At 44.0% G+C, this 72089-nt stretch overlaps 1 long non-coding RNA gene across 1 annotated transcript in view; it reads right to left on the bottom strand.

The window, feature by feature from the left end:
- Positions 1–69937: 69937 nt before the first annotated feature.
- The window catches only part of LOC147104426 (uncharacterized), an 8509-nt gene continuing 6357 nt past the window's right edge, over positions 69938–72089 (bottom strand). The window contains exon 2 of the long non-coding RNA XR_015072333.1: positions 69938–72089. This exon is cut by the window's right edge and continues 583 nt beyond it. This is a non-coding gene — a long non-coding RNA (uncharacterized LOC147104426).

Genomic DNA, 72089 nt, shown 5'->3' with positions numbered 1-72089 from the left:
TGCGTGTTAGCCTTGCCATCAGCCGGGCTTCATACTGAGAGCCAGCACGATAATAAAGATGATTAGCCGATCATGTCTGAGGTTGTTAGTGCTTTGCTTGGATCTGTAGTCTTGGCCTGATTCCTCGTCCCTAGTTTCTTCCCTGGTAGGTCTGTGATAGGGTGGAATGATTAAATGACAAAAGGGTTGATGGTGCAAGGCAAAAGCAGATGGTAATGGAACAAGTAAAGAAATGAAAGATGGGTCTAGAGGAGCTGTAAATGGCAACAGCAGAACCATTACCGTCACCTGCTGTCTGGAAAAAATGGGAGCCGTGATTATGATCTGAAGTTATTGAAATCATGGCAGCTGTCTTTCATTCTGCCAGCACATTTCACACTTCATCTAGGGCCATCTTTTGTTTCTTAATCTGTCCTATTACCATCTCGTCTCGCCTTGAACATCTCTTAATGTCTCTTTACTTCTCACAAACCTTCCCTTTTGTTCTTTCATCCCCTCCCCCATTTCCCAGCCCCCAAACTGGCCTTTTTCATCTGTTTCATTTCCTGCTTTTTTCTCAGTTCTGAAGAAGGGTTTCGACCTGAAACGTTAACTCTGTTTCTCTCTCCACGGATGTTGCCTGGCCTGCTGAGTTTTTCCAGCTTTTTCTGTTGTTATTATTGAAATCACTGAGTATGGAAATTTGGAAACACCGTCCTCTATTAGCCGCACAACTGTTTGCCGGTCCCACGCAGCCCAGGACTGGCTTTTCCAATGTTAAATTTCGCACATGCACAAAACTAGGAATGGGCCTTGCATCCCCAAAAAATATTAGGAGGAACATTGGTTGTAAAGTGCCTAATCGAAAGATGAGGTGCTGTTCCTCGAGCTTCCGTTGAGCTTCACTGGAGCAGTGTAGGAGGCCAACAGGTCAGAGCAGGATAGAGAATTAAAATGGCAAGGGACCAAAAGCTCAGGGACACGCTGGCGGACTGAACGGAGGTGTTCATTCTTCCATTCAGGTGAATACTGAAGGTGAAAAGAACATTCACTGCACTCCACTTTAAATACCCCTGTACAGCCTGTCCTGTTATTTGGGGCAGGGTCTGGAGCATGACACCACACCTGGGGCTGAATTTTGCTGGCGCTCAGAGGGCGGGTTCGGAGGCGGGTCCGCTGTCAAAATGGCAAAGATTGACGGCGGGACGGTATCCCGCACTGAACCCGCCTCCTTGTTAATTTCCCAAGTGCCGGCTCTGCCTGCGGTTTGCAGACCCGGCACTAAGCAGTGGGTCAGGCAATTGAGATACTTAAGAAGCTGCATTAAAGGTATTTAAGCAGCATTTTACCAGGTCCTAATGATTTTTCCATGTTTATAAGAGGTTCCCGGCGCTCGGGATTTACGTCAGGTAAGTGTGTCGGGTTCTCAATGACTTGCTGTGAATAGTTGACAGCTGCAAAAGTGGTATAAAAGCTATCATTTCACAGCTGTTCAATTTCCAATCTTAGAGGCTGGAGCCTTCAGGATTTAGAATACATTTTTCAGCTTTATGGAGATTTGAAGCAAACACTTTATCCAGTGTCACCTCATTGGAATAACCTCTCTCACCATTGACAGATCGCTTCTGTCATCTCAACTTCAGCTGCCATCTATTAAATCAGCATCAGTGCCCTTGAAAAAATCTCACCTTGGTCCTCAGAATCCCACCACGATCAGCCCCAACACCAACATCACCAGCCACACCACCACCAGTAGCACCAACAACACCAACTTTCTCCACAGTCACCTGATCTTGCACAGGACACAGAGCATCAGCACCCGACCACATTGCTGCCCGGGACGCCAGCGATGGCCTCACCATGGCTAGATTTACTTCTCTTGATGCTGTACACCCTGGCTGCCACATGATGCGCCAGGTTGACACCACCCCACACCAGCACCATAAAGCATCCCTACAATGTTCAAGCCATTCCTTTCTCACTCGTCACAATAGCGGCGTGGGGGTGGGGGGGGAGGGGGAGCTATGTCTCAACATTCATTGCAACTCACTAAGCCACTTCCAAAGGTTCACACAAATCTGTCCAAGACCGTAAAGTGTTGAAAATAAAGGTTTCAATGTTTGACAGCACATTAACAGAAACTACACATGAACATTGCATAAGACACCCAAGTGCCTACCCTTGTGTGTTGTTAGTTGGTGTGATTGGACTAGGATGAGTATGAGGGGTGGCTAGTGAGATGGGGAAGTGATAATGTCGATAGAGAGGGACGGGTGGAGGTGCAAGGTAAGTTGGTGTGAGTAAGGATGTGCAGGAGTAGGGCAGGGAAGGCAGAGATGTGATGAGAGGCACAGCAGGATGAGGTTGAGTGTGGCTTTGTACCACTGTTTCGTGATCTACTGAGATCATTGAAAGATTTGCACCACTGCAGCCTGGTCCTCCTGACTACATCCCTGCTTGTACCCTCCTGTGCAATGTGCAACCAGGCTGCGTTGATCTCCTGGGGAGGTCTCTTCCACACATTCGAAGGGTAGAGAACCTCCCTACGTGCTGTGACTCCCAGAGGGAGTCATGGGAGAGCCTGGGTGCAGCTGTTTACCTTTGTGCAGTGTTTGTCAGTGTTTGTAGCACCTCAGTGCTGCAGAACACTGACAGCAGAACTGTCAGAATCAATTTGGGAATGGCCCCTTTAAGGAAACCGGCTGATGATGCGCCATCAAATAATGTCATCAGACCCGCTTCCTATTAATTGGCCGGGAGCCTCACAGGGTGGGCTTAAGAAGCCCCATCATTGTAAAATCTTGTTGGAGGCTGGGATCGAGGCAGATGCCAGGTCCCCACACACCACGGCCGTCACCCGCCCCGGACCTGCCGAGGTTGGAAAAATCCAGCCCCTGGTGTGTAATTCCCAACCTCCAGATTTCTCTCTTCTTTGCCCCTGATATTTTGAAATGGATTGGGAAAGCTGCTAATGCAGATGTACTGTATAATACTGTAGCGGTACCACCGGGTGTCCCTTACTTATGATACATAATTCCCTTTAACTTACCTACGTTGTGTTGAGTTTGCAGGTTCGGGCCGTTGCCCCTTTATGAATGCGAGCCGGGCCAGCTCGGTCTCCCGCTCCTGCGACAATCGCCGGCCCGGCTCGGTCTCCCGCTCCCGCGGCAAGCGCCGGCCTAGCTCGGCCTCCCGCGACTTCGGCCGCAACGGCCAGCTCCAATGCCGGGTGCCAGGTAAACGCGGTGACGTCGTCACACGAGTCACGTGACCGCCCCAAGCGCGGGCAAATGCGATGACGTCACGTCGCAAGTCACGTGATGCCCCGAGCGCGGGAAACGCGAGCAACGCGATGACGTCATGACGCAAACGCGATGATGTCATCGCACAAACCTCCGGACTGCCTAGTCAGTCCTCGTGGCGTCCCCGTTTGGGTAAGACCTGTTCCAAGGCTCTCCTGCATTGATCTTTGATGTTTTCTGTACTTCGTCAAATCCTTCATTAAAAACCTATTGGATTGTTTCTCCTGAGTCGACCTCAGTGATTTGGTTAGGAATACACTTATTCCTACATTGGTGACCCAACGACGTGAGGACGGGAATTCATCAAAACCTACATTGGTGACCCCGTCTCCGTGAACGTTTTTCATGGACGACGCGCACAGCCTGAACCCCGTCTCTGTGAACGATTTCACAGAAGCAGAGCCCGACGAACAACAACCGACGAACACCAATTCCTACTTTGGCGACCCCGTCTTTGCGAACGTATTCGCAAAGGAAGCGCAGCCTGGAGGTGATCCCATTTTTCACGAACGAAACGCAGCCGCACCCCGATTTTTGTGAACGATTTTCACAAAAGAAGCATGCCGTGGAAGCATCAGCCATTTCGCTGTTGCTCCCACAATTCAGGTAGCAGCAGCCGCCCTCGTGCTTTCTTCAGGTAAAAGCCCCATTCGCCAAGAACATCGATGCGGCGCAGACCAACGAGGTCTTCGTATTCGTCAGCTCTACCGCCTTACGGATCGTCCGCCTTCATGACATCTCCCAACGCAACAGCAAATATACATCCCTCCAAGCGCGGGTTCCGCAGGTTTTCGGGCCCACGAGATCGGAGCGCGCCCCCGCAGAGATGCTACGAGGACTCGCTCCTCACGACCCACGAGGACGCACTCCTCGCGACCCACGAGGACCCATCCCTCGTGAAATATGAAGACTCATTCCCCGCCGACGACACACCAGCCCGTCAGCCTGCTGGTTGTGTTTTATACCACGCTTTTCGGCGCGAAAGCGAAGTGTTGCCGCCCTCCCGGTAGTTTTCCCCCTCAATCAACAATAACTAGAAGCGTTGCCGCCCTCCCGGCAGTTTTTCCCCTAAACCAACAACTAGAAGCGTTGCCGCCCTCTCTACAGTGTTCCCCTCAACAAATGCAAACCTCTACTGACGCTGCAAACATCGACGACGGGTCCAACGGGCATCCCGCGGCCGCGATCGGCCACGTGAAAGTTGCTGTCATCACCGATCACTGATCAATGCAGCAACGGTTCACTCTCTTTTGTGTTACCGTCGTAGCACTGCGGCACGCACCGTTCTGTGCGTTCCAGACTGCCGAAGAGTTCGCTCACCTGTCGGTGAGTTCACCGACCTCGCCAGCTAAGTCCTCCTGGATCGCTCGTTCGGCGTTCCTGCAGATTTCGTCAGACTGGGGACTTTTTCCAACATCATCAGAGCCATGGTCCGCGTCTGCCCAACCTGCCCGTCACTATGATGCGGCCTGCTGTTTCGCCCCGGCGCCCGCTTCGAACCACGGGCTGTAGAGGTCACACGTCTCCACGGTCCTTCGCATGGCTGAATACGTTTTATTCATCATGATGCCACGGTCCTTCGCACAGCTGGATACGTATTATTCGCCACGACACATGCAAGGATCCGCTCACGACCAGCACCTTTCAACCTCGCCCGCCAAGTCCAGACAGCGTGACCGCCGAGACCACCCATCGTCGTTGCAGCACACCAGTTACGATCGTCCACCTGACCACCAGCCACCCAACAGTCTCCGTCTTGAGACTGCAGGAGTCGTTCGGACAGGCTCGTCAGACTACCTCATCTTTTGTCGTTCATTAAAGCGAATTCTGGGGGGGTGCATGTAGCGGTACCACAGGGTGTCCCTTACTTATGATACATAATTCCCTTTAACTTACCTACGTTGTGTTGAGTTTGCAGGTTCGGGCCGTTGCCCCTTTATGAACGCGAGCCGGGCCAGCTCGGTCTCCCGCTCCCACGGCAATCGCCGGCCTGGCTCGGTCTCCTGCTCCCACGGCAAGCGCCAGCCTAGCTCGGCCTCCCGCTCCCGCGACTTCGGCCGCAACAGCCAGCTCCAATGCTGGGTGCCGGGTAAACGCGGTGACGTCGTCACGCGAGTCACGTGACCGCCCCATGCGCGGGCAAATGCAATGACGTCACGTCGCAAGTCACGTGACACCCCGAGTGCGTGAAACGCGAGCAACGCGATGACGTCATCGCACAAACCTCCGGACTGCCTAGTCAGTCCTCATGGCGTCCCCGTTCGGGTAAGACCTGTTCCAAGGCTCTCCTGCATTGAGCTTTGTTGTTTTCTGTACTTCGTCAAATCCTTCATTAAAAACCTATTGGATTGTTTCTCCTGAGTCGACCTCAGTGATTTGGTTAGGAATTCACTTCTTCCTACAATCTAGCTGACTGTTAATATAAGTTTATGATAAAAAATTTTGAACTGGGGAGGACTTTGAACCACAGAGGGTTCAGTTGGAGATTCCCGGAGGTCTCCTAACCTTATCAGCGTTCTGATTTTTTCAGTATTTGGTTATTTATTTGTATGTTATATCTGTTGTTGTATGCCCTAAAACATGATTTCTGTAACAATCGTATTCAGTGCCCTTGGGTAAGACACTGTCTTTTGGAATATAGACCAGGGATTCTTATGTTAATATTTACAGAGAGTCTCCAGGAATGTGTTAATGTTTACAGAGGATCTCTCTGGGAGCGCATTAATATTTGATAAAGGTCCCCCCAGAGTATGTTAATATTTATAGGGGGTACCCGGGAGCATGCTACTAAGAGAACCAAGGGATATGTGGACAATGCGGGAGAATGGCGTTTTTAAAAATTAGTTCATGGGGTGTGGGCGTCGCTGGCAAGGCCAGCATTTATTGCCCATCCCTAATTATCCTTGAGAAGGTGGTGGTGAGTCCGTGTGGTGAAGGTACTCCCACAGTGCTGTTAGGGAGGGAGTTCCAGGATTTTGACCCAGTGACGATGAAGGATCAGTGATATACTTCCAAGTCAGGATTGGAGGGGAACTTGAAGGCGGTGGTGTTCCCATGCGCCTGCTGCCCTTGTCCTTCTAGGTGGAAGAGGTCATGAGTTGGCGAGTTGCTGCAGTGCATCTTGTATATGGTACACACCGCAGCCATGGTACGCCGGTGGTAGAGGGAGTAAATGTTTAAGGTGGTGGATGGGGTTCCAATGAAGCAGGTTGCTTTGCCTTGGATGGTGTCGAGCTTCTTGAGTGTTGTGTAAAGGAAAAAGCCATATTTCAAGAAATACACCATCCTATGAACAGATTTCTGATATTAATACAAAACATACTAGTGGGGGAAAAATTCGGTATCGCCCATTTGGGGCGCTATTATTGGCAGTGCGCAAAGTTTAGCGCCTGGTGCTAATTATCACCTCCGAAGCAAACTTGGCTTTTATCGCCCCTGGAGATGATTGGAGCGCTAAATCAGGTGCTACACTCCTCTCTTAAGGCACTAAGGCCGAGGAGCGAGGCGCTACCTCACAGGGCTGGCGAATCTCGTGATTTCAGTCAGCAATGGAACACAGACACACTGGCACCGTCCAATTCTTAAAGGGGAGTTCTGACGAATGGTCATCAACCTGAAACGTTAAATCTGTTTCTCTCTTCACAGATGCTGCTTGACCTGCTGAGTTTCTCCTGCATTTTCTGTTTTTATCTTAAAGGGCTGGGTTGATCTTGCTCTCCATCCACATCCTGCTCATTGCAGCCTTGAATCTCGGCCTGAATCTCAGCCTGGAGAGACCAGTACATTAAATCTGCTGGAAAGAACAACGGAGAGAACCAGGGAAAGAGCTCAGAGTGCAGACTCCACAGTCTCTTCTAAATCGATACAAGGAAGGGCAAATCAAAACCAACCTGCAAAGTGCTGCTCAGTACCCAAAACTCCTTCACACAGCGTTGAATCTCTCCAGAAGTCTCTCTCTCTCTCAGAATGCGTGTTGCAAAAATGTCACCGACAAAAAAAGGCAGGAAGTGGTCGCCTTTAAATAGCGCTCCCCTAGTCCCTTTCTGACAGCATAACGCTCCCCTCAACCTGTCGTTGCTAGCAGCAGGCAGTAAGGCAGGGGGCACCACTCAATTTCCGGTCTGGGGCGTTGCGCACTTGACTGACGTCACGATCTGCCGGCGCAGGAGATCGTGGCGGCATTGTTTAGCGCTGCCGCAAAATGTCCAGTCAATTTCACGAGAGGCGCAGATATCGCCACGCCCGGGCGCTAGTTGCTTTGCGCCCCACTTAGTGCCCTCTTAAGGCGCTAACGGGTGGCGCTACCAACTGAATTTTTCCCCCACTGGGTTTAAAAGTCTGGAAAGCCTCGATGACACAAGTTATGTCAACACAGGCTTTTGAGATAAGATCAGTTGTTAACACAAGTTGTAAACACCACACAAGCTTTTGAAATGGGAATTGATTGTTAATACTAAGACAATGGCCCTATTGGTACAGCAAGTTGCAGCTTCCAGAATGTCTGCAGTTTGGAACCAACACAATAGCTATGCCCAAATAAAGTGTTAAAAACGAACACTTCGAACAGGAACACAGAATATTAAAAAACCATGTGCCTTTGATAAAAATAACATCAAATGAAAGACAGGAAACATAAGTCAGTAATATAACCAACTAAGTTGGCTAGGAAAACAAACACCCTAGTTGAAGTGTTTTCAATTTACATGTTGTAAATATACCTACAGAAGACTTTGTACATATTACTTCAATAGATACACCAAGCAATTACATTGTGTTTGTGTTGAACTTGGAACACATAGGAATCATGACGTCTGATAATAACCAGTTAAGCCAATATTAAGAATTGAATGGAAGTCCTTCGATAAGAATGGCATCAAATAAATACTGTCATATTGTTTTTTATGATAAGTTTTGAAACACCTAAACAACAGACAGAAGTCTGCAAGCTAAGAACTAAATTGACAGTAAGATAGAAAAGAATGACTAGAGATAATTAGCTTACATCATCAGAAAACTTCAAAGAATAAACCACTAAAAAAAGGTATGAAAATAGAGCTTTTCAGATGGAAAGTCAGAAGTCGCTGGAAAGGGCAAGCATTTCTCAACTTCAGAGGCATGCTCGGTAAGTTTTTAATTCTTTGAGTCTCGGGGATCAAAAAGGTACTTTTAATTTGATTTTGGTGGATATTCTAGATTAAGAATAATAGAAATAGAAATATGTATGAAGTTAAGATTTGAGAATAAGGATTTCTGAGAATAAGAAATGTAAACTATTTGTATTTTGAACTGTTAAAGTTGCGATTGACTCAACAGCTGTTAACAGTATGTTGGCTCTTAAATAAATCTATATATTTTTAGAATTGTCTCAAGTATTTCTGTATCAAACTCACAAACTCAATTTCTGTACACACTTTTGTAAGGAGTTGCAGAATTCTGGGGGGGTTTCCGAACCCTCATAATATCCAGAAGGTTACAGTCTAGTTAAACTTATTAAAAGTGCTATCTGGAGGACTGTAACATCTTTATGTCGTTCCTTTCCTTTAGGGAGAGATAGTCTGGACCTTTTGACCCAATTAAGCGTCTTACAGAATTAGGCTATCTCTAACTTTAGTTGAAGGTGAACGTCTGGGGAATACACCTGATCTGGGGTAGCCCGAAAAGGGCTAGGACTAGGAATTATCCTTTCAGTTGGAGCTGCACTCATCCAGGCAAGTGGAGAGTATGCCATCACATCCCTTACTTGTGCCTTGTAGATGGTGGAAAGGCTTTGGGGAGTCGGGAGGTGAGACACTTGCCGCAGAATACCTAGCCTCTGACTTGCTCTTGTTGCCACAGTATTTATGTAGCTGGCCCAGTTAAGTTTCTGATCAATGGCAACCCCCAGGATATTGATGGTGGAGGATTCGGCGATGGTAATGCTGTTGAATGTTGAAGTAGAAGATCAGCCATGAGCTGATGGAATGACGGAGCAGGCTCGAAGGGCCAAATGGCCTTATCCCGCTCCTATTTCTTATGTTCTTAATATTTGTAGGGGTTACTCTGCACAGTAAAGTTTGAAAACTATTTGTTTATATTTAAGATACAACATTTCCTTTTGGTAGTCTAAGTTTACTTTCTCAAATTTACTGGGATAAAATTCAAAACTTGTTTTTAGCACTTATTAAACTTTGTACACATTCCTTAATTTTGTCTATAGTGCTCACCATGCATCATACTTATTCATTAAAAATGCTGCATGTAAAACACATCGGAGTTAATGCTCGATAATGGGATCATGGTGTCCGAAATGAATTACTAATATGATTTTATTACTTGCCAACAAAAAGGACCTGAAAACACTTGGGGGGAGAAATTCGGTATCGCTCCGTTTGGGGTGCTAATTATCGCCTCCAACTGCAAACTTGGCTTCTATCGCACCTGGAGGTGACCGGAGCACTAAATCAGGCATTACACACCTCTCTTAAGGCGCTAACACCGAGGAGTGAGGCGCTACCTCAGATCGCTGGTGAAGCTCGTGATGTCAGTCAGCAATGGAACACAGACACACTGGCGCCGGCCAGTTCTTAAAGGGGAGGGTTGATATTGCTCTCCATCCACACCCTGCTCATTGCAGCCTTGAATCTCGGCCTGGAGAGACCTGTACATCAATTCTGCTGAAAAGGGCAATGGAGAGGCCCAGGGAAAGAGCTCATAGTGCAGCCCCCATAGTCTCTTCTAAATCAATGCAGGGAAGGTCAAATCAAAATTAACCTGCAAAGTGCTGCTCAGTACCCAAAACTCCTTCACACAGCGTTGAATCTCTCCAGAAGTCAGTCTCTCTCTCGGAATGTGTGGTGCAAAAATGGCAGGAAGCGGTTGCCTTTAAATAGCGCACCCCCAGTCCCTTCCTGACTGAAAAATGTTCCCCTCTTCCTGTCGTTGCTAGCGGCAGGTGAAAAGGCAGGGGGCACCACTCAATATCCAGTCTGGGGCGCTACTGGGGCGTTGCACGCTCGACTGACGTCACGATCTGCGGGTGCAAGAGATTGTGACGGTCGTGTTTAGTGCCGCTGCAAAATGGTCAATTTCGCGAGTGGCACAAACATCGCCGCGCCCGGGCACTAGTTGCTTTGCGCCCCGTTAGCGCCCTCTTAGGATGCTACCGGGAGGCGCAAAGCAACCACATTTTTCCCCCTGGGCCTTTTAAAATGCACAGTAATTGTCAACAATATTTTGAATCAAATTGAGTATTAAAAATGAAGTACACATCATTCGCACTTCTTTCCCGCTGTGGATATTATAGGCTGCTGCCATTCTTCACTAACACGAGAAGGGATTTTCCAGATCACTTGTGTCAGGAAGACTTCTGGGATTTTTCAATTATGCCATTTGTAGATTTTAAAAAAATCAAACCTCGCAAAGCTACGAAAAAGTTGTGGCAGCAAACTACAAACAGTGGGTGGAGCAGTAAGTAAATGGGATGCAACTATTGCTACACATCATTTACAGGTCAGTTGTTCAATTTAGTCCCATGGTTTACCAATGCAAATGAAATGTACTGTTATAAAAAAATAACCTCTTGGCATCAACTGAGGAAATATTAATGTCTGAACTAATGTGTACTTGGGGAATCTTATTTTCACTTCGTCTGTGGGGAGATTATGGGCATCATCATTGTTATAAACCGTTCCATATTTTCACCAGTAACTGAGAAGTGAGAGTTATATTGTTACAAGTAGCATTGGGAGTATCATTTTAAGCTATTAGGATAATAAATTACAGGAGAAGGTAAATGTAAAGGGGAATATTTTAATATAAAGAATTCTCCTTCAACTAATATCTAAAAAAGATGGGGAGATTTCTTGAGCAGCAAGAAATGCTTTCAATTTGTCTTTTCCTTCCCAATGGAGACCCGGCCATTTTGGCTCTTCCTGCATGTCTGGTGACCACCCTGTTGGTATTGTTGAGAGCCATCACTGCTGGACTGGAATCCTGCAGATTGCCATCCCAGCTTGGATGGCCAGAAGGGAAGCTGAGAAAACTCAATAGCTGAACAGTACATAGTATGGGGGACAGAGCTGCTCCTTTAAATCATACCACAAGATCTTTACCATTCACCTGAACGGGCAGATGGGGCCTCGGTTTAACATTTCATCCGAAAGACAGCAGTTCCAACAATCCTGCATTGTTTAGGCCAGCACTGGAGTGTCATCCTAGACTATGTGATCCTGTAGTATGGTTTGAACCCACAACGTTCTGACTCAGAGGTGAGACTTCTACCAACTTTGTCAGGCTGACGTTCAATTGTATATGCAGGGTGTAGTCTGACCAGAGTATTGTACAGTTTAAGCACGACTTTCCCTGACATGTAATGTAGTGTTTTGACTCTGTAATTCAGTAGTCTAATTGCTTTATTGATGTTGTTCCACAGTCATTGGACATATTCAACTCGCCAAGAATTCTTCGGCAGCACCTCCCGAACCCGCAACCTCTTCCACCTAGAAGGTCAAGGGTAGCAGGCGCATGTGAACACCACCACCTCCAAGTTCCCCTTCAAGTCACACACCATCCTGACTTGGAAGTATATCGCCGATCTTACATCGTCGCTGGGTCAAAATCCTGGAACTCCCTCCCTAACAGCACTGTGGGAGTACCTTCACCACACGGACTGCAGCGGTTCAAGAAGGCGGCTCACTACCACCTTCTTGAGGGCAATTAGGGATGGGCAATAAATGCTGGCCTTGCCAGCGATGTCCACATCCCATTAATGAATTAAAAGATAAAATTTTACTCCGAGTCCGGCCTTACAGGGTTATAGATTTCAATACAGATTAACTGGGCATTCATCTCATTTGTTGTTTGTAGGATCGTGCATGCAAAATGACTGCGGTGTCCATTTGCCTAATAACAGCGAATGCCCTTCAAATGCAGTTGTGGATTGCTTTGGGACGTTCTGAGGACATGATTAGCTGCTCGATAAATGCCAGTTCTTTCTTTCTATTCCTGTTTATATACTGTAGTATAGTTTACATTGTTATTGTAACACATAATTTGTAATGAATACAAGTGCAGTTTTACATTAGTTTGTTTTTACTTATACAAAATGAAATGCAATTTAAGTTATTCTTCCATTTGGAGACTTGTTAAATAAAATTCAAATTGAGACAAGAATCACTTTCCCTTATCTTGCTTTCTTTTTGATTGATCCAGTGTGACTTTTTCTGGCTGGCCAGTGCAGCCACTCAGTCCAAATCCTGGAACACTGGATTATTGTTGGTGACACATTTTTCTTGGACTTTCCTGAAGCTACTGCACTTGTGAAAAAGTGCGGTCGAGGCCGGCATTAGGTAGCTTGTTGCTGTGGTTGGAACAAACTCCCCCTGGATCCAGCCTACTTTGGATGCGCATTTCAAACTGAACATATGTTGGTATCTCTGAGCAGCTTCCCACTTACATCTTTTATCACTCTGATCCCTGTTTTGAAGTTTTTCCTGGCTTTCCTTACCACTTGGCGCATTGCTCTTATAATATTATTCATCTGGGACTTCTCAAGGTTAGCGCCCATCTCATTTGCTGCCTTCAGTTTGCCTCATCTGTCAAATTGCTTTGTGTAATAATAGACATAAAAATGAATGAGTCTACTTCATAATTTTTGTGTGTCTATAGTAACTGCGCTGAACGTCATGTCCGTGAATTAATTTTATTCATCCTTATTGGTTAACTGTATGTAGTAAACCTTCCAATTGGTTATTTTCTACTTTCATTACCATTCTGGCCCCAAGTTTCTCTTAATTGCATTGCTGCAAAAAAATTCTCTGACGTGCATTCATTATTGCAGTTACCTACCCATCCCTCTTAACCTTAATAATAACATTTATAGCATAATAAATACATTAAAAATGAAACAACTGGGGGGAAAAATGGACTAAAACCATTTCAAAAATTTAGGGGCTTACCTCGGCAACCTTCACTTTAACTTTCGCCCCCGAAGAAGCCGGCCTCCAGATCAACGCCTCTTGCAGCTGTCGGTGTCATCACCCAGCGATGCTGCAGGGGGCGGAACCGAAGCTTGGGTGTGGGGCGATGCGTACGGCAATGACGTCATAATCTCCAGGCAAAGGAAATCGGGGCGCAACACCATACCGCCGCCGCAAACCTCCCGCTGAATTTAGCGGGAGGCGATATTCTCGCCACGCCCGGGCAGTAAGCGGTGAGCGCCCCGTTATCTCCCCCTCGGAGGCATTAACAGGAGGCGCTAAGGTACCCAATTTCTCCCCCATAATCCCACGGGACTTCTTGGCTGCTCCTACCCAGCGAAGAACCACTATTCTGAAGCTAGACATGCTGTATTTCAATGCACGTTCATTCTGTATCAGTTTGCCTCTGGTCCTTGCCCCAACTAACATTCTAGACTTTACTGCTCACTCCCTGCGGACTTTACCGCTCCCTCCCTGCAGAATTTACCGCTCACTCCCTGCGGACTTTACCGCTCACTCTCTGCGGACTTTACCGCTCCCTCCCTGCGGACTTTACCGCTCCCTCCCTGCGGACTTTACCGCTCCCTCCCTGCGGACTTTACCGCTCCCTCCCTGCGGACTTTACCGCTCCCTCCCTGCGGACTTTACCGCTCACTCCCTGCGGACTTTACTGCTCACTCTCTGGACTTTACCACTCACCCTCTTCTCGCCCTTTCAACAAAGAGAAAGCAGAGAATTTGATTAGTTTACTGAAAAGCTACAAGAGTTTTAATCACTGTTTATGTTGTTAGGAGGTAAGTAGATCATTTTAAGACAGAAACAAGTGGTTAAATACAAAGTTAAATGTAACTTTACACACATGGACATATTTCAAAGCAATAGAAAGAATGAGGAATGTAGGTTGGTTGGATTCAATACAGAAGTAAATTGAGAGCTCTAAGATAAATATTGGAGATGAAATTTAAAAAATAAATTGATATGGAAAGGAAAAATACAAATAAGTAGTGAGTAACAATGTGGATTAATTTTATTATTCAGATAAATATTTTTAAATGATTGTTAATATTTTTGTTCAGGAGAAATAAGAGATCAACCACTATGCTAAAAAGTAATTAATACCGGTTATAATGAAACTCCCTTTATGATGAAAAATTTAAAGTATCTCATCAGTTATAATCATTCTGACGATTGCACATATATTTGCATCCCTCTTCTTGTGACATTTTGATGTGATCAATAATATTTCATTACAATGGGTTAGGAATATATTATAAGGTTTTTTAAATAATATACGCAGCCCTTCTGCAGAAAATACTGTATGCGTATTGTACTGGGTGTTCATAACATGGCCTAATTGAGCTAGCAATAACAATAATGCTCGTTTAAGTTTTTGTATCATGTAGATATGGCTTTAAACATTTTAATACTGAAATCCTTTTACATTGTAATTGATCTATCGACGCGCATGGAGGAACATTTTATATATGTACCTCTCTTCCTGCAGCTCTGTCTTTGCTTCTCTGCCACTCTAAGTGGTTCTTTCTGTTTCTCCCTGTTTTTCTGTCTGTCTTCCATTCTTTCAATGTGTCCCTCTTTGTTTGTGTGTCACTGTATGCTTCTCAAACATTTTCTCTCCTCGTCATCATCATGACTTAGAGGAAGGAACTGCATCTAAGAGTGCCCAAGTTTGCAGATGATACCAAATTGTGAGCAGTGACAAATAGCAAATCTCAATGCGCACAAATTCAATAGGATCTTGATAAGCTCGATCAATGGGTGGAGAAATGGCAGGTGCAATTTGATCGAGAAATTCACGGCTAGGAGATTTGAGGAAAGAGTGATGTGGATTATGTGCTAAAAGCAAATGTACTTGAGCTATCGGGCAGGGGAGAGACCTTGGGAATTTAGTGGGCAAGTCACTAAAATCAATGGCTGCAGGCTAAAAAAAACACACCGAAGATTGGAATGCAAAGCAACAGGTATAACATGCAAATCCAGAGAGGTCATTTTACAACTGTATTTGGCTCTGGTGAGAACGCATTTGGAGCGCTGCGTTCAGTTTTGGCCCGCCCATTTCATAGAAACATAGAAACATAGAAGATAGGAGCAGGAGTAGGCCATTTGGCCCCTCGAGCCCGCTCCGCCATTTAACGAGATCATGGTTGATCATCCAAACTCAGTACCCTGTCCCTGCTTTCTCCCCATATTCCTTGATCCCTTTAGCCTTAAGAAATATATCTAACTCCTTCTTGAATATATTTAATGAATTGGCCTCAACTGCCTTCTGTGGTAGAGAATTCCACAGGTTCACCACTCTGGGTGAAGAAATTCCTCCTCATCTCTGTCCTAAATGGCTTACCCCTTATCCTTAGACTGTGACCCCTGGTTCTGGACTCCCCCGCCATCAGGAACATCCTTCCTGCATCTAGTCTGTTTAGTTCTGTTAGAATTTTATAAGTTTCAATGAGATCCCCTCTCATTCTTCTAAACTCCAGCAAGTATAAGCCCAATCGACCCAATCTCTCCTCATACGTCATTCCTGCCATCCCAGGTATCAGTCTGGTGAATCTTCGCTGCACTCCCTCCATGGCAAGAACATCCTTCCTCAGATAAGGCGACCAAAACTGCACACAATACTCAAGGTGTGGTCTCACCAAGGCCCTGTACAACTGCATCAAGACATCCTTGTTCCTGTACTCAAATCCTCTCGCTACGAAGGCCAACATACCATTTGCCTTCTTAACCGTCTGCTGCACCTGCATGCTTAGCTTCAGCGACTGGTGCACAAGAACACCCAGGTCTCGTTGCACTTCCCTTCTCCCAATCTATTGCCGTTCAGATAATAATCTGCCTTCCTGTTTTTGCCACCAAAGTGGATAACCTCGCATTGATCCACATTATACTGCACCTGCCATACATCTGCCCAATCACCCAACCTGTCCAAATCATACTGGAGTTTCTCGGCATCCTCCTCACAGCACACCCGCCCACCCAGCTTTGTGTCATCTGCAAACTTGGAGATATTACATCTAGTTCCCTCGTCTAGATCATTAATATATATTGTGAATAGCTGGGTTCCTAGCACCGATCCCTGCATTACCCCACTAGTCACTGCCTGCCACTTGGAAAAAGCCATTTATTCCAACTCTTTGCTTCCTGTCTGCCAGCCAGTTCTCAAAAATGGATATTGAGTTATCAGAGGGAGTACAGAGAAGGGCCACGTGGCTGAGGGAATGACATATGAGAAAAGATTGATTACCTTGGATCTTTTCTCTTTTGAAAAGGGAAGGCTGCGTGGATGTATGATGGAAGTGTTTGGACAAATTGGATGCAAGTAAGCTTTTCTGCCATGTATAGAATTTAAGCACAAGGGGTCATATATCTACAAACTAAAGACAACAAATAGGAACTTATTCATACTAAAAGGGCGGTAAGTATGTGGAACAAAATACCAGCACGGGTGGTGTTACAAGAAACCTTAATGGATTTCAAGAAGGAACTAGCCAGATTCTTGTCAACAAATGGGATTCAGGGTTATTGGAAATGCACAGAGGGAACACTGTAATGGACCAGCAAGATCTTTTGCCTGAAACTGTTGCTATGTTATCACATTTTCTTTCTTTTTTCTATGCTTCTCTCTCTGACACTTGCATTTCCCTACCGCTAATTTCAATGGCCTGAATTTGCGGTCAGCAATGAAGCGAAGGCCCCGAAGTACACTCCGCACAAGGATCTCGCAATCCCTGTGTCGAGAATTTCAGATTTTCCGACCTTGAATTCAATTCAATGGAACTTGATGGGGATCCCCTTGTTCGAGTGGCTGTGACATCAACAGGCTGTCTAAAGGCAGAATTCCCATAGACAGTGAACAAAGAAGTGAGTAAGCTCTTAAAGTTCAAACTTTTAAAAATAGTTAGAGAGAGCAAAACAAAGATTGGGGCTCTCGCATATATATAATAACCCAGAAATTCAGATCGGGGGCTTCCCGCGGGTGTAAGCCCCCGACCTGCACTTACCTAGCGCGCCGGCCGTTGTGCTGTGGGCCCCCGCGGATTTATGATCCTGGGCCTGCTCCAACTGCCGGTGCGCAGTGCTTGTGTATCCCAGGGGCGCAGTTAGTTCGATGCATCCCCTGGGATCACGTGGGCCATTTGGAGCCAATCGGAGCAGGGAATGCTTCATTCAGAAGTTTGACAGGAAGGGCTGCCAAACTTAGAAATACTACGGGACCCAAAACATCACTAAATCTTCAAATACATTTTTTTAAATAAACTATAAATTACATGAAATAACTATTTTAAACAATAATTTAAATTTTTGAAAAAAATAATTTTATTTTCTAATGGGGCTAAAAATAAACTTACCTTTCTTTAAAGTATTTAAAAATAATAAACCTGTGGAAAAAATGTTTTAATTTTAATTAATTCACCACTTACCTTGTAAAAAGCAGGTCTTGCGGCTGCTTTTTAAATGTCTAACTTCTGCAGACTTACCCTCTCGGGAAAACCTGCAAAAAAAAAAGTAAGTTCAATGTGCTGCCTCTCCTGCACACGTGTTCGACCTCTGAACCCCTTCTTTCAGGGAAATGGAAGTGCCGGTTTCCCGCGCATGCGCAGTGCATGCAGGAAACCAGCACTTCCATTGGGCCTATGGGTGAGTACCCCATGCGTACTCACCCGTGGAGACCCGAAGTTCTTGGCCAATATTAATATAAAGATGCACAAACTTAAAACATTTTTTTTTACTTTTGAAAAGTTTTTTAATTTTATTAAAATGGACAAATATCACACTGCACAAAATTAAAATTAGTTCCAAGCCCTTGTTCTTGGTTTAGCAGTCAATATACTGTTAAAACCCCAGTTACACCTGATCCCTTTGGGTCAAAAATTTAGTGGGGAATTTAACTGTGGAAGAGCCAACATTTTTGTCAGTTTCAATGATTTATGAGATTTCACTGATTGCCGGCTCTGTGGGGGAGGGGTGCGAGGAGGGGGGATGGGGTGGGGTGCGTCACAGTGCAGCCAGTTTCGGAGCTGTCAGTGACAGACCACAACTTTTGGATTTCCATATGCTCCGAATCCCGAAGTTGTCAGTTTCAATGGTGGTATGATGGCGTACTCTGACAGTTCGCCATTATATCGACCCCAAATTCAGGACCATTATCTCTATACTCTGTGTGATTTTTCTTTGTCTGCCCATTCATTCTCATTTTCTATCTCTAACCTCTCTTTTCGCTTCTTTCTCATTGGATTTTTTTTTTGCCGACTGATACTAACTAGCACTGAAATTACTCACGCATGGTGAGCAGAAGAAATGGTACCGAGGAGCATTAGTGTTATGTACACACACAGCCCTGAGAAAGGAACACCATGAGGGCGAATAACAATGCTTACTGACTTAAGAAAACTACTAGGCACTTGGTCTGAGTATTAAACAAGGCTTTAATCAACTGTTTTTCAACATGGAGATCTAGTTGTGTTCTTCACTAGTTCCTGTTAAAGAATGTGCTGAGCAAGCTGGGCCCATGCCCGAGTATTTATACTCTCCCCTGGACAGCGCCACTAGCAGGCCACCCAGTATCATTTCATAAGTCATTTCCACATGAATAACAAGGTTCATGTCACTTACTATGGGTAAAATCATTTAAAATGTTAAGAGGAGTGAAGGATTAACAGAGGGGCTGGGGGGGGGGGGGGGGGGGCGGTGGTGGTGGTGGTAGTGGAAGGGAGCTGCCGAGTCCAATGGCTTTCCACACTTTTATGAGGGAATTGACTGCTATCTTTTTTGACACTGAGAAGTTTTTGAGAGACAGTGAAATGCACTATGTTTGTGCATGCATACTAAAGTATTTTTTAATTGCCTCACGCAAAAGCAACCAGTCAGCTTACTTTGGATCCTCTGGATACTTAGCAAACTTTTGCATGTCCTACAGACACATCAGATTTAGTAGGGGTGAGTGAGCTTGGGTTTTATTGAGGGAAACTAAATTAACCAAAACCTACTGAACCAAATCCATATTATTTGTTTTGGAATAGATGGGAAAAAAGTAGACAATACCTGGTTGCCATAGGGCAACTAACAATTATGGTGAAGGATTGAGCAAAAGAAAAGAAAGAAAGACAGACTTGTATTTATACAGCACCTTTCACGACCTCAGGACTACCCAAAGCACTTTACAGCCAATGAAGTACTTTTGAAGTGTAGACACTGTTGTAATGTAGGAAACACGGCAGCCAATTTTCACACAGCAAGCTCCCACAAGCAGCAATGTGATAATGACCAGATAATTTGTTTCAGTGGTGTTGGTTGAGGGATAATTATTGGCCAGGACACCAGGAGAACTCACATCTTCAAAATAGTGCCATGGGATCTTTTACGTCCATCTGAGAGGGTAGATGGGGCCTCAGTTTAACGTCTCACCTGAAGGACAGTACCTCCGACAATGCAGCACCCACTAAAATGGAATCTTTTGGAAAGCAAGCAGCGTACTAACTTACTCCTGCAAGTGATCGAAGCCTAATCGACACATACAGACAATTGCAAAGCAAATGAAGATCCCTTGTTGCTCAACAGTGAGAGTGAATGGTAACATAGGTTGAGCAGTGGTGAGAAGAAAAAGCATGCTCCCAGAAAAGAACCTTTTGAAGTCAGCAATAATTTAGTACGTTAAACCATCAAGGTCATTTTCACATACCCATCGAGAACAGGAATTTAAAAAAATTACCATGGCCACTTAATAACTGAGGTTAAGTCACAGTCAACAAACAAAAGATGTCTTTTGTGAACTTAATGAAGCTATTGTACATAGCAATTTTAAGAAATTATTTGTTTTTTTGTCTTCAAAAGCCTTTCATATGGTAAATTTGTGGTACTCTTCAAAGAGACACTGCTTACAATGGAAGAGAAAAGACAAGTTGAATCTGGTTCTATGATCCTGAGCCCTTCTCTCTGACCAATGGCATGATTCACTCCTGATGGTGTTCATGTTGTTACTACTTTGTTCTGGTTCCTTGATTTCATCAATTATTTGTCATTATCATATGCGTTATTAGTTTCAAGTTTTCAAATGAACCCCTTGGTCTACTTCCCCTAGTCTCCGATGCGTAGTCCGAAGGGACTGCTTGCAATTTATGATTGGGACACATACAGTAAACTAGTTCCAAGCGATCTTTCCTTTTCAGCTTTGAAAAGTAGCAAAGTGAAGACAGCAGAGGCATTATTGCCCTCTTGCCTTGGCGTGCGAGTTTTTTTTAGTGGAAGAGTGCCAATAGGAGCCACATTGGCAGAGGTAAGCTGTGATCATCGTCATTCCAAGCCAATACCATAGGATTATGCAGCTGTTACTTATAATGAGGCTGTTGTCGAACACCAATTCTGTTTGCTACTGCTAATTGCAGTGTGGACATAGTTCTTCTGGTTCATCATAGGGTTATATGGTGACTCACGCTATGGAGTAGCTGTTGCTTTTCTAATATTTAGACCTGGCAAAGGATTCACATTCTTTAAATAATGATGTTTGAACTGGAACACCAATGGACTCAAGAGAGGTAGCAGGCGCAGTCTTTGAAGAGGCAATAACAACAGTATTAGGAGCAAGGCCATTGCAGGAATTTCAATTTGGGCCTTTGATTCTAACCTTGGAATAATCAGGAACAGTTGGAGTGGGCTTCGATGAGCGCACTTGTATGCGTGTAATATGTACACTTGTTTTCTTATGGAGGAGAGATATCGCAGAAGTGTTACTGCCACTGGAGGATTTGGGATTTCAGCTTCCTCACACTGCTTGTTCTGGTCAAATATATACAAAAAAAAACCTGTAAATGCTGGAAATCTTAAAACAGAAAATATGCAGGCTACCCAGCATCTGTAAAGGGAAACGACGGGTGAATGTTTTGAGCGCATTCCTTCACTGAAGACTAAAAGATAAGCCAAATTATCCTGGCCAGTCTGGTAGCAGCACCAATTATATAGATTCATTCCTGGCGTGATTGCTGCTTGGCGCAATACTTTTGGTCTTTCACTATGTTTTTGGTGTTTGCGCAATGCGTGGGTTTCTAAAGGAAATTGTAATGCCGTAACTCCGAGACACTTCCACCGAAGTTATGAGGCAGAGTGGCACCAGCTCCGAGGAAATTCCCGACCAAAGCGTGCGCTGCAATTGTAACTCGCTCCAGCTGAAGGCCAGGTTGACGAGCGATGTATTTTTGCATTTAACCTTAGAGGCTTCTGCTTCCCTTCTGTCTGTTAGGTTAATCCACTTCATTTTTTTCTGCTAAGATATAAATCCAGCCAGCACTTTAGAGTTAATAATAGAGGGCACAGAATAAGATTTGTTTTTCCAAAAGTACTTAAAAAATTGCTGCACAGTAAATCATGCCATTTTTTGTCTAGCACCCTCTTCTGTGCACTTATGTTAGTGTTGGTACTGTGGACTCGCAGTGTTTGAAGGCGATCTGGGATCTTATAATGCGACATAGCAAGCCGAAATTATTTGCATTGGAAATGTTCTACTGTTTAACCTGTGGCCTGATGCCACTGTTTTGACCACATTTTAGGTGGAGTGGTTTTGACGCTACCCTGTGAGATTACACTCTGTAAACGCACACAACTAGAAAGATGGGAAAGGAACCTTGCTGCCAACAAAACTGAAAGCTTGAAAAGGTGCACGGTACATTTCTGCATATGGAACGTTTGTTGAAATTGGCACAGCGGCAGATGAAACTGAACCAGACTTAGCTTTCCTTTTGGCCTGTCTCTCCTTCCAGCATTGCACAACACAGTCCGCTGAGCGGTCATGCAACTGCTTAGCAATTTAATTTCTGTGAGGGTTTATATTTTTTTAAAAAAGGAGCAGCATATTCCTTCCTCTCCATGTCTCAGGCCTACACTAGCTCAATCCCTGCCAGATCACTCTGGCCTTTTATTACATCACTAGTAGGTCTCCCGTGATGTTTCACACAGGGAGTTCAGACCGCCTCTGTTCACGCCACTGATTTGGATATTTAACGAAATATTCCAAAATTCTCAACAAATATGCATTCCATTGAGAAATAAAAGCTCCATGGGAAAAGTAATCCATCCGTGACTAACTAAAGAAGTTAAGGATGAGAGTTAACTAGCAAGAAATATAAAAACAGAGATTGTAAGAGCTTCTACAAGTATGTAAAAAGGAAGAGAGTAGCAAAAGTAAGCATTGGTCCTTACAGGCTGAGACAGGAGAAATTATAATGGAGAACATTAAACAAATATTTTGTATCTGTCTTCACACAAAAAGCATACCAAAAATAGTGGGGAACCAAGAGGCTAATGAGAGTGAGGAACTTAAAGTTATTAAGATTGGTAGAGAAATAGTACTTGAGAAACTAATGGGACTAAAAGCCGACAAATCCCCTGGACCTGATGGCCTACATCCTAGGGTTCTAAAAGAGGTGGCTGCAGAGATATTGGATGCATTGGTTGTGATCTTCCAAAATTCCCTAGACTCTAGAAAGGTCCCAGCGGATTGGAAGGTAGCAAATGTTTGCCGAAAATGTCAGTGCGTCTGGAAGCCGACTCCAACTCGCAACTTCCGAGTTTAACTCGGGCGAGTTCGGCTAGTTACGGATAGGTTACCAATCTATACACAAATTGCTCCATTGTAGCTATATTTCAACCTACTTACAAATTTAATGATGCATCCACGGGTTTCTTGGGCTTCCTGAAACTCGCCATTGAAACCACGGCTCATTAAAAACCAGGCAAATACTACAATAAATGCTCAACGCTGCTTTCTTACCTACCACTGAGAAAGAGTTTGTTCAGAGTACTTGTGGTGAGAGTTTAGTTTGTACACTTTGGACGTTTTGATAGGTGTCTCCTTGGCTACCTTAGATTGGACCTCGGACGAGGATCTAGATGACCACCAGGAGCAGCAGTGGCCTGCTGTGGAGAGGCCTGCAGGTAGTGAGCAGAGAGGAGAGCAGCAGAGGGGTCGAGGTCGCGGGAGGAACTGCCCGCGACACAGGGTGTACATGCAGAGGCTCAGCTTCCTAGACCTCTTGGAAGAGCAGTGCCTCCAGAGGCTGAGGTGGTGGCAGACCTCTGCAGCCTCTTAGATGAAGACCTGCTCCCTGCTGGACCTGGAGGCCACACATTACCAGTGGCTGTGAAAGTGACCACCGCCCTCAACTTTTGCCTCCAGATCCTTTCAGGGCTCTGCCAGAGACATATACAGGATCTCCTAGTCGGCGGCAATAACGTTAACTTCACCTTTGATGACACCAGTCTTTGGCTGGATTCCTATGTGCAGGGTGCCATCGACTACACACACATGGCAATTCATGCACCCCCCAGATTAACCAGGAGTATTTGTTATCCACAAGGGGATCCACTCTATTAATGTGCTGCTGGTGCGCAACCACAAGAAAAGGTTTATGCAAATGTGCGCCAGATCCCCGGGGACCTGCCATGGAGCTTTCATCCTGCGGCAGTCCAAGAACCCTGAGCTCTTTAGACCTGCAAGCAGACTTAAGGGGTGGCTGCTAGAAGACACGGGATACCCCCTTCAGACTTGGCTGATGACACCCGTTTGGAGCCCAACCAATGAAGCCCAAGAGTGATACAATGAAAGGCATATGACAGCCAGATGTGCCATTGAGCAAGCGATCGGCATGCTCAAGATGCGCTTCAGGAGCCTGGACAGATCTGGACGCGCCCTTCAGTATTCACTGGCCAGGGTCTCCAGAATGATCGTGGTGTGCTGTGCTCTGCACAACATTGCGCAGCAGCGAAGATTGGAGCTGGAGGAGGAACAAGGTGCTGAGCACACATTGTCTGCAGATTAATCAGAGGAGGAGGAGGAAGATGGCGACCCCATCACAGCACCAGCCACTCACATTGCTGCCCGGAATGTTAGGGATTCCCTTATAGGTGTAAGGTTCAGTTAGTTACCACCACTAGACCCATGTAACAATCACATCCAATGGCCACTCTCATCCCCCCCTGCCCCGCCCCAATCCCACTGACACACAGCAGTCCTGCTACCAACCAACCACCCATTGCACATCCACCCATTGGTCCCCGTCAATTCATATCTTCCCATTCATCAACAAGCAACTGAAAAGACGAGTTGCCACCCAGCAACCAACAATGGATAACACGGGAAAGTGGTACAAAATAATACATTTTATGTGATTCCACTAAAGAATGGAAACTCAACAACATAACATTTTGTCATGCACCCACAGCTGAGATGCTCTTGGCGACGACCTCTGGGTTTTGGAGCCCATGAGGGCCCCACCAAAGACTGCTCCACCTGCACCTGTGCAGGGACAGACTTGGCCTTCGGGACAGCATGTCTGGTACAGACTGAGATGCACTTCACTGCTCCCACGCTGCTGGATAGCTGCTTGATGCAGATGGGTGACGCGCTGTAAGGCCAAGGCTAAGGTGTCTGTCATCCCATTCAAGACATCAGACATGTTGGCATCCAAATCTGCACGGCCGTGGTTAAGTCCTGCATGGACTCATTTGATTGCTGCGATTGGTGTTCCATGAAGTTGGCCATGGAAGAAGACATCCTCGCAATGCTCTGCGACATCAACCCCCTCATGCTTGAGGTGGACTCCTCCATTCTCTCTGCAATCGTAGACAGTGTGTGTTGAAGGACTGTCATTATGTTGCAGATTTTCTGCTGCCCCTCAATGATTATCCTTTTCATCAACAGCCCCCGGGGTACAACATCTGTGTCCATCTGAGCAGAGCTTGGAGAGGGCTGTGCTGTCTGACATAGATTCTCCACTGCTGCCCCTGCTCACTCTTGCTTACTTGTGGAGTGTGAGTCGAGGTGGAAACCCAACTATCTGTCTAACTGGACCCACCAAAGTGCAAGTATCTGCACTGGGGCATGGTGAGCATGAGTGCTGTGACGGTGCACCCTCAGGAGGAATTGGCTCCTCTGAAGAACCATCATCCACGCGGTCCAGCAACTTCTGCTACACATGTGAAAGCCCTGAGAGAGAGAAGATTTGAATTAGTGCTGGCAAGCTAAGAATGTTACAGCTTATTATGAAGATGATCATATTGCACTCGCTGCTGAAATCAAGTCAACATGAGTGAGGGTTGAGTGACATGTGGGTCACTGATATATAATTGTGTCACCAGATAGCTGGGAGGCCCCCATCTCTGATGGCCAGGGACACCGAGATGCCACTGATCTCCAGCGCTTCCCCCTTTGTAATTGTCAGCTGTGGAGGACCACCTCGGGTTCTCTCCCTCTCCCTTATGTTCTGCACTAACTTCTCCTGCAACGAGGGAAAGAACAGACCTATGAGTGACTGTAAAGGCAGGTGTTCACTTGATGGATGGAGTGCATTTGGTGAGGGTGACTATCAGGGAGAGGCATGAAATGGCATAAGGATGAATGTGAGTGGGAATGGTGGATGGATAGATGGGGATGTGAGGAAGTGCATAGAAAGAGAAGGATGGGTGTGCTTGCAAGGTAAGTGGGTATGAGGAGTGATGTGATGGAGTAGGCTTGACAAGGCAGAGTGAGGGGGTGGGGTGATGCGCACAGCAGGGTGTTGTTGAGTGCGCAACTGTACTGACCTTTCCTGATCTGGTTAGGTCATTAAAGCGCTTCCTGCACTGAAGCCAGGAGCATGACACAATGCTACTGCTGCTGACCTCCTCAGCCACCTCCAGCCACGCCGCCTTTGTGGTAGCAGCAGATTTCTTCCTCCCATTGCTGGGGGGAAAGTATCTCTCTCTGGATTCTCACAGCCCCCAGCAGCACACGAAGCGAAGGCATTGTTAAAGCGGGGCGCATCCCGAGTCCATATCCTGAAATCGCTGTCTCTGTGCCAAACCTCCCAACTCCTCCAAATTCCATCTTTCGATTGGCCCTTTAAATACTGGAGTTGAGATCTTGTCATCCGGGTCCGCACCACACCCACTGCCACACATTCAACGCCAAACCTGGAAGTAAAATGATAATGAGGTGGCTGAGTTAAAATGCCACAGACAGACGTACTGAAATTACTTCCGGGTTTCTCACGCGATATCGGACACCCCCCCCCCCCCCCAAAGCTCCTAACATGGCTGGAAGTTAATATTGGGGCTTGTGAATGGGTAAAAAAGTAGCTGATGTAATTAAATATCAGTAAATGTGAGATGGTACATTTTGTTAAAAAATAAAAGGGTAGGTTGGGTGATGTGGAAGAGCAGAGGGATTTTGGGGTTCAAATTCACAGGGCATTAATAGCAGCACCTCAAGTGGATAAGGACATGAAAAAATCTGATGAAGTACTGGGTTTTATGGCAAGAGGAATCCATATACAGTAAAACCTGAGTAAGATCACAGCTAGAATACTATCTGCAGTTTTGGGCTCCACGCTATAAGAAGAATGTTGCAGTAAGTAGGTTACAGCAGAGATTCATTAGATGCTGTCTGGTGTGAGAAAATACAGATACCAAGAAAGCCTTGAAAAAACTGGGTCTTTTCGTAGATCAGAAGCGATTAATGGGTGATTTGACAGAGGTGTTTAACATTATGAAGGGATGGGTCAGGGTCAATAGAAACAGACTGCTTCCAAAGGTTGAGGGGTTGAGAATGAGGGGACATAAAGCCAAGATAATTATGACCGAGAGCATCAGAAACGTTTATACACGGAGTGCAGTGGTGCCATCAGTTAGGTCCCACCAATTCGTAATTAGTTATATTAGAATTTCACTACTTTTTCAACTAAAACCCATTGGCCTCGCCTTACAAGCCTGCCAATTAAAATGAATCATCTAAACCAAAATTCCAGTAACTTATTCTTAGTCAGTCAGGCGCCAAACCACCTGTATTTCTAATAACGTTGCTGATGACTAACAAAAACCCGCAGTTACACTGTTTTTAATTCATTCCTAAACTGTTTGCCCTTTCCTTTACTCTCACTCAGCTACTCATATAGAATTAACCTGTGTCATCCTCAGTTAAAGTGCATTCAAATATTTGTCACGGTTTATATCCCCCCAGCTTTTGAACCATTACTGCAGCTGCGGGGAGCAGCAGATGTGCTGCAACACCTCCCCTCCCCCCCTCGCAAACTGGGTACAGCTGAGGTAATAAAATCTAACGCAAGTTTGTATATTTTTATTATTAAACTGCAGTTCCATATTTTCTTTTTGTAAGAACAGGAAATTCTTGGCCAGCAAATCCTGAATATCACCATTAAATCCAAACCCAGAGTCGGTTAAATTAGGTAACCCAGGCCAGATTGAATTATCAAAACTTAGACTGGCAGGGATCCACAGTTATTCCTAATAGATGGTCCAGGATATCAAAAGACAAAGTGAATGGGAGGAATGCTTTACATTTAAAGTACTTACCTTCTTATGTGTTTCCCACAGCATGTATCTTTAAACGGGATCTTGCTTATTAAGAATAATCTTTTTGTGTTCTCATCTATCCAAAAGCAAAACTCAGGAGGGACTACTTTAAGAAGATCTAGTTCCTGGGTTGGTCTCTAATCATATAAACTATACTGTAAGTAATGGCTTCTGGTGGATGTGCTTTATGAGGGTCCCCTCTTGGGAAGTTAACAGAGTGCATCCACTTGCATGGAATGTCAGTCTCCCACACTCCACGGAGATGCCCCTCTCAAAAAAGTATTCATATGCAGAAGTCTGTTTTTAAAATAAACTACACAAGGGTCACATCGGAAGTAAGTACTTTACATGAAAAGCACTTCTCCCAGCATTCTACTATTACCCACTTCTTCAGGTAGCAACTCACACATTTGTTTGATGACTGAATGTCCTTTACAGCATCTAATTATGCAAGCCACTTTATCAATTAACATTTTGTTAAATTGTAATTCTGAATATTGCAAAATGGAATAAGTAAGCAACATTTTCTCAACTCAAAGTAGTGTTGAATATTTAAGCTTTGTGCATTATTATGATGGAATTTTTTTAAGACGCTCCTCAAAGGGTTATTGCACATATATATAAATAAAATATGGCTATCTATGTGGCATCTGAAAAGTTGATCAGAAATCTGGGAAAAATAAGTACTGCAGTAATTAAAGTTCAAATAAAATACTGAGTACTGTGTGTGTATGTATAAACACACGTACGTGTGTGTGTGTGTGTGTGTGTAGACACGTGTGTGTGTGCGCGTGCGTGTATACACACGTGTGCATGTATATATGCACGCGTGTGTGCGTATATGTACACATACGTGCACATTTCCCACATTGCAACAGTGACTACACTTCAAAAGTACTTTGACTGTAAAGCGCTTTGAGATGTCCAGTGGACGTGAAAGGCGCTATATAAATACAAGTCTTTCTTTTTTTTATATATATACGTGTGTGTGTATATATGTATATGCACATATATATAATGGGCAGGAAATTGTGGTCGGAGGCTTCCCGCGGTTGAATGCCTCTGAACTGCAAGTAAACTCTGCACCCAACTGGTGCCTCCGTACCTTTGAAGACTTGCGCTCCGGGATCTGCAAACGTAGGCCTGCGTAAAGGCCCACGTATCCCAGGGGCTCAGGCGGTTCACAAGCATCCCTAGAATCACGTGGGCCGGCCCAACCAATCACAAAGGGGGATTCCCACTTGGCTTATGGGGATTCCATTGACGTACAGAATCCCCGTAAGCATGAATAGGAATCCTCTTTAAAAAAAAACACACATCACAGCACTGAAATAAAAATAAATCATCACATGGTCAAAATTAATTAAAATACAATTTAATTAAACACCTAAAACAAAAATTCAATTTTATGAAAATTAAATTTAACATTTTTTCAAGGGGCCAAAAATAACCTAAACTAATTTTAAAGGTTTTTGTATGGTTAAATCATTTTTAAAAATGTATTTTAATATTTATTTAAACCCTTATGCTGGTAAAAGAAGGCCTTACGCCTGCTTTTACCAGGCGTAAGGGTTTTGTGGGCAGTAGTTGGGCCTAACCCTGCGTCAGCGAACGTCCATTTCCTGCGCAGGCGGTTGACCTGTCGAGCTGAAACTTGACAGATCGCAAGTTCCGGGTTTTCGCTCGTGCGCATTGCACGCGGGAACCCGGAACTTGCGGGGCCCTTACGACCGCGTAGGCTGTGCGTACGCGGCCATAGGCCCCAGAAAATCCCAGAAAAATATATAAAAATGTGTGTGTCTGAATGAGGAAAGCGACAGTTGAATGATAGAACTCTGCTGACGGAATGATCCGTATGCAGGGACGGAAGGGCAACATAGCAGCTGTCCAGAGTTCAGCACCAAGCATCATTTTCACAACAGCAAATGCCATTAAACAATATCAATGCTCAGCTGGATAATTCTGGGCTGTACGCGCTGTGGGGTTGCTATGTTGAAGGAACACAGCGGCTTCATAAAACAGATAAAGTCAATTGTTGAAAAAACCATGCCAGAGTATATTTTTTCTGCATATAATTTTTAAAAAAATAATTAACATAGAAACATAGAAACATAGAAGATGGGAGCAGGAGTAGGCCATTCGGCCCCTCGAGCCTGCTCCGCCATTCAATGCGATCATGATTGATCATCCAAATTCAGTACCCGGTCCCTGCTTTCTCCCCATACCCCTTGATTCCTTTAGCCTTAAGAAATATATCCAACTCCTTCTTGAATATATTTAATGTATTGGCCTCTACTGCCTTCTGTGGTACAGAATTCCATAGGTTCACCACTCTCTGGGTGAAGAAATTCCTCCTCATTTCTGTCCTAAATGGCCTACCCCTTATCCTTAGACTGTGACCCCTGGTTCTGGACTCCCCGACCATCGGGAACATCCTTCCTGCATCTAGTCTGTCCAGTCCTGTCAGAATTTTATAAGTTTCAATGAGATCCCCTCTCATTCTTCTAAACTCCAGCGATTACAAGCCCAATCGACCCAATCTTTCCTCATACGTCATTCCTGCCATCCCAGGTATCAGTCTGGTGAATCTTCGCTGAACTCCTTCCATGGCAAGAACATCCTTCCTCAGATAAGGTGACCAAAACTGCACACAATACTCAAGATGTGGTCTCACCAAGGCCCTGTACAACTAATTAAACTATAAATGAACAAGAGCTTGGTAAAAGTGATCCTTTATTAATAAATAAAGGCCAAAATGAAGATTATTGAGTCCCCTGTAGTTTTAATCCAAAAATCTCCCGAGCATTTACTGGGAACTACTGTATTATCGCCCAAAATGACACAAGCTTGTTAAATTTATGCAGCGAGAAAGGTAGAATTTTTTTTACAAATCAATTATTTTCCCTTAGCCTGTAATTATATGGATACTATAAATAATCAGTATTAGCAAATCTGCAGTTTGGGAGTTGATAGAACACTGGGCTTTATGTACGATATCCAGTATAATCTGAAACAACTAAGGAAAGACTTATCTTGATAATTCTATAATGGTGCATTAAATATCTTACATCTGCAATCACTTCCTGTCAACTTTTTCCATTATAAATTCCTAATTCCTCATATATAATGGGAAGTGCTTATGTAAGTTTGTCCTGCTAGAAATATATTCTCTCAATAGTGGTGACACTGTAGTTCCACCACTGGCAGGGCATGTAATTACAGTATGGCAAGTTTACATAGAGTGCTTCCATTTAAAATGAGAACATTGGAATTTATAATGGAAATATATAAATAAAGGACAAAGGCCTGAATTTTACCAACCTCGGCGGGTCCGCGGTGGTCAACGTCGGTGACAGGTTCCGGCCTCGCTGCTGGCTCCAGCCCACTGTCCAAAGTAATTTCTCCCTGATTGGGCTTGTTAAGCCCGCCCAGAGCTTTTGTCAGCCAATTGAAGGAAACGGGTCTGATGACATCATTTGATGATGCGTCATCAGCCGGTTTCCTTAAAGGGACCATGCGCCAATTTATTTTGACAGTTGTGGTGCCAGTGTCCTGCAGCATTGAGGTGCTGCAAACACTGAGAAGCACTGCTCAAAGGTGCACGGCTGCACCCAGGCTCTCCCACGACTCCCTCCATATGCTTATTGGAGGGAGTCACAGCACGCAGGGAGTTTCTCTTCCCTTCCAGTGGGCGGAAGAGACCTCCCCAGGAGACCAATGCAGCCTGGTTGCACATTGCACAGGAGGGCACAAGAAGGGATGTCGTCAGGAGGACCAGGCTGCAGTGGCGCAAACCTTTCACTGTTCTCAGTAGATCACAAAACATTACTGCAAAGCCACACTCAACCTCATCCTGCTGTGCCACTCATCACATCCCCATTACTCTGCCTTCCCTACCCTACTCCTGCACATCCTTACTCACACCAACTTACCTTGCACCTCCACCCATCCCTCTCTATCTACATTATCACTTCCCCATCTCACTAGCCACCCCTCATACTCACCCTCATCCTAGTCCAATCATAACAACTAACAACACACAAGGGTAGGCACTTGGGTGTTTTACACAATGTTCATGTGAAGTTTCTGTTAATGTGCTGTCAAGCATTGAAACCTTTATTTTGAACACGTTGCATTCTTGGACAGATTTGCGTGCACCTTTGGAAGTGGCTTAGTGTGTTGCAGTGAATGGTGAGACATAACGGTACCCCCGCAATGGTGATGAGTGTGAAAGGAATGGCTTGGACATTGTAGGGATACTTTATGGTGTTGGTGTGGGGCGGTGCCAACCTGGCGCATCATGTGGTAGCCAGGGTGTACAACATCAAGTGAAGTAAATCTGGCTCTGGTGAGGCCATCGCTGGTGTCCCGGGCAGCAATGTGGTTGGGTGTTGATGCCCTTGTGTCCTGTGCAGCATCAGTTGATTGCGGAGAAGGTTGGTGTTGTTGGTGCTGCTGGTGTGCCTGGTTCTGCTGGTGCTGGGGCTGATCGTGGTGGGATTCTGAGGACCATGGTGAGATAGTTTCAAGGGCACCAATGCTGATGGAATAGATGGCAGGTGAAGTTGAGATGACAGAAGCGATCTGTCAATGGTGAGAGAGGTAGTTCCAATGAGATGACACCGGATAGAGAGTTTACTCCAAACACTTGCAAGGTGCATAAAGCTCAATCTGTCTTCCAAATGCAGTAAGCAACAGCTTCTGAGCTTGGAAAGTGAACAGCTGTGAGATGGGAGCTTTTATAGCACATTTGCAGCTGTCAAGTAATAAGATGATTCCATGGCCGTGGCCATCCCCGAGCATCATAGACCCTGTGGGTGACCTGGTAAACTCTGAAGGTGAGCTCAAAATAGTTCTTAATGGTCTGTTAACAAGGTCATAATGAACTGAATTGCCTCCCAAGGACTGATTCCTTGAACTCCTTCAGTTATGGTATTAGATGCATTTTTAGAAAGATACAAAATCACAACAGAAGGAAGATTAAGATTTTGGGTTAAGCCAATGGGTTTGGGAACTCCTTGGGAACTTCAGTCGTCAGCAAGGTAAGTTGTGGTGGTGGGGGCAGCACGATCGCAGAGGGTGTGGGTCCCGGGGCGGCAGAGGCCCAGATTATTTTCTCCTGCACCTCCTGGCCCACAATAATAATGCAACATTTACCTTTGCTGGGCCTCTTTGGATCCATCACTGTGCCACACGTTTCCCTACAATTCAATAGTACTTATTTGGGACATCCTGAGGTCGTGAAAGGTTCAATATAAATGCAAGTTCTTTCTTTCTCAGGGTATCAAACTCTATCAGATACATTAAGAATGCACAAGGAAGAATTCAGAGCCCTAATTAGTTATTTAATGAGTGACTCAATGCCAGTCTCATTAGTGCGAGAGAGGATGATTGTTCAAGCCGTGAGATGCGAGGACAAGGTGCCTCTGGACAAAGAGTACAAAAAATATAAACTCCATTAGCCAGAAGCTGTGCCAAAGTGGGTCACTGGAGTTGAGTTTAGCCAATTGCAGAACATACTTGTTAATATCAATGTTTGACTTTATGGAAACTACACATAGTTATGAGATTTTGATTATTACTAAGTAAACTGTAAGGAGAGAACGGCGTCAAGGTCGCAGAGCTCCAGGTGGCTTGCCATGGAAACTGGGTCAAGGATTGCAAACTCAGCAGCAGTTCTTCACAGATGTGTATGACTTTGCTTGTCAGGCATAATGTAAAACATCCTTCTCCTTCTTAGGCAGTCCCTCGGAACCGAGGATGACTTGCTTCCACACTAACGAGACTCGAGGTGTTCGGCGCCTTCCCGGATACTTCTCCTTCACTTTGTGCAGTCTTGGGCCAGGGATTCCCAGGTGTCGGTGGGGATGTTGCACTTTTTCAAGGAGGCTTTGAGGGTGTCCTTGAATCATTTCCTCTGCCCACCTGGGGCTCTCTTGCCGTGTCGGAGCTCCGAGTAGAGCGCTTGCTTTGGGAGTCTCGTATCGGGCATGCGGACGATGTGGTCTGTCCATCGGAGCTGATCGAGCGTGATCAAAGCTTCGATGCTAGGGATGTTGGCCTGAGCGAGAACACTGACGTTAGTGCACCTATCTTGCCAATGGATTTGCAGGGTCTTGCGGAGGCAGCGTTGGTGGTACCTCTCCAGTGCTTTGAGGTGCCTGCTGAACATGGTCCATGTCTCTGAAGCATACAGGAAGGCGGGTATCACTACAGCTCTGTAGACCATGAGCTTGGTGCTGGGTTTGAGGTCCTGGTCTTCAAACACTCTCTTCCTCAGGTGATCGAAGGCTGCACTGGCACACTGAAGGCGGTGTTGGACAGCGAGAGGGAGAGAGATTCTGGCCACAGCAGAATGTAAAATATGCCAGTCGGAAATAAGCTGGGGTCATGAAGTTGACCCTCAATTTAAGGACAATGTGACCTGGGATAAGAAAATATAGCAGAACAACAGTATTTTGCCATTGACACAGCACAAAGTTTTGGGCACCTAATGTAAACCACATCCGAGGACTCCTCAGACAATTCTCTGTCATGAGTTAAGTCAGCTCCCAGCAAAGCTTCCAGTTAATTATAATAATGCACCTTGAAACTATTTAAAGACTGACTGGAAGCATTTGGATATTTTAGAAGTCCCTTTAAACGGGAGCCACTTACTGATTGACACAGGAGTAATTTATTGATTTACACAAGAGTCATTTACTGGGCAAAAACAGTAGCCTTTTTTCAAAATTATGCTGTATTAGAAAAATACTGGGATTATTTCCAGCAGAGCAGAGAAGTCGAAGAGGGATTTAATGGCAGTTTTTAAAATTAAGAATGGTTTTGATGAGGTGAACAGGGAAAAGACTATTTCCGCTCTGATTTGTCACGCTGCTTGTCCAACTTCCTGTCCTGGATAAGCAGAAATTGCCTCCAGCTAAATATTGGGAAGACCAAAGTCATTGTCTTCAGCCCCGCCATGAACTCCGTTCCCTAACCACCCACTCCATTCCTATCTGAGGCTGAACCAGACCGTTCGCAATCTTGGCGTCCTATTTGATCTTGAGATGAGCTTCCAACCCCGTATCCGCTCCATCAATAAGCCTACTTCCACCTCCGTAACATCGCCCTTCTCCACCCCTGCCTCAGCCCACCTGCTGCTGAAACCCTTATCCATGCCTTTGTTACCTCCAGACTTGACACTTCCAATGCTCTCCTGGTCGGCCTCCCATCTTCCACCCTCCATAAACTTGAACTCATCCAAAACTCTGCTGCCCGTGTCCTAACTCGCACCAAGTCCCGTTCACCCACCACCTCTGTGCTCGCTGACCTACTTTGGCTCCCCGCCAAGCAACGCCTCGATTTAAAAATTCTCATCCTTGTTTTCAAATCCCTCCGTGGCCTTGCCCCTGCCTATCTCTGTAACCTCCTCCAGCCCCACAACCCCCTGAGATCTCTGCGCTCCTCCAATTTTAGCCTCTTGCGCATTCCCGATTTTAATCATTCCACCATTGGCGGCCGTGCCTTCAGCTACCTGGGCTCTAAAATCTGGAATTCCCTCCCTAAGCCTCTCCATCTCTCTACCTCTCTCTCCTCCTTTAAGTCAGTCCTTAAAACCTACCTCTTTGACCAAGCTTTTGGTCATCTGTCCTAATATGTCCTTATGTGGCTCGGTGTCAAATTCAGTTTGAGAACGCTTCTGGGATATTTTACTACATTAAAGGCACTATATAAATGCAAGTTGATATTGTTGTAGTTGAAGAATTAATGACAAGGAATCATCAAATTAAAATTCTGAGAGAGTGAGCAGAGGGGTTAGGAATAATGGCCTAGAAATTCGGTGGGCTGCGCCACCAGTTAGCGCCTAAAGAGGACACTCAGTGGCTTTAGCGCCACTGGCCACGCCTCCCGCGATATTTAGCAGGGCGCTAATGGCACCATTAGCCTGTAGCGCTGCGCCGTCACTGATGACATCATCGGTGTGCGCAGCACCCTGCTACTGCCCCGAGCGCAATATTGGGTCGCGCCCCCCACTGTAGCGCCGGTCATAATTCGCGACCAGTTCAGGGGGGCCTACCTGTGGCGGTAGTGGCGCGACTTAAGGGGGAGGTGCGGGGCGGCCATTTTTTTTGGTGGCCGCCTGCCAGCACCTCCTCGTGCCGCCCTCTCCGGCCTCCTGATCCCCCCGGGCAGTGCCGGCTGTGTCCCGAGAGCCCGGCACTTCTCCTCGGTGCCGGGCTCTTTTGCCGGCACTCGCGATCGGTTATCGTGCTGGTACAGGCCCCTCCCCCTTAGGAAGGGGAGGAAGGCCTGCAGTACCGCAGCGCGCCGTGCCGCAGCGTGTGGCACTGCGGCACGTAGCACTGCGGTATTCAGTTTGAGCGCCCTAAGCGGGACGCGGGAAGCCTCGAGCAGCGCCCAGAGTCCCTCTTGGGGCGCTCCAACTGAATATCGGGAGGGCGCAAGCGGCTCCGCCCGGAGCGCAAATTCCGGCGCCCAGGTGAGCTTGGCGCCCCAAACGCGGTGCCACCGAATTTTTAGCCCAATCTCTTTACAGAGTTGGTTGAGGCAGAGCCTTTAAGAGGAGAGTAGATTAAGATTTGAGGCAGAGGAAGATACAGGGTTATGAGGTTAGTTTCATACTTCGTCTTGCAGGCTCACTTTGTGAAATTGCTTAGCTCTACAGTAGGTTTAGTTTATTTTTGGATTGAAGGTCATTTGCCCTTGTGGGAAAATCATTCATGAAAACTGTACCATAGAGGAATACAGCATGGGTTTTGAACCATGATTCCTGTATGGCAAACATATGGACCTGATGGCCTGTTTTTCTCCTGAATACTTAACATAGCATAAAACATAACATAACCATAGTCTGAAAAAACACAAATCGATTATTGCATGCGGGAGTCAAAATCAAGTGTGGTCTTCGTGTAGAGTTAGATGGCGTGGATAATTGGACCTCGGCCAGCAGTCCCAATTTTGAAGTCAGACATTTTGTCCTTATTTTTATATTTTCATTTTAAAGTCCACTGTCCCCAATAAAGCCTATGTAAACTTGCCAAGTCTAATTCATTTAAAGTCAGCATCTTAAAAAAAAAAGTAATTTTGGATTGCATCACTCTTCTTTTGTAGGTTTCAAAGGAGTTATCGTTTTTATTGTGGTTAATTAGGCTGTGCTCCAGCTGAACTGGCTTCAAATGAATTTGGCACAGTGCGAGCCCTGCACTATTCTGATTATAAATGCAGAATTGTATTGCACACGGTGCATGTAATGTATAGTCACATGGTTTAGTATGAGCAAGCTCAGTTCACTCTGGCCGAGTATAGCAAGCTCATGAACTAGCAACTGGTGTCTCTGTCCTTCAAATGTTCTACCCACATATATTACATTTTTGGTGACGAGAATGGGATCCCAAAACTTTTTTTAGGGATCATGGAAGGACGCAGTGTTCAACCTTCGAGTCAAAAAGTTTAAGGTGAATTTGTAACACCTAAACTGAATTTTCTTTGCGATGTTTTACTGTTAATGCTGATGCAGAATCGTCTGTGCTTCGCCCTCGTGTGTATGATTCTCACAGGTACACAGGTAACGTGCTGAGTCACTGCTCAACGGGATCGGGACAATAATGGCCGCGCCTATGAGATTCACCGGAAGCCTCGGCATGTATGATCCATTCAGTTCTTACATTGAGTGGATGGAGATTTTTTTTAGGGCCAATAACATTATTGAGACCAAAGGTGCAGATGAGAATGTTCAAGCTCAAAATAAAGTAATTCGTGAATGTAAAAAAGCAATTTTTCTAATGGAGATTGGAACAGATGTCTATGGAACATTGACAAATTTACTTGCGCCAGGGAAAGCGAAGGATGTGTCGTTTGAAGACATTGTCGAGAAACTCGAGAACCATTTCGACCCAAAGCCATTAGAAATAACAGAGAACTGTAAGTTTGGTACCAGAAACCAAAAACAAGGTGAAACCATCAGTGAGTCCATTGTAGCTCTTAAGAACCTGTCTTTGCATAGTAACTTCAGCACATTATTGGATCGTGCATTGCGAGGTAAGTTTGTGTGTGGACTGGTGGATGAGCGCACACAGTCCAAGTTAGTGAACACTCCGAATCTAGCATTTGACATAGCATGCAAAATTGCCCTATCTATGGAGATGGTGTCTAAGAATGCTAGAGAGCTCCATCCAACTCAAGTGACTCGTGCAGCTGAGGTCTGCAGTCACAAAGCCACCGCCAAACCTAAAGCTGAGAGACCGGGTCAAAAGCATGCCGGTGAGAGCAGTTCAGTGAATTGTTATTGCTGTAATGGAAATCACTCACCACAGACCTGCCAATACAGAAATGCAAAGTGTTTTCACTGCCAGAAGCAAGACCATATTTCAGCAGCTTGCAGAGCTAGATCAAAAGCAGGAATAAGAATCCTTCTAGTGGAAATGCAAAGCAGCGACAACAAAAGGGAGGAATTCACAATATTGAAGTGAATACACCTGATGTTGAAGAACTAGGCATCTACAGTATCTATGCCACTCACGGCAATGCTAGCAGTTGTAAGAAAGACTTCCATATAAAACTTTTGATCAATGACCAATATATTGATATGTGTATCGACACAGCAGCGGACTGCTCGATCATGAGTAACGACACATATGAGAGTAAGTTTAATCAAATACCACTTACAAAGAGTACCGTAGAGTTAAAAACCTACTCCGGTGAAAACCTAGAGACATGTGGACAAATGGAATGTACAGTTCAGCACAATGGCCAGTCAGTAAAGCTGCCTATTATTGTAGTGAGCTACAACAACAGGCCAACCCTCATGGGCAAAGACTGTGTAAGAATAAAAATATATGTTTTGTATGTGTGATAGACTCGATACTATTAATATAAGATAAAGATAAATTTGATGTGTATGGATGTCCTCTGGGTAAGGCAACGGTGCGAAACTTAACAAAGGAAACCTGCATAACAGGATAACCCCCCACAGAGACACCATCAAAACTCACCATCGAAACTCAAGAGCCACTAAAAGGTGTAATGATCAATAACATGTCATTCTATAGTGGACACTAGGTGGAGCCGTAGAGCTGTGTAGAGCTGTATATATATAAGACTACACTACCCAGCTGTATGTATATTAAGACTACATTACCCATGAGGCACTAGGCTACCCACAAGGCAGCAGTCAAGATGGATGCCTCTACAGATACTGTACCTAGTCCACATGTGCTCAATAAAAGTGTCTAGCAAAAGCTAGCTGTGTTCATAATAAGAATGTCTATTTATTAATGAACATAATAAAAGGTGTCAACAAACAATTAACTTAAGCAAGAAATGGCACCAGCCACTGCAGACAGACACATGTTCAAAGGAAAGCCAATAAAGAACTGCCAGAATCTAAGACCCAATCGTGGCGTCTTAAGAATTTAAACTAGAAGACAATGGACTTCAAAAAGAGATAAAAACAAGGAACCAAAGGCTGTCTCTCTCTCTCTCTCTGGACGACCACGCAGAAGAACAAGAAGCCCTCCCTCTACAGACCAGACCAAGAAGCCCTCCCTCTACAGACCAGACCAAAAAGCAAGGAAAAGGGCTGCGTGCATTGCTTAACTCAGGGAAGTACCAGTCTGTGTAAATCTAATCCATTACCTTACGAGTTGTAATCAAGTAGAGTCCATAAATACCAGTAGGCTATTGTTTTGATGTGCACAAGTGTGTGTGTTTAATAAACTTGCATGAGTTTGTGTGTTTAATAAACTTATTCCTATTTGTTTCAAAAGAATTGGTCTTGCTGTCAATTTAATGCCAAAATAAAAAGCTTACAACTGGTTGAGGCAGTTGAAATTAAACTGGAAAAACATCTTCAGTGTAGATGCTTCAAAGAAGCGACTCGACACAATGCTGAACAAGTATAAAAGCATGTTCTCAGACATTTATGAGGGCATCACTGGGTATGACTCGCATATCCGTAACAAGTCCAACGTGAAGCCTGTCTATTGTAAGGCAAGGCCGGTCCCCTATGCGATGAAAAATCAGGTGGAGGAAGAGCTAGAGAAAGGAGTGCTGGTCAAAACTGACAAAAGTGAATGGGCTACCCCGATTGTGGCAGTGCCTGAAGCAGAGAAAACTCTACGCTTGTGCGGTGACTACAAAATTACTATCAACCAAGCAGTTGACGATGAACAGTACCCGTTACCTACATCACAAGATTTGTATGCAGCACTCTCTGGGTCAAAGGTTTTCTCCAAGCTTGACCTGTCACATGCTTATGCTCAGCTGAATGTTGACAAAGAGAGTCAACAGTATCTCACCATCAACACACACAAGGGACTGTACTCATACACCAAGCTGCCGTATGGCATAAAGTCCTCCCCCAAAATCTTCCAGGCTACGATGGATAAGATTTTGCTAGGAGTTCCAAGTTGCTTATGCAATTAAGATGATGTGCTGATCGCAACAAGCAGTGAGGAAGAAAATCTAGAAGTGTTGGATTTAGTGCTTCAAAGGTTGAATTCCCACAATGTAAAATTGAAAAGGAGCAAATGTGCTTTTGTGCAGCTTGAGGTTGTGTACGTTGGTCTGCAAATGGCTTGCAACCAGTTAAGGAAAAGGTTGATGCTGTCATCAATGCTCCAAAGCCACAGAATGTGAGTTAAGCTCTTTCCTTGGAATGGTCCAGTACTATGCACATTTCTTACCTGAGTTAGCGACCATGTTAGCTCCATTGCTCGAGCTCCTCAAGAAGGATGTCAGTGGAAGTGGACAAAAGCACAACAGGACGCTTACGACGCTTGTAAGAGAAGTCTCTCTAGCGACGCTCTACTTGTGCACTATGACACAGAGCCTGAGCTTAAGTTAGCGTGTGATGCTTCTAGCTATGGTGTGGGAGCTGTCATAAGCCACGTAATGGATAACGGCCAATAGAAACCAATTGCATTTGCATCGCGAACCCTCACAAAGAGTGAAAGAATTACCCGCAAATTGAAAAGGAAGCACTGGCCATAGTGTTTGGAATCAAGAAATTCCAACAGATTTTTGAACGATAAGGGAGTCAAGGGTTATGGGGAGCGGGCAGGGAAGTGGAGTTGAGGCCAAATTCAGATCAGCCATGATCTTATTGAATGGCGGAGCAGGCTCGAGGGGCCAAATTACACACTCCTGCTCCTACGTCTTATGTTCTTATGTAACTTTTCCTGATCGGCAGAAACTTTACCCTGATAACCGATCGCAAACCATTCCGAGCAATATTGGGGTCCAAATCTGCCAACCCTGCAATGGCCGCATCAAGAATGCAATGTTGGGCAGTGTTGTTGTCACAATATGACCACACGATTGAATATCGCACTTCAAAGCAAAACACAATCGCAGATGCCTTGTCCAGGTTGCCACATAAAGACTCGGGTTGGGACTGAAGGTACGATTTTCATGCTAGATGCAGTTGACAAAGACTTTCCCGTGAATGCAACTGAGATTGCAAATGAGACTCAAAGGGACTCGGTACTGAAAAAAGTGTATGAAAACACCTTGAATGGATGGACTGATCAGTGTCTGGACACAGAGTTGAAACTATTCCATAACCGCCGTACTGAATTGTCTTGTGAGCAAGGTTGTATCAAGTGGGGAAACAGAGTGGTGGTACCTACTTCTTTGAGAGAGAGAATTCTGGTCGAACTTCATACTAAACATCCAGGGATCATCAGTATGAAATCAATTGCAAGAAGTTTTGTTTACTGGCCTGGATTGAACAGTGATCTTGAGTCACTTGTCAGCAAATGCAGCATTTACCAAAATTGCAGAAACAAACCACCCAAATCTCCACTACAACCCTGGTCATGGCCAAGTAGACCTTTTTCAGAGAGTACATGTAGACTTCTGTGAGAAAGCAAATGATTATTTCCTGGTACTTGTAGATAGTCACTCAAAATGGGTTGAAGTGAAATACATGGGTTCAAATATTACAATTGAACGTACCATAGATGAGTTGAGGTCTATCTTTGCATGTCATGGCTTACCTGAAGAGCTTGTTTCTGACAGTGGCCCTCAGTTCCATTCTGTTCTATTCCAAGAATTCATGAAATGGAACAGTATCAAACACACTCTCGTTCCACCATATCATCCAGCTTCAAACGGAGCAGCCAAAATGTCAGTCAGAGTAGTGAAAGAATCTCTCAAAAAGCAAGTGTTGCAGGGTTGTTCGGGACTCAGCATGAAGCAACATTTGGCAAATTTCTTGCTGAAGTACAGAACTACTCCGCACACTACAACTGGACATACCGCAGCAGAACGCTTGATGAAGAGGAGATTGAGAACATGATTGAGTCTTGTTCAACCAAATTTGGCCTCGAGAGTTGAACAGAAACAGTTGAGTCAGAAACGTTATTATGACAGCAATCAGAATGAACACAGTTTCAAACAAAATGTGTGTGTTCGTGTTCTCAGTCCCCCTGGCAAGTCGAGCCCACACAAGTGGGATATAGGAACCGTGGCAGAGGTTGGTGGAACCAAGAGATATTTGGTTGAGATTGGTGACAAGATCTGAAGTGTTCATGTAGATCAAATGATCGCTGCTAGAGATGAACCAAGACGTGATCTTGAACCACTTGATCATGACCACATACATGAGTTTGATTCTGTTCAGACTTCAGAAACTGAAGTACCAGGTTCAAACAAATCAGAGATAGAAACAGGATCATCTTTGAGTTCGGAACCAGAACAAAATAGCCCAAAAATTGGTTCAACACCAAAACCTTCTGTAAGGAGATCAGGAAGGCTCCGCAAACCTGTTATTAAACTGGATTTGTAGTTCATTTAAAAGGAAAAAAAGCCAGGAGTTTTTGTTATGTGGTACATGTAATGCTGGGAAAGGTGCAACTATAGTTTTGTTGTATTTTAGAGGAGAATATATATATTTTTAAGGAGAAAGCAGTGTAATGTATAGTCACATGGTTTGTCACATGGTTTATTACGAGAATGCTCAGTTCACTCCGGCCTAGTAAAGCAAGCACATGGACTAGCAACTGGTGTCTCCGTCCTTCATTTGTTCTACCCACATATATTACAGTGCATATGACTCTTGGTTTGACATTCAGAATTCTGGTTAGTTCAGACATTGGCCCAGATTTTGCTGCAGTGGAGCATCTCCCGGCATAGCCTGTCAGTTAGACTTGTTCACGCACATTTGGTTTAAAAAAATTGGCCCACAAAGTTGCTGCGTGTATCTCCTTAACCACTTAGATTTAAAGATTGAAAAATAAATAGAGGAAGGACTGAGAAGGAGGGTGAATTCGAGTGGGTGAATTCGATGTCAAATCAGGTACAGAAAGAGAAATAGAGAGAGGGAAAGAAAGATTGGATTAAGAGAGAAAAAAGAGACAAAGCAAAAGTAAGAAAAAAAATTGACATTTTTTAAATCTCTTAAAACAATTCACAACCTGAAGGAATGAGACTTCACACGTATAATTGTTTACTTCCTGGGCAAGAGAGGTTGATTGGCAGTCATTAACAATTATCATGTCGTTAAAAGGTAACGCTGTTAATTACTAGATTTCATTTTCTATGGTGAGTTTAGCGGGAAATTAATGTACAAATGCAGCAACTTCATGAAAATCACAGGGAGATAAAGCATGCGATGGTGTTTTTGCAAAGCTAATGGAGCGACGCAAATTGGCCAGCAACATGTGGTGATTTGCAATTCATGGGGTATCTCTTCCTCGCTACAAGTTGCGCATTAATAACAGCATGCATTGTTCAGACACCAGTATTTTTTCAGCAGAATCTTGCCCTAAGAGTCCAGATTTATGGCCTTCAACTGTACCTTTAATCATTGAAGTATAGAGTTCTGGGTAAAAATAAGCAGAGTGGGTCAGGAAGGGACAGAGAGAGTCACAAAGCATCAGTGACTAAGGTGACATCAGGGAAAAATAGAAATAAGTCAAAGCTAAAGGCACTAAATCTGAATGTGCGAAGCATTCGCAACAAAATAGATGAATTAATAGCGCAGATAGAAATTAACAGGTTTGATCTAATAGTTATAACTGAGACGTGGCTGCAAAGTGGACAGGGTTGGGAACTATATATTCCAGGATACTTAATTTTTAGGATAGGCAAAATGGAAAAGGAGGAGGGGTAGCCCTGATAAAGGATGGGGAAAAGAAAGTAGAGAGAAAGGATCTTAGCTCCGAATACCAAGAAGTAGAATCAGTTTGGGTGGAGCTAAGCAACAGCAACGGGCAGAAAACATTGATGGGAGTTGTTTATTAGGTCCCCAAATAATAGTTGCAATGTAGGGCAGCGTATAAATCAGGAAATTAGAAGCGCATGTAACAAGGGTAATACAGTAATCATGGGGGACTTTAATCTACATATAGACTGGGCAAACCAAATTTGCAGTAATAGTGTGGAGGACGAATTCATGGAATGTATGCAAGATAGTTTTCTAGATCAGTATGTTGAGGAACCAATTAGGGAACAGGCTATTTTAGATCTAGTATTGTGCAATGAGAAAGGGTTAATTAATAACCTTGTAGTAAAGGGGTCTTTAGGGAAGTGTGACCATAATATGATTGCATTTTATATTGAATTTGAAAGTGATTTAGTTAAATCCGAAACTAGGGTCTTAAATCTAAACAAAGCAAACTACGTAGGTATGAGGGGCGAGTTGGCAAAGGTAGATTGGGAAACTACATTAAAAGGTTTAACGGTAGACAAGCAATGGCTCGCATTTAAAGAATTAATCCATAATTTACAACAAATATACAGTACATTCCTTTAAGGCACAAAAACCCCACAGGTAAAGTTGTCCAACCATGGCTAACAAGAGAAGTTAAAGATTGTATTAAATCAAAGGAAGAGGCTTATAATGTTGCCAAAAAGAATAGTATGCCCGAGGATTGCGAAGATTTTTAGAATTCAACAAAGGAGAGCCAAGAAATTGATAAAGAAAGGGAAATAGAATATGAGAGTAAACTAACAAGAGACATAAAAACAGACTGTAAAAACTTCTATAGATATGTCAAAAGGAGAAGATTAGCAAAAGTAAATGTGGGTCCCTTATAGGCTGAGACAGGAGAAATTATAATGAGGAATAAGGAAATGGCAGAGAAATTAAACAAATACTTTGTATCTGTCTTCACGGAAGAATACGCAAAAAAATTCCCAGCAATAGTGGAGAACTCTAGCAAGAATGAGGAACTGAAAGAAATTAGTATTAGTAAAAAATAGTACTGGAGAAATTAATGGGACTGAAAGCCAATAAATGTCCTGGACCCGATGGCCTACATCCTAGGGTTTTGAAAGAGGTGGCTATAGAGACAGTGGATGCAGTGGTTGTCATTTTCCAAAATTCCATAGATTATAGAATGATTCCCATGGATTGGAAGGCAGCAAATGTAACCCCACTATTTAAGAAAGGAGGGAAGAGAGAAAGTGGGCAACTACCGACCAGTTAGCCTGACATCAGTAGTAGAGAAAATGTTAGAATCTATTATTAAAGACATGGTAACAGGGCACTTAGAAAATAATAATACTAGGCAGAGTCAACACGGATTTATGAAAGGGAAATCTTTTTGGCAAATCTGTTAGAGTTTTTGAGGTTGTAACTAGCAGAATAGATAAGCGGGAACCAGTGGATGTGGTGTATTTGGATTTTCAGAAGGCTTTCGATAAGGTGCCACACAAGAGGTTATTAAACAAAATTAGGGCTCATGGGATTGGGTTAATATACTAGCATGGATTGAGGATTGGTTAACTGATAGAGAACAGAGAGTAGGAATAAATGGGTCATTTTTGGGTTTGCAGGCTGTAACTAGTGGGGTACCGCAAGGATCAGTGCTTGGGCCTCAGCTATTCACAATCTACATCAATGATTTGGATGAGGGGACCAAATGTAATATATCCAAGTTTGCTGATGATACAAAGCTAGGTGGGAATGTAAGTTGTGAGGAGATTGCAAGGAGGCTTCAAGGGGATATAGACAGGCTAAGTGAATCGGCAAGAACATGGCAAATGGAATATAATGTGGAGAAATGTGAAATTATCCACTTTGGTAGGAAAAATAGAAAAGCAGAGATTGGGAAATGTTGGTGTTCAGAGGGACCTGGGTGTCCTTGTACACAAATTACTGAAAGTTAACATGCAGGTACAGCAAGCAATTAGGAAAGCAAATGGTATGTTGGCCTTTATTACAAGAGGATTTGTGTATAAGAGTAAAGATGTCTTACTGCAATTATATTGGGGCCTGGTGAGACCACACCTGGAGTATTGTGTGCAATTTTGGTCTCCTTACCTAAGGAAGGATATACTTGCCATAGAGGGAGTGCAACCAAGGTTCACCAGACTGATTCCTGGGATGGAGGGATTGTCCTATGAGGAGAGATTGAGTGAACTAGGCGATGCAAAAAGACTTCTGAGCACTTGGTTTGAGTATAAAACAAGGCTTTAAACAACTGTTTCACAACCATGAGATACTAGTTCCTGGTTACAGAAACGTCCTGAACAAGCTGGACCCATGCCCGAGTTTTTATACTCCTTGGACGGCGCCACCAGCTGGCCACCCAGTGTTATTTCATGAGTCTTTTCTCCATGAATGATAAGATTCATGACATTAGGCCTATGTTTAGAAGAATGAGAGTTGATCTCATTGAAACATACAACATTCTTACAGGGCTTGACAGGGTAGATGCAAGGAGGATGTTTCCCCTGGCTGGGGAGTCTAGAACCAGGGGTCACAGCCTCAGAATAAGGGTTCGGCCATTTAGGACTGAAATTAGGAGAAATTGCTTCACTGAGGGTGGTGAATCTTTGGAATTCTATACCCCTGAGGGCTGTGGAGGCTCAGTCGTTGAATATATTCAAGACAGAGATTGATAGATTTTTGAATATTAAGGGAATCAAGGGATATCGGAATACTGCAGGAAAGTGGAGATGAGGTAGAAGATCAGCCATGATCTTATTGCATGGCGGATCAGGCTTGGGGGTAATATTCTGGCATGGATAGAGGATTGGCTATCTAACAGAAGGCAGAGAGTTGGGATAAATGGTTCATTCTCAGACTGGCAATCAGTAACTAGTGGTGTTCCACAGGGGTCAGTGCTGGGTCCCCAACTCTTTACAATCTATATTAACGATTTGGAGGAGGGGACCGAGTGTAACATATCAAAGTTTGCAGATGATACTAAGATGGGAGGGAAAGTAGTGAGTGAGGAGGACATAAAAAACCTGCAAGGGGACATCGACAGGCTAAGTAAGTGGGCAGAGATTTGGCAGATGGAATACAATACTGGAAAGTGTGAGGTTATGCACTTTGGCAGGAAAAATCATAGAGCAAGTTATTATCTTAATGGCAAGAAACTGGAAAGTACTGAAGTACAAAGGGATCTGGGGGTCCTGGTGCACGAAACTCAAAAGGTTAGTATGCAGGTACAGCAAGTGATTAAGAAGGCCAATGGAATGTTGGCTTTCATTGCTAGGGGGATAGAATATAAAAATAGGGAGGTATTGCTTCAGTTGTACAAGGTATTGGTGAGACCGCACCTGGAATACTGCGTACAGTTTTGGTGTCCATACTTAAGAAAAGACATACTTGCTCTTGAGTCAGTACAAAGAAGGTTCACTCGGTTAATCCCGGGGATGAGGGGATGGACATATGAGGAGAGGTTGAGTAGATTGGGACTCTACTCATTGGAGTTCAGAAGAATGAGAGGCGATCTTATTGAAACATATAAGATTGTGAAGGGGTTGGATCGGGTGGATGCGGGGAGGATGTTCCCGATGATGGGTGAAACTAGAACTAGGGGGCATAGTCTTAGAATAAGGGGCTGCTCTTTCAAAACTGAGATGAGGAGGAACTACTTCACTCAGAGGGTGGTAGGTCCATGGAATATGCTGCCCCAAAAAGCTGTAGAAGCTACATCATTACATAAATTTAAAAACAGAAATAGACAGTTTCCTAGAAGTAAAGGGAATTAAGGGTTACGGGGAGCGGGCAGGAATTTGGACATGAGTCTAGGTTCGGATCGGTCATGGCCCTGTGGGTAGCGGAGCGGGCCCAGGGGCTGTGTAGCCTGATCCTGCTCCTATTTCGTGTGTCTAATTCTGTTAGATTCAGGAGATGGTTCTGCGGTTAGGATCAGATCAGCCATGATCTTATTGAATGGTGGAGCAGGCTCGAGGGGCCGATTGGCCTACTCCTGCTCCTATTTCTTATGTTCTTAAATTCTGCCATTTTATTCCAAACCCTTTGCCAATTGCTCAGTGGGTGGTGCAAACTCAGTTCGATGCCTTTAGGTTGTTTTACTTTGCCACTTGTTTTATCCATAAGACAAAGGTCCTCTACCAACCTGCCCCCGCCACACAGTGCTGCCCCCCGATGATCAAAATCCACGACAAGGCCTTGGACAACATGGATCACTTTCCATACCTCGGGAGCCTACTGTCAACAAGGGCAGACGTCGACGATGAAGTCCAACACCGCCTTCCAGTGTGCCAATGCAGCCTTCGGTCGCCTGAGGAAGAGAGTGTTTGAAGATCATGACCTCAAACCCGGCACTAAGCTCATGGTCTACAGAGCAGCAGTGATACCTGCCCTGCTGTATGCCTCAGAGACATGGACCATGTACAGCAGGCACCTCAAAGCACTGGAGAGGTACAACCAACGCTGCCTCCACAAGATCCTGCAAATCCATTGGCAGGATAGACACACCAACGTCAGTGTTCTTGCTCAGGCCAACATTCCCAGCATCGAAGCTTTGACCATGCTCAATCAGCTCCGATGGATGGGTCACATTGTCCGCATGCCCGATGCGAGACTCCCAAAACAAGCGCTCTACTTGGAGCTCTGGCACAGCAAGGGAGCCCCAGGTGGGCAGAGGAGGCGCTTCAAGGACACCCTCAAAGCCTCCTTGAAAGAGTGTAACATCCCCATCGGCGCCTGGGAATCCCTGGCCCAGGACCGCACAAAGTGTAGGAGAAGCATCCGGGAGGGTGCCGAACACCTCGAGTCTCTTCACCGGGAGCAAGCGGAAGCCAAGCGCAAACAGCGGAAGGAGCGCACGTCAAACCAAGCACCCCACCCACCCGCCCCTTCAACCACCATCTGTCCCACCTGTGACAGAGACTGTAGGTCCCGCATTGGACTCATCAGTCACCTGCGAACTCATTTTTAGTGTGGAAGCAAGTCATCCTCGGTTCCGAGGGGCTGCCTAAGAAGGAGGAAGACTTGTTTTATTTTTGGTTCTGGTCTTAGGAGAGATACTCTCATGCACAGCTCTTCCACTTTTTGCATTTGTCATTGTTTGTGGCCTGTGGGTTCCAACGGAAAATATAGAAACCCAATTGTTAGAGGAGTGCAAATCCGGGGGATCGTCTTTGTGTAATTAGCTAGCTGTAAAAAAGGCACTTAAACCGATGGCAGATATGTAGATGTTGCTTCTTCTCTGCAACTTGGGTTTATATTTATGAGTGCATTCGACACCAGGAGAACAAGCCATCTGCCATTTGCTGCACTCCTCTAATCTAAAAGCACCTTTTAATAAGCTATGTTCCTAAACTTGAAACTTGCCATCAAAACCAGCACGGTGGCATAGTGGTTAGCACTGTTGCCTCACAGCGCCAGAGACCCGGGTTCGAATCCGGCCTCGGGTGACTGTCTGTGTGGAGTTTGCACATTCTCCCCGTGTTTGCGTGGGTTTCCTCCGGGTGCTCCGGTTTCCTCCCACAGTCCAAAGATGTGCGGGTTAGGTTGATTGGCTATGATAAAAAAAAAAAAATTGACCCTTAGTGTTAGGGGGATTAAATACGTGGGGTTACGGGGATAGGGTGGGATATGTGTTGGTGTAGGGGTTACGGGGATCGGGTGGGATATGTGTCGGTGCAGGCTCGATGGGCCGAAATGGCCTCTATCTGCACTGTGGGGTTTCTGTGATTGTGATTGTGATTAAAATACCTTGTGATTAAAGGCAAGCACAGCTGTACCCACAATAACAGCTCCCAAGGCCCATGTTTCGGCATTTCTACTTTTGATTTGAAAAGACTTTTAAGTAAAATAATGGCAAAACAACATGCACATCATTTAAATGTGCATAATTTATTAAGTTTTAAAGTTCTATGACACTGGATGGTAACAGTTTTATTCTTCAGTAACGTGCCATGACCAGTTTGTTCTGCAGGGATAAAAGCAATAAATTAAGAGGGAAGGGGAGTGGCCGTTTATGTCAAAGGTATTAGATTGGAATCTGGTACAGATGAAGTGGAAGTGTTGGCCATTGAGTTAAATGATACAAAGGGGAAGAAACTATTGATTGAAATTTGTTATTGATTGCCAGGTTAAGAAGAGACTTTGGACTTGAAACATTATACTCAGATAAGGGAAATATGTGGGGATCAAACTCCATTGTTATGGGAGATTTAACCTTAGCATTGGTGAATTGGGAGCAACTATTTTCTCTGGTAGGGTAATCAAGAACAAGGGGACATAATCTAAAATTAGAGCTAGGGCGTTCAGGAGGAAATCAGGAAACACTTTTTCACATAAAGGGTAGTAGAAATCTGGAACTCTTCCCTCCGCCCCCCCCCCCCCCCCCCCCCATCCCCACTCCCCCGGCCCAAAGGCTGTGGATGCTCGGCAATTGGAGCTTTGAAGACTGAGAAAGATTTTTGCTAGCTAAGGGTATCAAGGGATATGGAGCAAAGGTGTGAAAATGGAGTTGAGTCAGCCATGATTTAACTGAATGGTGGAGCAGTTTTGAGGGGCTGAATGGCCGGCTCTTGTGCCTATGTTTTTAATGGGAGTAACGGGAGAAAAAATGATAGTGGTCTGTTGCATCGCCCAATTGATTAAGGAACCTGCAAGGAGGGAGGCAACGTTAGACTTGACACTATGTAATAACCAACCAATACTTGAACATGCTACAATAAAAGAATACCTTGGAAATAGTGACACCAAAATGCTGGAGTTTAGTGTCATGCTTACGCTAGAGAAGTAGAGGAGTACTACATGAGCACTCGATCTTTAGAAAGCAGATTTGGTGGAAAGGAGGTGCGATCTGTGGGGTGGTGCAAATTGGACTAGGCTTCTGGACAGAAGTACAGAGGAAAAGTGGAACACTCAGGAATACATTATTGTCATTACAGAATAATTATATACCATTTGGCGCAGAGTACAGTAGAGAAGAAAGGTGACTGATATGGCAACAAGAAAAGTCTTGCGGTGGAAAAAAAGCTTCCTCAAGTATAAAGCCATGCATAGACCAGAGGACTGAAATGAGCATTAAAATGAGGTTAGGCAGGCCAAGAAACTGGTCAGCAGAGCCAAAATAGACAATGAGATCAGGACTGCTGGGAATATAAAAGACAATGTGGAAAACTTTTATAAATACATTTGTATCAAGCAGACAGTCAGTGAAACAGTAGGACTCCAAGGGGACCATTATATCAAATGATCAAGGAATGGCAAGTATTCGAAACAACTTCTTTGTATCTGTGTTTATGAGGGAACCTCAGGCCGCTTTTCAACTGATGGATAAACTGAGGGCATTGAATGAAGCCAAAGTCCTGGGTCCAGATGGATTACACCCTAGGGCACTTAACAAAGTAGCTAATGAAATTGGACATGTCCTAGCAGGTATATTTAGGGAATTCTTGGAAACAGGGACTATGCTTGAGGATTGGAGAAAGCGGAATGTGATACAAATCTATAAAAAGTTGGCAAGAGATAACCCAGGGAACTACAGGCCAGTCAATCATTGTAGGGAAAGTACTGAGACACATCCTGAAGGAACAAATGATGAACCACTCAGAGAAATATGGAACTATAAGAGGCAGCAAGTATTGGAGTGAGACCATGTTTGACAAACCTCTCTCAGCTCTTTGGGTAGATAACAAACCTTATGGAGCGGGGACACAGTGGACGTTGTCTATTTAAATTTCAGCTTTTGATACAGTGCCACGTAGAAGATTGGTCGACAAGATTGGAAAGCACAGTATAGGTGAAATGCTTCTGAAATGGATTGAAAATTGCTGGAAGCAAAGAGTGGTTGGAGCTGGATTGGCATAGAAAGAGGTAACTAGTGGGGCATCTCAGGGATTAGTGCTGGGATTGTTGCTGTTTGTAATGTACATGTGATTTGGAAGTGGAGGCCAAAACAAATCTCCAAGTTTACAGATGATACCAAACTGGAAGGGATAGTTAGCAACTGGGAACAGCTTGATTAAATACAAAAGCACCTGGATTGATTGAGGAGCTGGGCAAATGAGTGACACGTCATCTGATGTGGACAAATGGAGTGTCATGAGATTAGGTGTTACGAGAAAGACAGTCAGGTGTTGTACATGGTGCAGAGTAAGGCAACCAAACTGATAGCAAAGAGAAGCTACAGAAACGGAGAATCTTTGCACAAGAGAAGTCTATTATTGAAGTAATCAAGAACCTATAGGGTATAGAGAGGATAAATGTCAATAAGTTTAACATAGTCAAAGATATACTACAACAAGAGTCTCAAAATTAGAACAGCGAGGGTGAAAAGACACTTTAGATTTAGTTACTTAAGCTAGAGGATAATGAATGTATGGAATGAATAAAAGGAGAAAGTAGGAGCTGATTGTATCATCAAATTCAAGAGAGGGAATTTTGACAGAGGGGTACAAGAGGTAATATTTTCTGGATACTGGGATTGGCCTGATGGAGTGCAATGGTCTTTTCTGGTCCTGTACATTCCTATATTCCTATGTTATTACACTGTTAATGATGGTGCATTGTAAAAACATTCGAATCTGACACCAAATATGGTTTGCAACGTAATCCTTTCATTGTGTTCGACCAAGTCTTTGACACATGCAATGTCTCTAAGCAGTAGACATACAGAGGAATAAATGATATTATCCTGTTTCCCCTCTGGGTAGAGCTGTAACCTTCGTCGATCCTTTCAATCCCATCTCTCTCTACAAATTGTGAAGGAAAGCTCAAGAACTTTATAGGCCTCTAATCACACACACTGTCCCAGATGATTCACTATAGCGTGACAAGTGTTATTGTTAACAAGACCTTTTTAAATCTATTTTAAGTAAAAGAAAAACCTCCATACAAAGTACCTTTGAGTTCAATTGTTCTTAATAGTGTTTGTTATTCTGATATCACATCCCCTGTCTGCCTAATTATTCCTTTAAACACTCCCTTTAATCACTTGCACATTGATTTATCATTTGCCCACATACTTTTATGTCAATTCACCTGATTATCTTCCCAAATTGCATTTAGTGAAATGGTGTACCATTTCCCTTAGCAGTGTATGATTAAATTTTACATGCATACAATTATAGAAATTGGAAGGCAAAAGATACAAAAAGGAAAATTTAACAGAGTCGGAAAATTCCCGAATCACAAATTACTATCCACCCATTATTTGATCCTCCTTGTCTCGGACATTTCGTTGATTCATCCTGGTTCAATTTAGTTTTGTTATCTTTGGGATCTTGCCTTTTTCCTTTATCATGAGTCCACAATTCAAACAATTACCACAATTGATTAACATTAATTTATTTGCCTTTATGTCGTTGCCAGAAATATGAAAAAAATTAAAGTTTTGGATGAGTCATTCCCCCAGATAAATATCAGCCCACCTTGATCTGCCTATTGCCATTAGTAAGAGAAGTAAGTATTCAGGTACTCTTGTATCTCTTTCCTCAGAACAGCAAGGAACATCCACACCATTCTTTCAATCTAAAAAGAAGTAACTCTCCATACAAGTTAGAAGTTAATCAAATATCAACCAAATTATTAACTGTAAACAAAGGAAGACTTTTCAACGGTCAGTACCCCTGAAAAGGTTCTGTAGCAGTGGTTTGGTTGATTGGGGTTGCTGACTTTGGGAATAATCCCGTGGTGCTCTTTAAGCAGAGAATGAGGATCGCTGTATCTTTGGAGGGATGTGTATCCAATGCTCCCGCTAATTTTTATGTTTGGTGTGCGGTCCCTTTAAATTTGCTGCGCTATATCTTCCAACGGAACAGCTGGTGAGTGGCCTGCATGGAACCCCCCCGATCACTGCCCGCCCGTGCAGATTAGGGGGAAACGTATGGGTACCTTTTCTGTTATTAAGGATTTTCTACAGTTGAATTATGGATTTAAAATAATGGGAAATATATTTGCTAGAAATTAAAAAAAAAAAATCTCCTCAACAATGTGAAAGGACATTGAACTTTGCAAATGACAATGGAATACATGAGACCCATCAGTAAAGGTTTTAGCGTGAGTGAGAGCTAATCTGTGAGTTTGTAATATTCTAAAACTGTAGTGAGTTTCAAGTGTTGCTGATTGGTTTATGCTAACCGTGTGACACAGCAGAGCAAGCAGATTCCAATATTGGTCAGAGCACCGGGGACTGGATACATGATGGAAATTTCCTATAAAGCCCCTTGCCCTGAATATATGTATTGAATCTGTAGCAGATACAGACATCACTGACTGGTACAGGATAAACTTTCCAATGCTATAGTCTGCTTGAAGTATGTCGCTTGTCAGCCTTTGCAAGTTTTCTAGGTTGGCCTTGATGGTAACAGATGGCCGATGTTGTGTCACATCTGCATACATATGGGTGGATTTTCCTCCTTTCAAAATAAGTATTAAAGTTAAGATAATCCAAGTTTTCAGCACAGAGGAAGCTGTTCAGCCCATTGTGTTTGTGCCAGTTATTTTCTAGATCAATCCAAAACTAATCCTAATGCCCTGTTCCCTTCGCAAAGGTCTATATCTTCCTCTGCTTCAAATGTTTATCCAAGTTTCCCTTAAAAGAAGCAATGCCTTAACCATTCCATGTGGAAAAATATTCCATGCTCCAACAACCGTCTGTGTATAGAAATTGCTCCTAACTTCTCATTCTCTGACCCCTCTCATTAACCCCTCCCAAGCAGAGGAAATAGTCTTTCCCTATTCACTCTATCAAAACACTTCATAATTTTAAAAACCTCTATTAAATCTCCTCTTAGTCTTCTCTGTTCCAGTGAAAATATTCCCAGGGTCTCAAGTGTCTCCTTCTAACTGGAATCCTGCTTAATCTATGCTGTATGGCATTATTGTCCTTTCTGTAATGGGGCTTCCAAAACAGTCAGTGCTAGCAGGCTACCTTTCCAGGCCTATAATGATAATTGCATCGTAGGCAATGAATGTTAGAATACTCGCTCCGAAGCACATCTTCAAACAGAACTCTCATTACAAAATATTAGCTGTGTATGATATTTGTGTGGTTGTGGGTCTGATTTTTGGGAGTGAGTAAGAAAAGGAAGCAGATATAAGAGCTAGGTGGTACTAGCCCTGAGCTTGAACTTCACAGACTCCCTTAATATTTTTAAGTGGAAGGATGTAAGAGGTGGCCTACCCTAAGGGAATCTATGGCTTATAACTTCTGAGCCCTATTCTCATTGCTTGTTTCCTTGTATTGTGGGGCACCTTGTCATTCACACAGAAAAAGTAGTCTTCACCTGTAAGTTGAAGATGCACATAGATAGTAACAGACAGGTGCCTAGCCTTCAGCCCATCCTGTGTATCAGTACAAGTATCATGCAGCTAGATTGTGCTGCAATAGTTTTGTGTGTGAAGCTCTTTGAAAATGTGAGTGTGTCAAGGCTTTCAGGTGTATGTTACAGCTTGAACACGACTCATGCTGGAGTGTGGGTTTGCATGGTAAACAATGGAAGAGCTGTATGGTTGTGTGAGGGCCTTGTCATGCAGTAAATGTGGAATTGGTTGAAAGGCAACATTTTGTGGCAGATACTTGGGGTATCTAACTGGTAAGTGGCACTTGGTTTGGGTAGTCTCACCGTAGCAGTTTCTTTAAGGTGTACTATCTTCTTCCGCATCTGCTCCCAGGTCATATGGGTAGTGTACACAGAGTTGACCATGGCCAAACATGCTGCACTGCTATCCTCTGGTGAGTGTGCCCCGGAGTGCCAAACAGGGCAACCCTCTTTGCACACACCTCATGCCACAGCACCTCCACTTCATCTTCCATCAAACAAGGGACACTGCCGCTATGCCACGTCTTCACTTGCCCACCGATTGCGTGCCCTGCCTCTGCATTTATTGTTGCTTGGCCTTGGGTTATTGATAGCCAATTCCTTGCTCCCATGTAGCCTTTGGAACGAGTAGCAAATACTTTAATTTATTTATTGCCTTTCAAAAGGCTGGAACAGTTTTTGACCAGTTATATGGCTGCATCGCTTTAATTGTTCACAAGAGTCTTTCAAGGGTGGGGTATGCACTTTACTGCCCCCTCCCTTTGGCAGGCTCCAAGCTAGCAGGAACAAAAAGGCAGCTAAGATGCAAGTTGCCTGCCCTCAGAATACAGCTGATGGTTGGACTTTGAACTGGCGAGTGGCGCTCACAACAATTTGCTTCCGGCGCCTTGGTGCCTTACAACAAAATGCAGCATAATTTTATAAACCACTCTTTCATGACACTTTCTGTATGAAATGAATGTTCTCTGTGCCAAAAAGGGTTATTATTTTGTCTATCAGAAGTTTCTTGCCAGTGTCATGTTTATGCAGTTAAAGAGCAGGCACACCCATGAATACCAGGCCGTGTGGGCTGGATTTATCCTCGCTTCCTGTGTGCCCATTCTTCACCATTGAAAGTGTGCGTAGAGATATTATAATTACGCGGCTCTTTTGATGTCAGGAAAGCTGTGTCTGTGCAGCAATATTGAAAATCTTCATATGAAAGAGAGAGAAAGAAAGAAAGTCACTGTTGCAATGTAGGAAACGCGGCAGCCAAATTGTGCACAGCAAGCTCCCACAAACAGCTATTTGATAATGGCCAGATAATCTTTCTTTTAAGTGATATTGGTTGGGGGATAAATATTGGCCAGAACACCAGGGAGAACTCCCCTGCTCTTCTTCAAAATAGTGCTACGGGATCTTTCACATCCACCTGAGAAGGCAGACATTTAGGGCTGGATTTTGATTCTGGAGGCGTGTAGGAGGCGAAACTACAAATTTCAGGGTTGTAGTTCCGCCTCCATCGAATTGTGGCCCACCCACGCGATTTTCACTTGATTGACCTTGTTGAGCCCACCCAGCGGGCTCAGCAGACCAATTAAGGGCCACCCGGCAACAGGTGATGTCACAGATTGACATTTCATCTGTCAAGAACTTTTGACAGATGACATATCAGTGTTTGACAGCTCTTTGAAGCTGTCAAACACTGACAATCTGTACACTAAGTTAATTCCTTCCTCTCAGGCTGATTTAGAGATCTCTCCAGAACAGAAAGCTGAATGCTGCAACTTTTGACAGCTCGCGGCCATTCTGCTTTCTGTGCCGGTGAGATGAGGGACTCCCGAGACCTGAAGGAAAGTGTAAAGTCTGTGTGTTGTATAGCGAATTAATACACAGACTACAAGAGTAAACTTTAACAGGACTTTACTATTCGAAGGTCAGGGCGAATCTGCCCAATCACTCATTACACAGCACTTATATACCGGTGTGGTCACCACCGGTATTACAGTATACAGCAGCCAAAATAAAGTAGTGCAACACCTAAAATAGTTCTCTTAAAGGTGGACGGTTACATACAATAGTTCTCTTAAAGGTAGAACGGTTACATACACAACAGAAAGAAGGCTGTAAAGGTAAGTAAAACTTCTTTAAACACTTTACACACACCAAACACACTTACCTCTTCACTCATGCACCCATCACTCACCTGAACACCAGACATCTCGAACCCTCCAAGTCCTTCAGCCCGATGGCCCGCCTCGCTAACTTGGCGTGGTTTGGAGCCATCGGGAATCCCACACTTCAGCAATAAAAATAGGGATTAGGCTAAAAACTGCCAGTTTTTTGGCACTAATTAACAGGCAGTTAATTGGCACTAATCCCCTTCCCGCCTCGGGGAGGCAGGTCCCAGCACAGGTCGGGTATCCGCCTCCTTTGAAACTGGCATGGAGGCAGGTTGGGGGCGGGATGGGTTCGTACCTCCTGATTTCGAGATTTTAACCCCCCACACGCCTCCAATCCCGCTTCCATGGCCCAATGTAAATCCTGCCCTTAATGTCTCGATAGACAGATTTTTGCAAGATAAGGGAGTGAAGGGTTATGGGGAGCGGGCAGGGAAGTGGCTTTGAGCCCAAGATCAACCATGATCTTATTGAATGGCGGAGCAGGCTCAAGGGGCCAAGTGGCCTATTCCTGTTCCTATTTCTTATGTTCTTATGTCTCATCCAAAAGACGGCACCTCCGGCAGTGCCGCACTCTCAGCACTGCACTGAAGTGTCAGCCTGAATTTTGTGCTCAAGTCCCTGGAGTTGGACTTGAACCCACAACCTTCTGACTCAGAGAGTGAGTGTGCTACCACTGAGCCATGGCGGGCCCACTGAACATATCACATTTACAGGATCAACAGTGCATCATTGGTAATCAAAATGTTATCATCTTTTCTCAGTTTGAAAAGGCAAATAATTTAGTTAGTTGTAAAATGTTTAGTTAGGAGGGAGTTTAATTATTGTTTACAAAGTCGTCAAAGTTATGTACAGCGTCAAAGTATAGAGAGGTTAGTCCGTATTATTAAAAGTAGGGTTCAACAGAATCTATCTTTACTGATATTAATCTTAATCATGTACACTTGACTTCACAGAACTAGTGAAGATGGGCCTTAAACTAAACATCCGTAAGACAAAGGTCCTCTACCAACCTGCCCCCGCCACACAGTACTGACCCCGATTATCAAAATCCACGACAAGGCCTTGGACAGCGTGGACCACTTTCCATACCTCGGGAGCCTACTGTCAACAAAGGCAGACATCGACGACGAAGTCCAATACTGCCTTCAGTGTGCCAGTGCAGCCTTCAGTCGCCTGAGGAAGAAAGTGTTTGAAGACCAGGACCTCAAACCCGGCACTAAGCTCATGGTCTACAGAGCAGCAGTGATACCCGTCATGCTGTATGCCTCAGAGACATGGACCATGTACAGCAGGCACCTCAAAGCACTGGAGAGGTACCACCAACGCTGCCTCCGCAAGATCCTGCAAATCCATTGGCAGAATAGGCGCACCAACGTCAGTGTTCTTGCTCAGGCCAACATCCCCAGCATCAGTGAAGATGGCTCCCATCTGAAAGGCCCAGGTGGGACTGTTTAGGTCTATAAACAAAGGTTCTGGGGTATACACGGGGATGTGCATAATGCCCGAGCTGTAACTACACCTGCCTTTTTTGTTCCCTCCTCTCCCTCCCCAATCTTGGAGCATCTTTTGAACGCCCATGGGTATTCCCACCATGTACACTTTGTTTCCTTCAAACACAATTGCTGCATAGCTATTGTCGAAAAAGGCATGGTAAATAAAAGCCATTCAGTGCAAGAAATCAGGTCCCCAAAATGCTTGGGAATGCAAATCCACCAATGTCCTCCACTGATGGCCCTGCCAGAGGATGTGGGGTCAGGAGGAGGGCACCTCCTAGGCATGGTGCACAGCCATGCCACTCGGGGGCAATCTCCTCCTGGCCCCATAAAAATAAAAATGAAGAAAAAAGAGGCCATTTTTTGAGCGGCTTTCAGCAGTTCCTCTAAGGATCAATAGTTAGGCCGCTCAACAAATGGGTGGAGTGTGTGCGGCACATGCTCCACTCATTTGTACCTTAAAATTGCAGTTGGAGTCCTATGTATGTCATAGGGACCCAATTTGCATATTACAAGTTGCCTCCAGCCGCCCATCTCAGGATCCTACTCAAGATGGTGGTGCCAGCGGAAACAGTGCGGTAACTGACCCAAGGCTATTCCAGAATTGCTATCGCCCCATTTACACCACTTAAAATCAGCCCCCTCACCTTGCAACAGCACCAGCAGGTAAACTTACGGAAAAGTTAACCCTATTACCGCTAAAGTTTAATACCACTGTTTAATACTGCCTGTTGTATGCCAATTGAGTATTTCTTTGAGTATAAAAAAAATAAGTGGAGATCTAATTGAGATGTTTAAGATGATTAAAGGAGCTGATAGGGTAGATAGAGAGAAACTATATCCTCTGGTGGGAGAGTCCAGAACGTGGGGGCATAACTTTAAAGTTAGAGCCAGGGCATTCAGGGGTGATGTCAGGAAGCACTTCTTCACACAAAGAGTATTGGAAATCTGGAACTCTCTCTCCCCAGAGGCTATTGAGGCGAGGTCAATTGAAAATTTCAAAACTGACATTGATAGATTTTATTAGGCAAGGGTATTAAGGTTATGGAACCAAGGCGGGTAGATGGAGTTAAGATACAGATCAGCCATGATCTAATTGAATGGTGGAACAGGCTCGAAGGGCTAAATGGCCTACTCCTGTTCCTATTTTCCTAATTATTTCATTTCTTTTCTTAAAGGACAATTTCTACCAACCTGAGTGTTTAAACCTGAGTGCTGAATGATGTATCAAAGTAATACGAGTTATCCTTCTTTTTAATTGGTCAAAGTTAAACAACACCGAATGATTGGTTCCATTTGTAGGTGACTGACAGTTCCTTTTTGAACTTGGGTGGTCATTTACTTAATATCCAGGATGTTTTGATAACTGTTTTCAGGGTACTTTAGGGGAAAAGCAGAGCTGAGCTTGGAGCTGGGCTGAATGAAGTTGAGAGAATTGGTTTGGCATTCTTCAGAGATTAGTCTAAGCCTAAATCAGCCCCTTGCTGATTTATAAGAAATATATATATATAAAAAAGTATTATCACATCTTAGCATTAGGTTATGACCTATTATTGTTTTAATTTCAAGGAGATAGAGAAAAAGATTTCTACTGTTAATATACATATGCATAAACCTTGTTTATCTTTTGTGACATGAGCTTGCTTAATAATTTAAACTAAAAACAAAATCTGATGCTGTGATGCTCTATTATTCACTGAAAAGTGGAGCGAGATCCTGTGGAGATATAATATAATTCCACTAGCAAAAAGCAATGAACAGAAAAGTTGTACTGTTATCCTGTGTGTGTTGTCAAATATTTACCTAGATATTAAGGTTAGTGAAGATATTTTCAAAGTCACAGGGAGTTCAGGCTCAACTCTGAGAGCGTTCTGACAAGAGGTGAAAAGTCTAGAGAATATATATCTTAGCCCCAGGACATCACTGTAGGAGTTCCTCAGGGCAGTGTCCTAGGCCCAACCATCTTCAGCTGCTTCATCAATGACCTTCCCTCCATCATAAGGTCAGAAATGGTGATGTTCGCTGATGACTGCACAGTGTTCAGTGCCATTCGCAACTCCTCAGATAATGAAGCAGTCCATGCCCGCATGCAGCAAAACCTGGACGACGTTTAGGCTTGGGCTGATAAGTGGCAAGTAACATTCACGCCACACAAGTGCCAGGCAATGACTATCTCCAGCAAGCGAGAGTCTAACCACCGCCCCTTGACATTCAATGGCATTACCATCGCCGAATCCCCTACCATTAACATCCTGGGAGTCACCATTGACCAGAAACTTAACTGGACCAGCCACATAAATACTGTGGCTACAAGACCGGATCAGAGGCTGGGTATTCTGTGGTGAGTGTCTCACCTCCTGACTCCCCAAAGCCTTCTCATCATCTACAAGGCACAAGTCAGGAGTATGATGTAATACTCTCCACTTGCCTGTATGAGTGCAGCTCCAACAACACTCAAGAAGCTCAACACCATCCAGGACAAAACAGCCCACTTGACTGGCACCCCATCCACCACCTTAAACATTCACTCCCTCCACCACCAGCACACCGTGGCTGCAGTGTGTACCATCTACAAGATGCACTGCAGCAACTCGCCAAGGCTTCTTCGACAGCACCTCCTAAACCCGCAACCTCCAGCACCTAGAAGAACAATGGCAGCAGGCGCATGGGAACACCATCACCTGCAAGTTTCCCTCAAGTTACACACCATCCTGACTTGGAAATATATTGCTGTTCCTTCATCGTCGCTGGGTCAAAATCCTGAAATTTCCTCCCTAACAGCTCTGTACGGGTACCTTCACCACACGGATGCAATGGTTCAAGAAGGCGACTCACAGCCACCTTCTCAAGGGCAATTAGGGATGGGCAATAAATGCTGGCCTTGCCAGCGATGCCCACATCCCAGGAACGAATAATAAAAATAAGGATCACTAAAAACAGATTATCTGGTCATTATCACACTGCTGCTTGTGGGAGCTTGCTGTGCCCATTTGGCTACTGCATTTCCTACATTAGAACAGTGACTACACTTCAAAAGTACTTCATTGACAGTGAAGCACTTTGGGATGTCCTGAGGTCATGAAAGGGTCAATATAAATGCAATTAATTTCTTTCTTTCCTTCTTTCTTTCTTTCGCTCTTTCTCTCTTTCTTTCTCTCTCTTTCTCTCTCTTTTTCTTTCTCTCTCTCTTTCTTTCTTTCTCCTATTCTCTTCTATAAATATTAACATACAGAAATGCTGTAAGTTTATATCAGCAATTATTGGGCTACCGTCAATTTTCCCAATCTATCAGCAACCCTTCCTGTTTTGACAAGTTTATGCATCAAAGAATGCTCTGGTCTATGATTTGAGAATATCAGTCTGCGAATCTTTGCTATTTTATCGGTTGGAAACCACCTTGGTGCTTCTTTTTAGCATGCGGTCAATTTTTAAATATTTGTTTCATAGAAACATAGAAACATAGACATAGAAACATAGAAGATAGGAGCAGGAGTAGGCCATTCGGCCCCTCGAGCCCGCTCAGCCATTTAATGAGATCATGGCTGATCATTCAAATTCAGTACCTTGTCCCTGCCTTCTCCCCATATCCCTTGATCCCTTTAGCCTTAAGAAATATATCTAACTCCTTCTTGAATATATTTAATGAATTGGCCTCAACTGCCTTCTGTGGTAGAGAATTCCACAGGTTCACCACTCTCTGGGTGAAGAAATTCCTTCTCATCTCTGTCCTAAATGGCTTACCCCTTATCCTTAGACTGTGACCCCTAGTTCTGGACTCCCTCGCCATCGGGAACATCCTTCCTGCATCTAGTCTGTCCAGTCCTGTTAGAATTTTATAAGTTTCAATGAGATCCCCTCTCATTTTTCTAAACTCCAGCAAATATAAGACCAATCGACCCAATCTCTCCTCATACGTCATTCCTGCCACTCCAGGTATCAGTCTGGTGAATCTTCGCTGCACTCCCTCGATGGCAAGAACATCCTTCCTCAGATAAGGCAACCAAAACTGCACACAATACTCAAGGTGTGGTCTCACCAAGGCCCTGTACAACTGCAGCAAGACATCCTTGCTCCTGTACTCTAATCCTCTCGCTATGAAGGCCAACATACTATTTGCCTGCTTAACCACCTGCTGCACCTGCATGCTTACCTTCAGCGACTGGTGCACAAGGACACCCAGGTCTCATTGCACTTCCCCTTCTCCCAATCTATTGCCGTTCAGATAATAATCTGCCTTCCTGTTTTTGCCACCAAAGTGGATAACCTCGCATTTATCCACATTATACTGCATCTGCCATGCATCTGCCCAATCACCCAACCTGTCCAAATCATACTGGAATTTCTCTGCATCCTCCTCACAGCACACACGCCCACCCAGCTTTGTGTCATCTGCAAACTTGGAGATATTACATCTAGTTCCCTTGTCTGGGTCATTAATATATATTGTGAATAGCTGGGGTCCTATCACCGATCTCTGTGGTACCCCACTAGTCACTGCCTGCCACTCGGAAAAAGACCCGTTTATTCCAACTCTTTGCTTCCTGTCTGCCAACCAGTTCTCTATCCAAGTCAGTACCTTACCCCCAATCCCATGTGCTTTAACTTTGCACGCCAATCTCTTATGCGGGACCTTATCGAAAGCCTTCTGAAAGTCCAAATACACCACATCCACTGGTTCTCCCTTATCTATTCTACCAGTTACATCCTCAAAAAAATTCCAGTAGATTAGTCAAGCACGATTTACCTTTTGTAAATCCTGTCACTGTTTTCCAAGTGCTCTGCTATTACATCTTTTATAATGGACTCTAGCATTTTCCCCACTACCAATGTCAGGCTTACCAGTCTATAATTCTCCAGTCTCTCTCTACCACCTTTTTTAAATAGTGGGTTTACATTAGTTACCCTCCAATCCATGGGAACTGTGCCAGAATCTATAGAATTTTGGAAGATGACCAGCAATGCATCTATTATTTCTAGGGCCACTTCCTTAAGTACCCTAGGATGTAGATCATCAGGCCCTGGGGATTTATCGACCTTCAATCCCGTCAATTTCCCTAACACCATTTCTCTACAAATACTGATTTCATTCAGTTCCTCCCTCTCATTAGACTCTATGTTCCCTGACATCTCTGGGAGGTTATTTGTGTCCTCCTTTGTGAAGACAGAAACAAAGTATGTATTTAATTGGTCAGCCATTTCTTTGTTCCCCATTATAAATTCCCCTGATTCTGACTGCAAGGGACCTACGCTTGACTTCACCAATCTTTTTCTCTTCACATATCTATAGAAGCTTTTACAATCAGTTTTTATGTTCTCTGAAAGCTTACTCTCATACTCTATTTCCCCTCTCTTAATTAATCCTTTTGTCCTCCTTTGCTGAATCCTAAACGGCTTCCAATCCTCAGGTTTGCTGCTTTTTCTGGCCAATTTATATGTCCTCTCCTTGGATCTAATGCTATCCCTAATTTCCCTTATTCCCAATTAATTACATACTTTGGATTTCCAAAATGGTTGGTAGAAGCAGAGTCAAGTCAGATAAACATCATTTACGTGTTTTAAACTTAAAAAGTATTAGAAAATTCGATTGGTGGATCTGGAATTGGGCCAATATTGTGCTGGTGGTAACTGCGTGCAGCCGCTTCTGCAGATCTGTTTAAATTGACTCTATGCCCAATAGTTCAAAAACAGTGCTCTAAATTAGTAAAGCTTTAATGATTTTAATTATACCCTTTTTTAATCATTGTAGCTATTAATCACAATAATGGATATTTTTATCTTCAAATATTTTCAGCATTTATAATAGAAACATAGAAGATAGGAGCAGGAGTAGGCCATTCGGCCCCTTGAGCCTGCTCCGCCATTTAATAAGACCATGGCTGATCATCTAAATTCAGTACCCTGTCCCGGCTTTCTCCCCATATCCCTTGATCCCTTTAGTCTTAATAGAAACATAGAAAATAATAGTTCTTCCACAATTTGACAAATGTAGTATTCATTGTTATTTTCTTCCTCTTCCAAATTGTGCTTCAACAGTTTGAGATGTGGTTTCTCCACGGCTCCTGTTTTAAAATATTTTGTTCTGATGAGCCAGAAGGAGGTTGAATTTGGGTGGGTCAAATTAATCAACGTTAGTATTTTCTCCACCAAGGTTAAATGGCTTGACTTTATGTCTAGGAGCTAAGCCAAGTATTGCTGCAATTCACCCAATTGAAGTAAAGAAATTTGAGTGGCAAGTTCTGGGACTGAAATTCATAATTAAGCACTCAATCACTGGAGCTGCCACGTTACCTCTATATTTTCAAATGTTACGAACTGAAGTAAAATTATCTCGACTGTCGGGTAAAGGATATTGTCTCTTTATTAGCTTCCAAAAAGCCTTAGTTCATAGAACACCCACACTGAAAGCTCCACCTCAAAGCTGTGATTTCAGACATGGTTGCGAGTTTGTGATACAGGAGGTGTCACACCTGCATAAACTTCTTCATTATGCAATTTCACATTTTTATCTTAAAGACAAAGGTACAATGTTAGCAGCGATCAGAAAAGTAGAGATGACGTGGCACTCTTTCCCCATTTATAAACAGGATAAAATATCTTGCAAGCTGCTTTGCTTTGCAACCCTGCCCTTTGAATCAAGTCAATCACACTGCACTGCTGAACAATATGTAGGTCAACCAAGTACAGTACAGGGCTGAACAACGCACTCTGTGAGCAGACTGACAAAATCTCATTTGATGTGGCTGTTAATCAAAATGAGTATTAAGCAATGTGGAAGACAGCATAACAAGTGATTCAAGTGTCAAGGGAAATGTACACAAGTAGCTTTAGTTAGAAGTAGTTTTAATGCAAAAGTCTGCGCATTCTTAGCCATGTGATTTTCTTTTTCTCCTGCATAATTTTGTATAACTGTTTTTTGTTTTATTTTACATGTTCCCACTTTTTAGGTCTCTTGTGTCATGCAGCTGTTGAGAGGGCAGGCAGATGCCCTGGGTCTCAGATGTCTGGCAGTGCCACTCTGTGTTACCCAACACTGTTAGTGATGTTTTGGGGCAATTGATTCATTTTCGAACTGACTTGCAGCTTCCCTGGATGCCCAACTGAGGTTGGGAGCTCATTGTGTGGGGAATTGTGGGCACACACTCGCTTCACATGACTCTAAACTTCAAGAATCCTGGGCCATCAAGCTGACAAAAATGTGAAAGTTTAACGAAGCTGGATAAATTTCAGTTTCCCTTTCATCCAATTTCATTAAAAAGGAAGTTGCATTTTGTGGGGTTTCTTCTTATCCCCTCCTACTCACACTCCTACACTTTTCCCTGTTCACACAAGTAGTACAAATTCATTCGGAGACCAGTAGCTACAGTTTGGGTTCGAGGCAGGCAAAGTCATATTTGCATTGCTTTGCTCTTGCCTGCCTGAAACTGTAACTGCCCTGATTAGGAGAGAGCTCTGTGCATGACTGACTAAATGCGTGTCTCCTAGCTGTCTTCAAAAAGTTAGACATTTAAATATTTGCAGATTGGAGAGGGAAGAATGCCTGCTCGCGAAACACTTCAATTGTCAGGTAGATTTACAAAGGCCCAGAAATTCGGGTCCCAACGTGTGAGTACGCACGGGGTACTCACGTGTAGGCCCAACGAAAGTGCCGGTTTCGTGCATGCGCGGGAAACCGGCACTTCCGTTCCCCTGAAAGAAGCAGTTGAGAGGTAGAACGCGTGCGCATCGAACTTATGTTTTTTTTGCAGGTTTCTCCAGGAGGGTAAGTCTCCAGCAGTTACAGTTTTAAAAAGCAGGCGCAAAGCCTGCTTTTAACAAGGTAAGTGGTGAATTAATTAAAATTAAAACATTTTTTCCACAGGTTTATTATTTTTAAATACTTTAAAGAAAGGTAAGTTTATTTTTAGCCCCGTTAGAAAATGTAATTTTTTCAAAAATTTAAATTATTGTTTAAAATCGTTATTTCATGTAATTTATATTTTATTTTAAAAATGTGATTTAAAAAAATTTTATTTGAGGTTTTAGTGATGTTTTGGGGCTTATAGTATTTATAGGTTTGACAGCTCTTCCTGTCAAACTTATGAATGAAGCATTCCCTGCTACCATTGGCTCTCCATGGCCCACGTGATCCCAGGGGACGCATCGAACTAACTGCGCCCCTGGGATACACAAGCACTGCGCGCCGGCAGTTGGAGGAGGCCCAGGATCGGAATCCCACGCGGGCCCACAGCTCAACGGCCGGCGCACTAGGTAAGTGCAGGTCGGGGGCTTGCACCCGCGGGAAGCCCCCGACCCGAATTCCTGGGCCATTGTTTCCAAGGGGTCCAACAGGGATTTAAAGCCCATGCAGTGTTAAACCAAAGTGATGTGAGATTGCCCCTTCTGAGAAGTCTCACTTCTCTTTGCTCAGGAATCAGGTTGGGCTCTGACTCCGCAGTTACATTGTCAGTTTCGTGTTGATGCAAAGTAGCTATCACTGAACTCGCACTGTAAATACGCCCTTAGAAATAACACAGAACAATCGAACCAGGATTCCTAATTGAAACTTTACTTCACAGTATTCCAGGTAGAGTGCCAACTACTCTAAAATACACAAGCTTCTAAGTTTGGCTAGTCAGTAATTACAATCAAGGCTTTCTTATTTACAGTACTTCAAAAGCCTATTTGTATTGATACAGCTTTTTCCACTTGGAACAAATGCCTGAAATTATAATTTGCAGCCCTTATATGTAGAAAGTGAGTTACAAATTCCATGGACTTGCACCATCCTTCGTGAGTACAGACAGAGATGTTGAAACATAACTCATGATCACAGAGCAATGCTGTTAAACAAGTTTACAAAACAAAGCTGGTCACATGGGCCCATTGCCAAATCCAAGTAAGAAAGAACTTACATTTATGTGACACCTTTCATGACCTGAGGATGTTGCTCAGTACTTTACATCCATTATTAATTGAAGTGTAGTCACTGTTGTAATGTAGGAAACATGGCAGCTAGCAAGGTCCAGCAATAAGATAATAACCAGTTGATCTGGTTTACTGATGTTGTTTTAGTAATACTGTTAATGACTAATTTCAAATATATAATCAGGATTTGTGATGACATCTCTAAGTGATTAATTGAGGGAGATCATGTTCAACAGATATTACATATGCTAATGGACAGCTATTTTCTATGAATTGTACTTAGTGAAAATGATGGTGGAGTTTGCTGATTGTCACCTTTGTTCCTGTCACTTTTTCTTATTTTTTCTAAACTCACAATTATTCTCAATCGATCCTCACTCAGAAAATTCTTCCTTGTTGCTGTCCTATTCATCAGGACTATTGGTAGAAGATTTTTGAACTATTCTTTTCAGCACAATAAAAGCAGTACTTCTATTCCTAGTGTTAGTGTCACATGTTCGCTGACAACACACAACTCTATCTGACCACCACCTCTCTCGACCCCGCCACTACCTCTGTGCTGTCTGACAATCCTGTCTTGGATAAGCTGAGATTGCCTTCAATTAAGTATTGAAAAGACAGAAGCCATTGCCTTTGGTCCCCGCCACAAACTCCATTCCTCGCCACCGATCCCATCTCCCTCCATGGTCAGTTTCAAGTTCAACCACAACGCTTGTAACCTCGGGTTCTATTTGACACTGAGCTGAGCTTCCGACCCCATATCCTCTCCATCACAAAGACCATCTACTTCGACCTCCATAATATCACCAGCCTCCGCCCTTGCCTCAGCCCATCTGCTGCTGAAACCCTCATCGATGATTTTGTGACCTCCAGATGCGACCAATCCATTGCTCTCCTGGCTGAGCTTCTGATTTCCACCCTCCATAAAATTGAGTTCATCCAAAGCTCTGCTGTCCATGACCTAACTCGCACCAAGTCCCGTTTGCTCATCACCCGTGTGCTCGCTGACTTACATTGGCTCCCAGTTCACCAACACCTTGATTTTAAAATTCTCATCCTCGCGTTCAAGTCCTTCCAAGGCCTCACCCCTCCCTATCTCTGTAACCTCCTCCAGTCCTACAACCCGCCAAGAACTCTACCTTCCTCCAAATCTGGCCTTTTGTGCCTCTCCAGCTTCCTTCGCCGCACCATTGGCGGCCGTGCCTTCAGCTGTCCTGGCCCTAAGCTCAGGAATTCCCTCCCTAAACCTCTCTGCCTCTCTTTCTTTTAAGATGTTCCATAAAACCTACCTCTGACCAAACTTTTAGTCACCCATCCTAACATCTCCTTCTTTTGCTCTGTCAATTTTTTTATTTTATTACACTCCTGTGAAGTGCCTTGGGACATTTTCCTACGTTAAAGGTGCTATGCAAATGCAAATTATTAGGCTGGAAATTGTGGTCGGAGGCTTCCCGCGGGCGAATGCCTCTGAACCACAAGTAAACTCCGCACCTACCTGGTGCCTCCGTACCTTCGAAGACTTGAGCTCCTGAGCCTGCAGGTGTAGGCCTGCGTAAAGGCCCACGTATCCCAGGGGCGCAGGCAGTTCGCAAGTGTCCTTGGGATCACATGGGCCAGCCCAACCAATCACAAAGGAGGATTCCTATTATGCTTATGGAGATTCCATTTACATATGGAATCCCCAGAAGCAGAATAGGAATCCCATTAAAAAAAACACACTTTCACAACACTGAAATAAAAATAAATCATCGCATGGCCAATAATATTTATGTAATCCCTTATGCTAGTAAAAGAAGGCCTTATGCCTGCTTTTACCAGGCGTAAGGGTTTGGTGGGTATTCGCTGGGCAGTAGTTGGGCAAACAGCCCAATCCTGCACCAGCGAATGTCCATTTCCTGCGGATTCGTACGATCTGTCAATCTCCGGGTTTTTGCACATGCGCATCGCATGCAGAAACCTGGAACTTGCGGGGAACATACGACCGTGTCGTGCGTACGTCGTCATAGGCCTTGGAAAATCTGGGCCAACATTGTTATGTAAGATTCCTGTGTTCGTTGTCAGTCATTCGTGCTGCTCAATTCAGATAGTGACTGATTTACATTAGTTAGGTTCAATTTGCATAGCTGGGATACAAATGTAATCTGCATTAATAATGTGAAGATGATAAAAGTAATCTAATTCACTCCGGTTTGTCTGTGTTTCCTGTAGAAATAAATATGTGACTTTGGAATAAAGACAACCTTCCCAGATTACTTCATTGTATATGAGCAAACACTTATCAGCCAAGGTCCGGAGGACACTGTAGAATATTTTCTTTATTCCATGCTGATGCTCCCCATTGTCTGCTTACAAAATGAAAATGTCACAAAACCGGAATGCTTCCCATTTTTCCTCCATGCTTTATTTTTTTCTGTCATTCTGAGATTCATTTCCCTGAGCAGGTGAAATGTCATCTGGTGGTGTCAGGTGCTGAGGTCACACCGTTGCTATGATGTTCCACGCAGCCAGAAATGACCCAGATCAAACAGATGCCATTGCTACGTTGTATTTCTAGGCTGCATCATAGTCTGTGCATGCTGTTTAACCTTTTACATGATCATTATCATGGCATGAACAACTCCACAGTTCTTATTTTGAATCCTTTCCTTCCAGGTAATAGTACTGTAAGTGATGCATTTTATAATATATATACCCATTCTGATACTACGGCATAAATCTACTAAATTAATATTGCTAGTAAGTAAGGACACCTACCCTTTAAGATAATTCACGCACAGCTAAAGGTTAAAAATGATGGCAGCTATTAATAACCACCCAGGGTCTCCATTAAGTGCAATTTATCCAAGGGACTTTTTAAACTCCTCAAGAGTATCAAAGAATCCTCTGAAAAAACTGTTTTGTTATCTTCTGTGTATGGGCATAGAGGCTTGCATCTTGTAGTTATTACACAATATCCTACTAAAAGGTACAGTGTAGGACCCGGTTTTCACTGGACTGGGCAATGATAGATTTGCTACCACTGGCAATGACAGGAAATCTTCCAGAACCACCCTTTCAGTTTTCTTTTTATTAAACCTAAGTGAAGGGCAAAGGCTTATCATACACGGCTGAAAAGAATTAGAAAGATCAGCTAAATCACTAAGTAGTGATTATGTGATGCCAACCTTGCGTTTATCAAAGCCTGTAGATTGTAGGAAGAAGGGAAATCTAAGGGAGGTAAAGTGTTTTGAAAGTCTGAGATCCTGGGAAATATATATTTAGAATATATGGGCCAGATATTATCCAACTGGCATTATAGCAGTCATTTTTCAGTTATGTTGTCGGTGAACTGGCCACCTAAGCAGTAAATGTACCATTCTAATTGTCTTTAAGAACATTCTGTTTCGCTGCATGCAATAGAGTTAACCATTAGGCTTACAGCAGCACCATCCCATTGACGATAACAGCTCGAATGTGCAGTGAGAACTGTGGAGAGCTGTTGGCTGCCATGGTTTCATTAGGACCTGTGCCCACTGATCTTATGAACAACACCCATAGCATTGAACATGAGAGGAGAATTTGAAGTGCTGATTCAGTACCCCCACTGACCCATCTCTTTCCAGAGTCCTGTCAGCACAGTAACAAGTATAAAATGGAACACACAGCAGTTGAGTGCATCACTGTCCTGTCCACATTTGTTTTTGTATAATATGTAACATATATATAATTGAGGGGCTGTACAATACAATAGTATTATTATTCCACATGCAGACAGAGCAACCCCACCATGTAGTCGCTTTTGCAACTCTACTTACAACACTGTAAAACATAGCTTCTAATTTTTAGAGGAAGGAGGTCTGAGCTAGTTGGTTGGTGGAGAGCTAAGGTATGGAGCACCTCATGGTGTCCCCACACTGTTCATGTGGTATCTGTGCCCAGGGTCAAGAAGGAGAAGGAAGGAGAAGGGAGAATCAGAACATGGGAAAGGAAGCAAGAGAAAGCCAGTGCTGTCAGCACTGGTAATTCTGGCACATTGGGACTGAAGGCACAAAGCCAGTTATCGGGCAGAATGGAGACTGCGGATGTTGTTGGCCAGGAAACTGAAAATGGAACTGTACTGAAAACTGAGAGTATTAAGTGGAGCTGTTTGTAGTTTCAAGAGTTGTTCCTCAGTTCTGTTAGGGCAGCGATTGTATGGGGAAGCAATGTAAGTGCAGAGTGGCTGTAACAGCACTGTCAAAACATAACATCTTATTCCACACTCTGGGACCAATGAAGTGTTCGAGAGGGATAATGGGTATCTCTGGAGTGCGTTTCCAGTGACTCGATCCAGTGATGTAGGTGACAACACAGCTCAAGCAGTTCAGAAACAGCATCTGAACCCCAAATCTGAATTCATGTCTAAAACCTTTGCCCACTCCACGAAAATATTCATCTATGATATTCAATTATGATTCTTTTAAATTATGA

This window comes from Somniosus microcephalus, chromosome 19, assembly GCF_052327205.1.
Source record: "Somniosus microcephalus isolate GS21.2 chromosome 19, FLI_Smic_1.0, whole genome shotgun sequence".
Classification (NCBI taxonomy): Eukaryota; Metazoa; Chordata; class Chondrichthyes; order Squaliformes; family Somniosidae; genus Somniosus; species Somniosus microcephalus.
Note: the sequence above shows the minus strand (reverse complement) of the source record. Positions and strands in the feature narration are given on the sequence as shown.